The following is a 72,089-nucleotide window of genomic DNA, read 5'->3' on the forward strand; positions in this document are numbered from 1 at the left end:
TGAACCAACGATCATTTCATTGAGTTGCAAAGTGTTGGTATGTGGTGTATCGTATCAGGGAACTTTTTTGGTCTAGTTCTGTTAGGTATATTTCCATCTGTCACCTTCTCATTTACCAAAGCACACAAACCCTGTCATGTTTTGGTTTTCAAGTTATCTAGGTCTCAATGAAGGTATTTTGTTGTGAGTCTTTGTCTATTAGAGAGCAGCTAGTCTTATGTAACCACAATCTTTTTACGTTCCTCAAAGTAGTCTGCAACTGATAAAGTAGCCTTATTTTGTGGTTTCTTTCCCTTTTGCGAGTTATCCTCAACATGTTTTCTTGGTCTCTATGGAGGTGTTTTTATTAGGAGGTCAAAATTCATTTAATCTTCAAGTATTTTCATATATTCCTCTTATACCTGGTCGGTCGTTTTAAGGAGGGACCAACAATCATTTATTCTCTCAGTTTCTTTGAGTCTTGGTATTGTGTTTTGTTGGCAGGCTAACTATGGAAATGGAACCACAACAATGGCTTCCCTATCATCGAGGAGGTGCTTCGAGGGCATACTCATCCAAACACCATTGGTTGTTTGGTTCGGAATTAATATCTAACTTTTTTTATGCGGCTACCATGGAATTCATAAATGAGATTCTGCATTTAGAAGCAAGTGGGTTTTGGGATTGCATATACCATTTTGATTCTAAAATTGGTGGTATTCCTCTAAAATGGTTTCCCGATGATGGGAAATCCAGAAACAGAGGATTGCATTTTCTCCATTCCATCACCCTACATCTCCAAATGGAAACATTTCTTAGTATGGTAATTTAGGACAAGCACGTAGAAAAGTATAAGATATTTGATAGACAAGATTTAGTTTGTTCTTGTACATTATAAATGACTTATAATAGGTACAAAATGACAATAACTTAGGCACTTGTCAAACCCGCTCACCCCACTACTAAACAGTTATCTTAATAAACCTAGAACACAATGCTGGTCACATTTGTACGTCTATCTAGTAACCTTTATCTCGTAACCTTTACGGCTACTATTCAAGGTATAAATATATCCACATATGTATCTTATTAGGAAAGTATAAGTTATGAGTTATAATGTAAGATAGCCTACACCAATTACCATGATAAGAAAAGTATTCATGGTATCCATGACAATCAAGTAAACCTAGAGCCATTACTTGACCAGATGTCCAAACTCATGGTGATGAAAAGTTAGATCCTTGCTTCACAATGCTCAAGTTATCAATGAAAAAAATAGTCATCCTAAAAGGAAAGAATTGAATCATCTAATCCAACGAGGCATCAGTAAACCCCTCTTTTTTATGGGCTAGGGATTTACCTGTGGCATAGAATTCCTAAAGTACATCTCAACAAAATTTGATGGAACTAACTGTATAGGTTAGATAATTTAGATAGAAAATTGATTTTCCCTACATGGAATCACAAATGAATTCATGATTCTTTATGAGAGTCTTATATTTGGATCTTTAATGTTGGATATGGTCACAATCGAACAATAGCTCATAGAGGCATTATCGTGGTTAGAAAAGATTTTTATTGTATCTTTATGAACATTTCCAATTAGACCCTTAGTATTTGGGACAACTAGAAAAGCTTAAACAATTTTGTTTAGTTAAAGAATCCATATCTTCTTTTAATAAAATTTCCATATACATCAAAGGAAAATCTTATACATTTTTTGGGGAATTATTTATTATTGGTTTGAAAGAAGAGATACTTGCACAAGTCTTAATGGATCATCCTAATACTTGGTTGGAAGCCTCTTAAAGAGTCAAATAATCCTAAACGTTGGTGATTTATCAAATTCAAAAAATGCTTCTATTCCCTACCCCTATTACACAATTCTCCCTACACCTTCTACAAGTGTCTATTTGTATTCTCCACCCCTCGAAATACACATGTTAACCTAAGAAAAAAAATTGGAGGAGAAACTTAGAGGTTTCTAGTACTACTATGATGAGAAATATTTTCCTAGGAAAAATGTATAGAGTAAAAACTTTATGGAATTTTAGATAAAATTTATATTGATTATGATCAATATATGAGTTTGGGGAATATTCCTCCATATGTTGAATACATTCTCTCATATAATCCATAGAATGTGGAACTAGAAATATCCTTGCATGCCTTTATTAGTATGTATACCCCGAAACCATCAAATTGACTAACTGAATCAAACAGTGCAAATTCATTAAATCAATTGAGAATGATGATATGCAAAACTTCATTCAATTATGTGTATCCAAAGAAATATATTTTTACATCCATGTTGTGAATTTTTTTTAAATGAAGATTACTATTAGAGGTTCTATGAAATGTAATGGTGATTGTGAAAATGTGAGGCTTCAAATGTGTGATTATTCCATGAAAGCATACGTGCTTCACATTGAAACAAGTTGTTTTGACATTGTATTTAATATTGAATGGTTAAGGACATTTTGTTCCACAATTATGGAATTTCACTAGTTATGCATGAGCTTCTCCTTATACTAGGTAGCCTCCCACCTATTGTAAACCGATGTATCACCATTTGTTTACGCTAGAAAATGAAGTAAAAAATAAATTTTAGCATTTTTTATCAGTTGGTGTCATACACCCATGTACGAGTCCTTATTTAAGTTACTTGTCATTATCGTCGTCAAGAAACAATGTAACTCAATGCATATGTCCTAAATTTTGAGCTCTCAACACATTGATAGTCAAGGATAATTTCTCAATATATTCATTTATGACTATGAAACTATGTAATGACATTGAAGGGTTGTGAAATTGTATAATTACTATACTATCTAATTCATATATTCTTCTTTAATATAAATATTTCAATTTATTGGATCAAATATTCATGCATGTAAAAGAGAAAAACAATAGTCTATACAATTTTTTTTAAATCACTATGTCAAGTTTACTATTGACATAATTCGTATAACAATTACAACAATTGCATCTATAGTTAACCAATATTACATGTATGATTTCATTCAATTGGGTTCATCTTAGGTGGTTTGGAGGAATAACTATTATCCTCTCCACCTAGGTTCAATTCCTATAGGTGATATAATGAGCTTTGTTACAATGCTTTCAAGCTTACATGTATATTACTCACATGGAATATAAATATAACCCATGAAACCCATTTTGAATTATGTAATACCCGTATAATATCTTAATATGATATTCTACATATTTTGGTTAGGATGGTGAAATAAGTTTTTTTAAACTCACATGTCCATATAATCACATTTATTGCGGCATGTGTGCCTATGCTTGTTATTTTGAGGCTAGATAGCCAATTTGGTTATGATAAAATATCCTATGATTAAATTCCAATGAACCCAACATTCTATTATATAATCACACTATGCAATATAAATCTTCACAAATGCAAAACTTTAGAAGTAAAAAAGTAGGCGAGGCTAAACTCCATAAGAGGGAATAGTGAGGGGGCATAACTATGGTATAGCCTATGTTAGAAATGGGATTCCCAGGTGGGAGAAAACTGGCTCCTTAGAAGCACTTGGGATAAGTTACCCATGCATATAAATTCATGTATCTCACATTTTTCCATCATTTCAAGGATTGATGAATCGATATGAGGACTTTGTAGAGTACTGTTGGTAGTTACCCTAGAGGTTTTTGGGCTTATGTGCTTTAGTTTGGTTTGACAGATTGACAAGGTAAGGGTATCCTTTGAACCTTGAAAAGGTATGGCATGATGAGATGTTTTAATTTCCATTGTTAAAATGCATGAATCAATGTACCTTTTTGTCCTTGGGTAAGGCTAGAGATTGAAAGAGGAATTGTTGTGCTGCTAAATAATTTATATTGCTAATATCTACTTGATTTCCATGGGAAAAGGATAGATTTGGAAGGGAGAAATGAGTTGATTTGTTATAATACTATGAAGCCCCTTACCTAAATAATATGCATTGTGTGTCTATGATTGAATCTACGAGATCCTTTTTCCCTATTGATTGAATTCCCTAGCTTAGGAGTGATCGATTGTTAACAGTCATGAAGCAATGTGATCTATTGCAATAGGGAGGTTGAAAGGTCCAAAACTATTTGGTGATAATTATAAGAAATGAAGCCTTATCAATTTTGTGATAAATAAATAAATTTTACATATATTATAATGTTTTCATTTTGAATCCTTGTTTTGAATTATTTATAATAATGCTAGGAATTCGAGCTAAATTTTCTTGTACAAATTTTTGACATGTTTCTATACTTATACCATTGAATAAATGATAATATGATGATGGATAAACATTTATTTTCTACTTGTGTTAATGATACATGGAAATGTGAATGGCATGAGACAATTATGGGTTATTGGCTTATAATGAGTATAACTTAACAATCATCAACAAAGTTTAAATGGTAGGGGAAATTTCTTAGCATTGTTATGGAATAGCATAGTTTTATTATGCTTCCTTTGAAAGAAACGAACTTGGAGGATTTTATTAATGATGGCCTTGGATAGCTTAGGAAAATTTCATGGCTAGATTAAATCATGAAGTATTGGGTTATCCTTTTTTAATGTTCCAATGAGCCTTGAGTCACCTAAAGCTATCATATGCTTAATAATATGCTAATGAACTAGCAATTTAAACATAATTAAGGTCATATTTCTTTCAAAGAATGAAACCATGTGAATTAACCATTCCCCCCCCCCCCTCCCCCACATTTTCAATGGCGAGGGGATTTAAAATTGAGAAGTCTTGGACTATTATAATGGGGAGGGAAACTATTTAGCTAAGCTTATATATGGATCTAAGCTTTAGAGATTATTACGAAACTACTAAGAATATTTCCTAGTTACAGGTGGTTGATCCATGTCTGCAATAGGTAGTCAAGGCTATATCCATCCTTAGTAATCCACAAGGAAAATATTACCTTGTAATATTCATATAAAGTCTTGTGTAATTAGTTGGTAAAATACCTAAGAATCATGTGACATCCTTGGGAAATATTAGGATTGATGATCTCAATCCTAGACTTGGTCACATGGACTAGTAGGGGCCATGCTATTCCAAGCTAAAAATAAGGGCTTAAGCATAGGGAATTGGGTTATGAGGAATTTATTTAGTCTAAGTTTGATTTAGGTGGCCAAACAATCAATGGGATGGTTGAATAATTAACCAAAGTAGCAAACATTTCCACCTCTTTAGTCTAAACTTTACCTCCTTAGTGGCCTAGTGCCAAGAGGTCTGGTGTATTCATTTACCTAACTAATAATTTCACTATCGAATAAAAATAATAATCTTCCAATCGCCCATTTCTTGATTTAATAAATGACAACTAAAGGGAAGAGAAGTTCTCCAAGTTTAGAGTTATTCAAATAGTATGGACCAAGTTAAAAAATATGAGGGTATTAGGAAAGGCCAGTGTGTAGTGTTTGGTTAACATTATAGGTAGTATATAGGATATATATATGGAAATTTTTATCGTTAAATCAATAATATTGGAAAAAAGTAAATGAGGAATGTGTTTTGTTCTGCATCGGGGTGGCTAGTAGCCTAGATGCAAAAAAGTGATATGGAAATATGGATTTTTTGAAAGAGAGTGACTGAAGGTTTTTTCAAATTCCATATCATAAAATCTTCGTAAGCCCAACCCTTAATCATGTTAGATACTCGGGAAGAACACCTACTTAACAAGAAGGGAGCTAGGGATGCAAATGTCTAAAATCCATATTTTGTGGAGGGACCCCTTAATTTTTTAATCCATATATGGATGAGAACTATTGACTATACCATCATGTTACCTAACAGAAACTTGTTGCCCAACAATATTGATTCTTGTAGTTACCATATTCTCTAACAAAAGTTCACATAGATTGACAGCATCCAGATTTAGAGGTACAACAATACGGAAATTCAAAATTTCTTAAATATGCCATTTTTAGAAAATACTTGGATTTGAATAACAACCTGGGTTATTGACATGGTAAGAATTTATGGTGGAATGGTGTGGCATGAAAAATAACATCTAATGGGACATTCCAGGATGAAAATATGACATGGCACATATTTCAAGGTAAAGCTAAGGTCGCAGCTATTGGCACTTGATGTGCAAGCTAGTGAGATGTCCATAATTTTGAAAATATATAAGTTACATTAATGCACATATATGGGAAAGCATGGATGTAGATAGCCTTGGATAAAAAACATTAATTGGTATATTATGATATGACAAGGACCTTTCCATCTCTAGAAAATTTTTAGATTATGACAATCTATAATTTGTTAGATGCCATTATGTTAGCATATTAGAGTTTCCTCATAAATCCTAAATTTTGACTCTGTTAGATCTAGAATTTCCAATAACTCAACCTTTACTAAAAATATAGCTCCATATATGGTGGAACATCCATTGTGTCTTTCTTTCATAAGAGGTGTACCTCAATGATGAAACATGGAAGGATGACTACCACATATTAACCACATGTTTGATGATGTGGCATGGTATGGTAGTGACATATGGAAATAAGACCATGAGTCAACCAGGAGTCATTCATCTTGATATTAAATGGGCATGAATGGGTAAAAATATACCTTGGGCGATATCTTTGTGATGAGAGCTCGAAATGACATAAAATTAATATCACTTGAAAACTCTCGATGGAAAAAATATGATAAAAATTCTAGAATGATGTCTAATATAGTTGCAGGAGGAAAATTTTTTGATATCACACCTCCATAAAGTCACATTTGGTTTGGGCATGCTAGAAGTGATATTAGAGCCTAGGATACAATGTTGGGCTTACCTAGGATCGAAGGTAGAACATCACTATGTTGACAGTGTTGGATCCCCCAACATTTAAGGGATCTCCCTGGTATGAATTCCAAACTAGACCTCACACTGTTTGGTGTAGGAGTCCCATCCAATATTATGGCACAGTTTCCATTATCTTAAATATTTTCCTTAGCTCTTTCTTGTTAGAAAATGAGAGTGGTTTACTTAACCTTTGAACAAGGAGGTTCATGTGCCTAATGAGTGCTTAGTGTCGCTTGTGTCAAGGATATTTCACTGCAGATGGAGAGGGTGAGAGTGAGGGTCAAGTCGAAAGGGAATAGTGACATATTTGTTAGAGACACACAACATAGTAGGACATGCGCAACTCCTGGTGGAGTAGTCCATACGGATGCGAAAGTCACAAACACAAGGTGAACAGTAACATGTACAACACTCAACAAAATAGTCCACACAAGTGCAACATTCATTATAACAAGTTTACGAGAATAAATTTGTCGAGTATCCCACGAAATAGTCCACATGGGTGAGACAACATTAAAAACATGATACAACACATTTCCAACCACATATGTACTAGAAGAACCGAAATAGTTCAATTGTCTTAATACAGGTTAAAGAAACATGCATTGCAAGCATCCAAAGAATAGTCTTACAAATGAATACAATACTTGTGTGAAAATGTAATGGCATATTAAAAAACTTCTGAATTAAGTCAAAGTTCGAAGACACATCTGTATGCCATTACATCACTAACCTTGATAGCGGGGCGTTGGAGCCACTTCTCGCTCCTCAAAGAATATACTGCAGACTCTCAAGGCTATGTGAGAGGATCCAAGGTGAAAATTATTTTGCATGTACAAATGAGGGGTATATATAGCCAACATTGAAACTGACCCTTGTGACTGTCGACTTCCATCATGACTGTTTGACTTACATGACTCTTCGACTTTACATGTGGGTCTCTTGGACTTCCATGTTACATTACATTGATTACAACAGTATGGCCCATAGTAGTGATGTGGCCGATATGACTCATGAAATGACTCGACACGATAGTGCTGGTATTTTTATGCTGATGGTGGTGTCCATGTCGAGTTGCGGTGCTGCTGAGTGATGAGTGTGCTCTTGGTGTATAACAACTTCACCTCTGCATGGCAACATGTGCAGAGTCTTTGAAGGTCTTGGTGTTCACTTGATGTTGCACGTGCATGTATCCCCTTCGCTGGCACTTGGCACGCTTTATGTGTTCATCCATTCGCGAACAAGTCTCCTAGAATGTGCTCCTTGTTCATCTCATTTGTCATCGTGCTATGTCTCATCCATGTACCTATATCAAAAATCACTCATGACAAGATGACATCAAATTATAAAATCACCTAATATACCATTATGCATCATCTTTCGTTTTTAGCTGTAGGTGATCGAGAGAGAGGACAAAGCTCTGAAACTATGCAAAGAGAATTTCAAGTCGGGATGTGGGCTCCAGGGCACTATCAAGGAAAATTGCGTAGAGAACACTGGTATGTTGAGATGAGAAGTCTAGAACAACAATGACCATTTGTGGGATCTAGCTCGGCTTGAGGGAAAAACTGTGTAAATTTCCCAGGGAGGCAGCAGGGAGTAGGGAGGACACTTGCAATGAAAACTGCACATATTCTCTAGGGATGATGGCAGCAAGCTATAGGATCTTGCTAGCCAAACCTGAATAGAACTAGGAGGTTGGCCTACACAACATTTCTGCACATTTTCTCGGCTGAGGGGGGTGTCAGGAAATTGGAGGATAGCCTAAGAAAACTGCATAGTTTTTAGGACGAACAACAGATTGGCTTATAGGGGGATAGGCTGACAGAACTCCACAAATTTTGGGGACAGTGCAGTGATAGGCAGCAGGTGCCTGTCCTTCATGTTTGTGAAATTTCTTCAGTCAGTGGTGGCAAGAATGTTGGTAGCTTCTATGCGATGTTTTGAGGAGTGAAGCCTGGGGTCACTAGCCGGTCAAACTCTCCAGTTAAACAGCGAAAGCTTGATATATTGGCTTGCGAGAAATGCAGATTGAGATGGCTTGCTGAGAAACTTTTGCGATGTTCTGGGTGACAGTAAGTTGGGTCGATTCCATGATTGCACAATCCAGACACCTTGGGAGGCTGCCTCAAGCTTTGTGAAATTTTGGGCAGCAATACATGATCACTGAGGGCTAAGACTACATGGTGAAGCTCAGCGAAGGTCTGAATATGGGAGGGTGGTCCCGTCGAGAGAGTTTCAAAAAAATGATTAAGTGTGTGAGTGCATGAACTTGTGGATGCATGACCTTGCGAACAGACACTCAACACGACTCAATGACAAGACACCTTGAACCAATAAGACAACATGTTCAGTGTGATTGACCAACAGGTGCAAGCGACAAGTGCGACACTCTAGATAGGTCGTTCAACGACCACAATGACACTTGCTTGAAATTGCATACAAGTTCGTGTGCGAGTGTGACAGATTATTACATAGCGAACACAACTTGTACACACGAAGACAGAACTTCAACATAGCTAGAACATGACCGCAAGCATGACATTGTGAACAACATGGTAAAGCTGTCTAGTGAACGGTCAAGAAAAGATAGTGCAAAGATTGAACACGAGCTCATGGGATGAGCCTGTGTGTTTGCAAACATCAAAGAAAAAACCAAAGAAAGCTCTGAAATTAGATGCACACCAAAATTTTGGAGGGTGTTTTAGTTTCTACAACACTTGGTGACATACTAGATGAATACCAACTTCTCTGTTTTGGTCCATTGACAACACAAGGGCTTGGTCTATCAAGGAGTATTGAGCCTCATTGTAACATATTTCAAAGGCATGTAGCTACCACATATCTTCTTAGAAATAAGCTACCATCTCCCCAACTAGTTTATTTCCATTATGTTTGTAAGCATATTTTAGTATTTTAATATTAATGAAATGAAGTGTTATTTCTATAGTATCTATATATTTATGGTTATATCTGTAATTTTTTTCATTCCCGATTAAGTTTGGATCAAACCAACCTGATTCTCTTCATTACTTGTAGTAGGTTCTGAAACTATTTCAATATCAGTGACTTCCTTTCAATGTGTGGCACTTGCTTCTTTGATTTTCACGTTTATGATCTCTTGATTTATTCCTTCCAACGGTTAAGATGCAACTGAAGGAATCTACTTTGGTACCAATTATTGGAAATAGTAAGAGGGGGGTGAGTCAATATTTCTTACTAATTATCTAATTTTAGTCTTAAAAGCACTAATTTCACATTAATTAGCATCAAAATAGATAAATAGTAAACAACATAATTTATCAATGCACAAAAATGAAGATTATAGACATAAGATATTTTTAGGTGGAAATCCTTTCGGGAGAATAACCACCAAATGCTTCACAATATTTTTCTTCAATAAAATTTAGATCAATATTTTCAGCTACAATTGAATAAGGCTTTAGCCCCTTCATTTACAACATAGAGAATTTTAGGGGCGAATCTTAGCCCATGGGAGAAATTTAAGGGTTTTTATATTTTATAAGGGTGAATTTTTTATATTATACCATTTTCTATAGTTAACCCAAAAATTATTTTTAAAATAAATAAATATTATATTTTAGCCAATAAAAATAACACCATAAAATATGTTTTCACCTTTATTTTTTTTTCCAAAACCCAACTCCTCTAGTTTTCGCTTGTAATTTTTTTTTCCAATGTGGATTGGCCCGATTCGCCTTGTTTCAAGGTGAATTTTGTAATGTTAGGTGATGTGAAAGCACCACCCTGGCAACCTTCGGTGTGTCCTCACATCCACGATTACAAACCTCCATATTTCAGGGGCAACACCTTTAAACCCTAGAAAACTATGTCAATGTCAGATAGAAGAAGAATGTCAATGTTTATAATGTGTAATTCTTGCATCAGCATTAAAAAGGTTACGAATGACGAATGTGATGTGCAGTCACAGACACAGGGAAAAACACTAAGAGAGCTTTGCGCTAACATTATTCCTCAACACATTTAGAAAATTTTATGTGTTGATGATAGATCCTTGTACCCACAAGGAGTGCAAGCTTGTTCGGAAGGATGGGATTTTTTTTTCACTACAATACAAGATAAGTGAAATCTACATTTGTCCATTTTTAGGTCTTGCATCGGCATTGAAAAGCTTTTGAATGATGAATGTGATGTGCAGTCACAGACACAAGGGAAAACACTAAGAGAACTTTGCGCTAACGCTGTTCGTGAACACATTCTGAAAATTTTATGTCTTAAGGATAGATCCTTGTACCCACAAGGAGTGAAAGCCTATTCGGAAGGATGGGAATTTTTTTGATTTTCACTACAATATAAGATCAATGAAATCTACATTTTTCCATTTTCAGGTAAGATATTTTTTTCTCTGCCATTCCTTTTTTAATGGTTGAGAATCAAGGCATTTCTTGGTTAAAATACCTATGCATGGGAATAGGAAGCCTTTATGGTCAAAATCAAATCCGTTAAGTCCAGAAGTATTTAATTATAGTTTATGATCTATGGCTGGCCACTTCCCCCCTAAAATTTTAAAGTATCTTACATTTCAGTGGAATCTGATTCTCTTGACAGTGTTTTGAGTATTCCTTTGAGGTCTTGTAATTCCCTTCAACCAATTTCATCACATCTGAATGAGTTTTAACCTATTTAAGCATATGTCCACATGAGATAAGATGATACCAAAGGATAGGTCAAAAGGACTAGAAAGTGATATGAAATTAAATATGTAGGTTTGTCATAAGCAACTGAGAATGCATTTCATTAGGATCGTGTTGTGGCGGAGTAGACACAATTTACTTTCAAACTTTGATTCATTTCTCCATTACTATGTGCATACTGTCCTGCTTGCCGAAACCTGAAGTGGCTCTGATCCCTCTCAAAGTAATTTCAATCTTGGAGGATGGTTAATTAAGCAAAGGGGAAGGCTCTATTTTGGTCCAGTGTGAGGTAGCGAGCAATGCCATAGATGGATAGACTATCTGCCTTTATGAGAGGAACTACATGTGGTTAAGATCTAAGTGCTAAATGAGAAACTAGTTCTATTTCCAGTGCTAAATGTAACTCCCAACACCATGACATTTCTAGCACCAATAGTGATGGCCTATGTTGTGGAAATAGCCTTAATTAAGTGAAAAGGGGTGGATTTTCCCATAAGTCAGGGATTCTAGTCTAGATAAGCCCCTTATTAGAGTATAAATACCATTTATACACCCAAATGGTAACGTGACATTTTGTATGACCATGTCAAAGGGAGTTCAGAAGGAAGAGGCCTCCTCCTAGCCACTTCAAACGTGTGGTGAATTGCTTCGGATCACATGTATCATTGGTAAGAGAAAAACTTGGAACTATATATACATAAACGTTTGAAGGTACCTACTTCATGTTTGTGACTTCATCTTTCCTTGCAATGATTTTAATGATGTCATATGTCATTTGCAGATATTTAAGGCTAGAAGGAAAATCACCATTATCCCATGTCTTTTCATTGTATTAGTAGACCTCTCAAATAGCCAACTAACCGTTTTAACCTATGTTACTTGGAATGAGGGAATGGATATAATGTTTGAAACAATTGTAAGTATGGAAATTCTACTTCGAAATATTTAGGAAACAACATATTTATAAACGCACACACAAATTTGGTATTTCTTCATTTTTTTTATATGGGCAAGGTGAGAAGCTGATATTTGACTTCTTTATAGTAGTTGTATTCAAAGAACTGATATTATGAGAAATATTCAGCATAAAAATGACTTCCGTAAATTATTTGAATGATTTTACACACAAGATGAGAGGTCACATTTATGGACTAGCCTCTTAAATTACTATATAATCAATTACCTGACATTTTTTAATTAGAAAGAATTTATTTTGTCAAATGACTAACATTTACAACATTTAACATTCACTAGTCTATTTCTAATATATTATCATATTTGCATATTGGATTTCCCTAGTCAAATGCATATCTGGGATTTAAACCTAAAAGTCAAAATTCAGTGAATTCACTGTGTTGTTGAATTAATTTGTTCAAGCTCCGTAATTACATGTGTTTCAATTTGATGATTAATTTTGTTTCAAAATTGAGTTATTAAGTTTGATTAATTTTTTAAAAATTTGGATTAAATTTATTTACTTTAATATTAAATTTTGATAAAAATTGTGTACATTCAGACTAAATTTGAATTAAGAATTATATATTTCCTCAAACTTAATGATGAATTTTAATTTCTACCACATTTCTTTGCCCTACTGATTTTTTCCTACATCTTTTGGCCTCTACGTGGGTGTAGATAAACCCACATAAAACCTTTCCTAGGCATTGTGGACCCTCATGAACCAATGAATATGTTGGGAACTTGATGCTTGTTTGTTGAGTCTAATTCTGCATCTCCTCATTTAAGGACTCAAATCTATCTCCCTAAAGTATTTTTTCATTTCATATTACATGTCCAATTATCAGGATCCTCAAAGGGTGAAACGGAAAAGTGCATACTTGGATAAGATGAAAACTGTGAAGACCATATGTGGATATAATAATCAACATGTGCACAATGTCTCCTAGTGGTGCCCAAGAATGTTTTTATTATGCACAAGGATAGGGGAGGTCTTGGATTGATTAATGTGGAAACCCTTGGGAGCATTCTTGCAACTACATGACAGTTTCATGTTTGAATGTGTCTTTGTATTCAAAAGTTTTTTTGCAAGATAGACTCCATACAGCTCAAGATATTAGTAGGATTCAGGTGTCTTTAATATCATGTGATGTTTCATTCATAACTAGTCACAATTCGAGTGTTAACACTTACAAATCTAGATATAGGAATGCTAAACAGGAAATTCCAATGCTATAAAATAGTTAGATACCAATTACAATAGATAAAATAGCTAGCTACCATTCTACTGCCATATAAAATCTAAAATATCATGGTTATTTATGTATTAAGAAGACATTAATGATCAACAAGTAGTTACTATATACAGGATTAAAATTATGATGGTAAAGCTAAGCATGCATGAGTGGAGAGTGTATTTCTCCATAAGACATAGATTCTATAGGAGGAATCCCAATCTAGTGTCCTCTATAATCCTCATCATGCAAGCCAATCAATCCTTAACACTTAGATGAGATGAGGTGATTAAAGTTGAGAATTATTCTGCCACTCACTTGAAGTTTTAGTCCATAAGTCATCTGGGAGACTCAATCCACAAGTTTCATGGCAACCATTGTAGCAGAGTTAAGATAGTTAAGGACTCAACACATGGGTTTCACCATCATTTCTGCATGTCAATAGACATTTTCTTTTCATTTCAAAAGACTTTCTGTTCACTGAACCTGCCCTTCCTAGCCACTACTTCCAAACTTGGGTCTTAAGATCTTATCACCACTAATGTCAAAGCATAATCAAAATCCCAACAAAAGCATGAAGGATTTTCCACACTAGTCCATGGAAGTTTGTATTCCAAAATATTATTCTTACTACATTTCTCTATGAATTTTTCTTGAAAATCCCTCAAGGAAAACATTTCAGGCTTTTCAATTTGGCTCGAGCACAAACATTGAATGATTTCGGTTAAATTGAAAAGTAGCTTTCACACAGAGCAAGTAGATAGACAAAATCCTTGACCAAGATTAACCTAGAATATATGCATTGTGTTCATGGGAAGGAGAGTATTTTATTTCCCACACAATCCTCTAGGGATTTGGTTACCACATTGACAATCCCTATATTTTTCCTCAAAAAAATCCAGGATAAGGGGAATGAGAATACATGATGGTACAACAAGCTAATAGCATTAGTGGCACGATGGCATATACATCATTTTGTTTAGAAACAACCCATGAGTACTAAGGTCAATACCTGTAGGATCTAGAATTGTTCCTCCCTAATTAGGTATGCAACCAGAATAAGTTGAATCAACCCTTTATAGGCACAGAAAACATAGATCCATAGGAAAAGACTGAGAATGCAAGTGTAGCTACAATTGACAGTTGTAGTAAGTCAATGACATATCTACAACATTGGGTAGAAATAATCATGTGGGAAGCCTTGTTGGCCTATGCTCATCCAACCTGCAAAGGATGCAGCCTTATCAAATGTAAGGCACTAGAAGGATTTTTCGAGGACAGTGAAGTTCAACAATTCTTTCCTCAGCTAAACAATAGAAAAGAAGATTGCAACAGATAAATCCTAATGAAATTGAAGCAACATATGATTTGTAAAAAAAGAAGGAAGTATTATAGAGGTGAGACTGTGATTCCTGAGCTTCCACCTAGGAAATATGATGGCGTGTGACTACTTTCAAAAGTGTATAAAGTAAATATCTGCATCCTACATTAATAAAAAGCATGTAGTTTATGCTCCTGTAGTCCAACATGCAAGAAAAAGCCACTGGCGGAGAATGCCTAAAAATAAGAAACCTACAACCATCCCACTTTCACATCTTCATCATATTTCATTATTTTATTAATCCTGACAAGAGGAAGTTGATGTTGCTTAAGCTCCGTTAACAACAAAATATGACATATCATAAGCCAGTATCCCTTAGCTTATAAATGTGTTAAACAATAACATATCTCTAAGCCCTTAATAGTTAACAATAACATATTTATAAGTTAACTCATTAGCGAATGGTAATGTACATTGCATTTTATGTTTTCTCAACATCATCATCATTGACTGCAAATCTCCTTCATCCATTGAAGAAATTGAAAACAAACAAAACCCAACTACCGTTGGTACCATAATACTTGCTAAGGTTTTGCAAATTGGGTAGAAATCTAAATGAGCTTCACCACGGAGAAAATATACATGGTTAAGTGAACTTGAGACAAAGGTGCCTTGGGATGGGTAACCTTCCCAAGTAGTCATGGTTACCAGGTGCAAGTCCTAAAATTGATGAGTGATGCTATATGATTCATTTAGTAGTTTCAGTCCCACTTGATCACTCCTGTGAGCATTACCTGATGCACAAAATGCTAAGTGGAGCTCATGATAAATGTGTTATCAGTCAATCCTCATGGGGGATAGAACATAGTTAAATGACTTTGTATAAAAAATTAATCCTAAAAAATGATATTTCATATTCAATGCAATGCAACCCTCTAAACAATAACTGATTTTGAATTTTCCACATGATGGTGCTTTAATTGATGTGCCCAAAGTTGTTTGTTATAGTTGAAACCACCAAGAATTCAATGGTAGCTATGAGATAAAGGTGAAACAGAACAGGACAAAATCTTATTATAAGTCCATTAAACTTCAGAACAATTTGGAGAGATTGAAACCCAATGTAACTATAACAAAAAATCACATCTTCAAAGAGTGTGATAATCAAATCATGAAGTATAGATGCAATTGTTTTACTAGAAATGGAATCCCTGACAGAATTGTTGGCACCCAGGTCAACTCCATGACCAATAGTTAACTCTCTCTACTTATGTTCTAAAAGAGCGTTTAAGCTATCTCCTCCTAACATGGCAGGAGCAGATGAAAATGAGCATGTTACTTCTGATATGATTTTCTTAGGTTCAGTATCTGTGCAAGGATCTTTCCAACAAGTGGCCTTCCTTTCTCTCCAATCATCCACTCCTTGACCTTTCTTCTTCTCCATTGAATGAATTCTTGTTTGGGATTCTCCTGTACACCTCATAGGAGATGAAAATGTGAAATAAACCAAATCCATGCTCTTGCTTCAACTCTGAGAATCCTGTTGAGCATTCCATTCACCTCTTTTGATCCCTTCTTTATAGGTTTCAATGATTTTTGAACATTCCTTCTTGCTATAGATTCCACTACTTCCCTTTCCCTTTGGTAGTGGTTCTTTAACACTTTTGGAGGAACCTTTCTTCTCATTTTTCTCTAGATAAACATTGTGTTCATCATTTCATGCAGAGTCCATGTGACAAGAGATTTGACTTACAAAATGGTCATCTCTCATTTTTTGATGCACATAAGGCTAAGTGGAGGTCATGAGAAATTTGTCATCGGTCGATCCTCATGGGGGATATAACATATATAAATGATTTTTTACAAACGATTAATCCCAAAAAATGATATTTCATATTCAATGTATTGCAACCCTCTAAAAAATAATTGATTCTGAATTTTCCATGATGGTGCTTAAACTAACGCTTAAAATGGTGCTTAAAATATTGTGTTATTGATTTGTAAAGAATAAGTGGTTGGGCACTAATTAACCATTAAAATATTTCTTGTGTTTGATTGATAGGATTGGTTGTCAACTATGGAATTTTCCTTGCAGATCATGGAGAAGTAGTTGTGAAGGTTGGGAAGCTGAAGGAAGCCTTTATGGGCACATCTCTATTCAACTCTTTCACTATTTTGATGTGCCTAGGATTATTTGATGGGAATATAGCAATGCATCCCTATGGTAATCTTGGACCTCAGCATGTTTGTAGTGAACAACATCAACAGTTGGCCTTGGAGGCTGCAAGATAGGGGACAATTCTATTAAAAAACAATAATGGAGCATTTTCATTATCCCCAACCTAACTCAAATCATTGGTTGTCATTGGATCTGATTCAAATGTCACCAATTTCATGATTAACAACTATGCAGGTATTCCAAACACTTAATTGAAACTTTCTCATTACCCAAGCTATTCCATCAAATAATATTTTTTTTTTTAGTTGGCTAAGCTTAGTGATAACTTAACTATGTTTATTGGTCACCAGCGTTCTCATTGTGGGTTGTCTTGGGAGGTAGGGAACTTACTAATTTTCATCATGGCAACTCACCCCATTATAATTTTTCTCATAATGTCTTGGTATCTAGGGCCCCTCTCCAAATTACCTCCTAGAAACTATTTCTTCATGGTTGCAACTCACATGCCAATTTTCAACATTAATGTCCATCTAATTTTCAACATTGTAGTTTATGAATAACCCAATTATAATTTTTCTCATTCCAATATTGGTAACTTGAGGCATTCTGCAACTCACCTTCTCAAATCTCTATAGGTAGACCATGCAGATACACAACACATCAACAACGTTTAGGTAAATACACACCAACTATACATAAGCTTGGCTATGAAAATGGAGCCTGTCAGATCAATTCTATACTAATATGTGTGGCTTTCGAGATAGCATCTCCAGAAGATGCCGCAATTATCAGATATATAGAGTCCATTTCAGCTGTGTTATTAACCAAAGCCTTATTAGGAACATATTAAGTACTAAAAGAAGAATTCATCTTTAATAAGCATGAAAGTTAAGGTAGTCTATTTCATATGCCTAGAAAACGTTATAATATTTACTTATCACAGAGCTCTTACTCTAGGATTAATAGGCTTGAATACGTAGGATTATTTAGCATAATTACTAAGAGTACTAATTCATAAATGGTATTACATATAGGTGCATAACATAATATACTAATGTGATTACCCTATAAATTCTATTAGATTTTATTTCACAACTATGTAACAACATTCCTGAATAATACACTAATTTTTATCTCATGCTTTTTCAACTCTATTGGTACATGTGAACTAACGATATTTGCCTAAAAAAGGCTATATATTCTTCAAGTAGAATTTTGTGGGTGGGATATCCGGGCCAAGCTGGAGGATGCATTGCCTGACATAATTTTTGGTCAACACAATCCAGATATATTGACATTTCTATACTAGCATAGATTTATCTTAACTTCAAATCCATAGATTCATCTTAACCTCAAATTTATTTTGTCCCTGGAACTATCAAATTCCCAGAGATGTCAATTTCAATATTTTTACAAGAAATTCTATGAAAAGCTTATAATCACTATCATAAATTTTGGCATGATGAAACGATGAAATTCCATATTGAATTTTACACAGGTGGGAGATTGCCTGTAACATGGTATCCTGAAGAATTTGCAATAAAATTACCCATGACAAACATGAACCACACACCAAATTTGTTTTCATTATCCCTTCATGAAATCCTAATTAAGTCATGCCATGGAATGAAGAATTCTTGCATTTCAGTCGAAGTTGATAACACGAAGTGCGACGGATTGTTTTTTTACCTTCATGCAAATGTGCATAACACAAGCAACAGAGAGGGAGATCATGTTTGCTAGTCATCCTGCTATTCAGGGAGGACCCTACCTACCATACAAATATGTATGATTGGGGAAGTTCACTAAAAACCCTAGACACTAAATCCAAACACAGGGTCCTCACAAAGTAAATAAAATTGCAATACCTTCCAATACCTCAACTTTGTAGATGTTTAATTAAATTCATCCCTACTACTAGGGTGTAATCATGCAAATTTTGGATTTTTCCATTGCTACCACCTCAGGAATTTACTCCCATGGATTTGAAATATGTCTTCCACATTAAAGATTACACCAAAGAAATAGAAAAACCAGAGTAAAGCATCCAAATGGAGAGGCAGAAAATTGCCTAAAGTTGAGTACAAATAATGAACATGAAGCTAAAATGCAAGTGCTAGTTCACTCCTAGTATCAGTGGGAGTATATAAAGAAGAATGAGTCTTAGGCCTTATCTCCTCTAGGTTTTGGCTGACAACCATAATATCTAGTCTCACCGATGGAGAAGGTGCACAACAACCCATGGCAAGTTGTAGTGCTCAAAGTAATCCATCATCTACAGGACTTGTTAATCCCCTCAAGTTATCAACATCAAACAAATCCAACGTACTCTCCTCCAATACAATAGTCTTCACAATAGAAGGCAAATCCATAAATTTTTCAAAGCTCTCATTCTTGCCTGGTTTCTTCCCAATGAGTATTTCTAATAGGAGAATGCCATGTAGCCCTCAAGTTTAGCTACATTCATCATTAGAGAAGAATATGGCGACATCATTAACTAGTCTAGACTATAATTAATAATATATGCCACATAGTTTACATCCACCAAAACATTCTTGTATGTGAGGTTTCCATGAATGATAGTTGTTTCAACCCCAACGTGAAGGTGGGCAAGTCCTCTTACTGCTGCAAGAACAATTTTGTACCTATGAGCCTAGCTCAAGGAGGTCCTCCCACCTCGAGCATCTGCAAAAGCAAGGATATTTTTTCATCAGCAAGAAAAGGTAACGATCGAGCCTGTAGACCTACAAGATGAGGATTTCCCTGAATGAGGTATAGAGCATTGCAAGACTTCATACTGAATCTAGAGCCTAAATTAAGTGTATTTGAGATGGAAAACTCTAGTGCATTCTTCATATTTTTTGAATATATGGTTATACCATGGCCTCTTGAATCTTATTATTGTAATCGGAAACTCAATTTGCAAATAGAAGCAAACTGTGGATACTTTCCAGGTAAAGTGATGGTATTTGCCACTCACGCATTATATTTGGGAGAACTATATTTATTTTGGAAGTGAAATTCATGTCTTATTGATAATATAAAAATTCTAAAATGTGGAGGCAAAAAGGCTATGAGTTATATCAGTGCAATGGCCCATTTCACAGGACCCTACGAATGTTGTTTTGTTGGTCATAGAGGATATAGCCAGCTTTCAAGTCTAGACTTTATTTGAATCTTTGTAATCCATGTACAATTGATATCCTATGAATGGAGGATGTAATCTAATCAATTTTCTTAGTTTTGGAGAAGAAACAAAAGACAACAAAGAAAATCTTCCTTAGTCTTGGGTTTCAAAATGACAAGTTACCATGAAGAAGTTCAACCAAGTTTCCTTTCTTCTGATAATCACATATAAGAATCTTCTCTCTTGTTATTTCATAAAATTCTCTGAGAGGGACTATATTTTCATGCAGACGTGCAACATACAGGAAAGAGAGATGGAGATCATGTTTTCTAGTCCTCCTGTTATTTAAGGAGGACCATGTGTTGGCGTTTAATCTGACATTTCAGGTGAAACTCTTCACCTTCGATACAAATCTTAATGACTGGGGAAGTTCACTAAAAATCCCGGAAAATAAAGCCAAACACAGGGTCCTCATAAAGGAAAGAAAGTGGAAGTACCTTCCAATACCTCAACTATGTGGATACTTAATTAAATTCATCCCTATTGCTAGAGTGTAACCATGCAAATTTTGGATTTTTCCATTGTTTCCTCCTCAGGTATTTACTCCCATGGATTTGAAAGATGTCTTCTACATTAAATATTACATCAAAGAAATAGAAAAAGTAGAGTAAAGCATGCAAATGGAGAGGAAGGAAATTGTGTAAAGGTGAGTACAAATAATGAACATGAAGCTAAAATGCAAGGGCTAGTTCATTCCTAGTATCAGTGGAAGTATATAAAGCAGAATGAGTCTTAGGCCTTATCTCCTCCAGTTTTTCGATGAAAACCTTAATATCTGGTCTCACTGATGGAGAAGGTGCATAGCAACCCATGGCAGGTTGTAGTGCTCAAAGTAATCCATCATCTACAGGACTTATTAATCCCCTCAAGATATCAACATCAAACAGATCCAATGTACTCTCCTCTAATACAAAAATCTTCACAATAGAAGGCAAATCCACAAATTCGTCATAGCTCTCATTCTTTCTTGGTTTCATGCCATGGAATGAACAATTCCCATGCTTCGATCAAAGTGGATAAAACCAAGTGCCATAGATTTCTCTTTCACCTTCATGCAGACATGTATAACACAGGAAACAAAGATGGAGATCATGTTGTGCTCATGTTGTCTAGTCCTCCTTCTTTTTAGGGAACTCCACAGAAGCACATGATGAGCTTCAGAAAAGTCCACGTTGGTGCAGGAGTAGAGAAAGAGTGCATTTCAAAATTGATGTGTGCAAAGATCTGAGTATTGTGGATGGGAGTGGTGTGAAGCAGTGGATTTTTGGTTCTCACCTTCTTCATGTTGGTGATAAAAAGCATGCCCTTTGTGTTGAAATTGAATGAATATATATTTAAAAAAGAGTAAGATCCTAAGTGGATTATCTAATATGAGAGATCAGAGTGAAATTATTGAGAAACAACTCCTAAAAATTCGGTGTAGTTGTTGTGATGTAGTTTAATAGTTTGGAAGCTTTCACAAGGTTAGGCTAGTTGGTGGAGCTTCATTGTTGCCTTTGCTTGAAAGTCTACAAGTATTTTTTACACCACTGTGATTGAAAAAAAATTCATAGTGTTGGCTCTAAGTGGAAATACATAGGAGGTTTAGTTCCACTCTAATTGAAAAAACAATTTTGTGGTTCTTTTAAACAAAAAGAAAGTACCATTGGTATTTTTTATTATTGAAAAAACAATATTCATGATATTTGTGATATAATGCATCTATATTAAGTCATTTGAAAACAAATGTGTGATGAAATATGTTTTCCCTGAATGTAAGGCAACATACTCTTTTTGTTTTTTTCCTTAATAAATGAATAAACATTGTCTAATTTCACCCCCATTTAATGATGGGAAATCCCCTTTCTCTGATTCTTTTCAATTATTTTTGAGGTAATATTGGATGAAATCTCAGATTGTTGAACTCAGTAGTACCTTTATCTCTCGAGTTCCATAAGATTGGATCCATCCTTTTTCTATTATGTCTTTCAATCGTTTTTTAAGATAACAGTGAATGAAATCCTTGATTAGTGTATCGTTTAATAATACCTTTAATGTTGGATTTTTATAATCTTGATTTGATCCATATTTAATAAATGGGAATTATCTTATGAGTTTTATAAAAAGAGGACTATTATGCCTCAAAATCTACAAGGTGAGGAGCAAGGTACTTGCATCAAGTAAAGCATCGTGAAGGAATTATCAATGAAGGTGAATATGGTAGGCATTTCTTATACATATATTTCAAACTTATGATCCCATATAACTGGTTGGCCTTCCTTTTCATTTCATCTCTCTTATTCTCTCATACAATTGCCCCATTTATGCTAGCATCCATGCATATTACACATAGACACTAACATAGTTTCAAAAACAACAAAGACGTGCTTTACATCATTGTACATGACCCACATATCTATAATTCACCCATTTTAGTAATAGTATCAAATCAATTTCTTTCCTCACCCTTCTCTATCTGGTGAACCTTCTTTTTTCATTGTAAGAAGAAAAAAATAGAGTAAATAAATTCCAAAATGACAGATTATCTTCATCCGCTTTATTTCTTGTTTTGTGCATTCCATTGCTTGGGAATGAAGGAAGACAGATTTTGTGAGGTTTTTGAGGCAGAATCTCAAGCAGATGCCATTGTGATAATCATAGGAGTAGACCAAACAATAGAAGCAGAGGGGCATAACAGAGTGAACCTATTATTGCATGGACAACAAGAACAACTGGTATTAAACACAACAGATGCAGCAAGAGGAACATTGATATTAGTAGTAATGTTAGGGGCAAAATGGACATTTCATTTTCCATAGATAATATGAAGATATGCAGCATTATGTGGGTGGGATATTTGGGCCAAGATGGAGGAGATGCATTGACTAACATAATTTTTGGTTAGCACAATCTAGGTATATTTACATGTCTATCTTGACCTTCTATACTAGCATAGATTCATCTTAACCTCAAAATCATAGATTCATATTAACCTCAAACCTACTGAGTCCCTAGAACTGTCAAATTGCCAGAGATGTCAATTTCAATGTTTTTACAACCAATTATTCGAGAAGATTATAATCACTAGCATAACTGCTAGGATGATGAAACAATCAAATTCCTTCTTGAATTTTACACAGGTGGGAGATTTCCTATAACGTGGTATCCTGAAGAATTTGCAACAAAAGTGCCCATGAAAAACATTAACATGCATCATGATCCTACAACTAGTTACCTAGGCTTAAATAACATATTTTACAGAGGGAAATTAGTGTACCCATTCAAATATGGACTAAGTTACACAACATTCTCTCACTCTCTAGTCCATGCACCAAAGTTTGTTTCATTGTCCCTTCATGAAATCCTACTTAAGCCATGCCATGGAATGAACAATTCATGCACTTTGGTCGAAGTGGAGAACACCAAGTGCTAGGTATTTCTCCTTTTCCTTCATGCGAATGTGCATAATACAGGAAAGAGAGATGGAGATCATGTTTGCTAGTCCTCCTGCTATTCAAGGAGGACATTGTGTTGGCATTTAATCTAACATTTCAGGTGAACTACTTCACCTACCATACAAATCTGAATGATTGGGGAAGTTCACTAAAAACCCCTGACACTAAAGCCAAATATAGGGTCCTCGCAAAGGACAGAAAATGGAAATACCTTCCAATACCTCAACTTTGTGGATACTTAACTAAATTCATCCCTACTGCTATGGTGTAACCGTACAAATTTTGGATTTTTCCATTGTTGCCTCCTCATGCATTTACTCCCATGGATTTGAAAGATGTATTCTACATTAAATATTACATCAAAGCAATAGAAAAAAATAAAAGTAAAGAATTAAAATGTAGAGGCAGAGAACTACCTAAAGATGAGTACAAATAATGAACATGAAGTTAAAATGCAAGTGCTAGTTCACTCCTAGTATCAGTGGGAGTATATAAGGAAGAATAAGTCTTAGGCCTTATCTCCTCTAGTTGTTGGATGAAAACCTTAATATCTAGTCTCACTAATGGAGAATGTGCACAATAACCCATCGCAAGTTGTAGTGCTCGAAGTAATCCATCATCTACAAGACTTCTTAATCCCCTTAAGGTATCAATATCAAACAGATCCAACATACTCTCCTCCAAGATAGTAGTCTTCACAATAGAAGGAAAATCCACAAATTTGCAAGAGCTCTCATTCTTGCCTCATTTCTTCCCAATCAGTATTTCTAATAGGAGAATGCCTTGTAGCCCTCAAGTGTAGTTGCATTCATCATTTGAGCAGTAGATGGCACGGTCATTAACTTGTCTAGACTATAATTAGTAAGATATGCCACATAGTTTTTATCCACTAAAACAATCTTGTATTTGAGTTTTCCATGAATGATGGGTGTTTCAAGCCCAGTGTGAAGGTGGGAAGTCCTCTTGCTGCACCAAGAAAAATCTTGTGCCTGCGAGCCCAGCTCCCGGCCTCCAACCCGAGCATCTTCAAAAGCAAGGATATTTTTTTATGAGTAAGACAAAGTAAGGACCAAGCGCACATACCTACAATATGAGGATTTTCCTAAATGAAGAAGAGAGCATTGCAAGACTTCATATTGAATCTAAAGCCTAACTTAAGTGTATTTGAGATGCATAAATCTAGTACATTCTTCATATTTTTTTAATATCTGGCTATCCCATGGCCTCTTGAATCTTATTATTGCAATCCTAACTTCAATTTCCAAGTAGAAGCAGTCCGTGGATACATTCCAGGTAAAGTGATAGTATTTTCTACTTGTGCTATATATTTGGGAGAAATGCATTTATTTTGGAAGTGAAATTCATGTCTTGTCAACAATATAAAAACTTTAAAATGAAGAGGCCAAAAGGCCATCAGTTATATCAGTGCAATGGCCCATTTCACAGGGCCCTACAAATGTCGTTTTGCTGGTTATAGAGGATATAGCCAACTTTCAAGGCCAAACTTTATTTGAATCTTTGTAATCCATGTATAGTTGATATTCTATGAATGGAGGATATGATCTAATCAATTTTCCTAATTTTGGAGAAGAAACAAAAGACAACAGTGAAAATATTCCTTAGTCTTGGGTTTCAAAATGGCAACTTACAATAAAGAAGGTTAGCCAAGTTGCCTTTCTTCTAATAATCATATACAAGAAGCTTCTCTCTTGTTCTTTCATAAAATTCTCTGAGAGGGACTATATTTTCATGAGGAAGTGCATAACACAAGAAACATAAATGGAGATCATGTTTTCTAGTCCTCCTGCTATTTAGGGAGGACCCTGTGTTGCTGTTTAATTTGACATTTTTGGTGAACTTCTTCACCTGCCATACAAATCTGAATGATTCAGGAAGTTCACTAAAAACATGACACTAAAGCCAAACACAGGGTCTTGAAAAAGGAATGAAAATGTAAATACCTTCCAATACCTCAAATCTATGGATACTTAATTAAATTCATCCCTACTGCTAGCATGTAACCATGCAAATTTTGGATTTTTCCATTGTTGCATGCTCAGTTATTTACTCCCTTGGATTTCATAGATGTCTTCTACATTAAAGATTACATCAAAGCAATAGAAAAAGCAGAGTAAAGCATGCAAATGGAGAGGTATAAAAGTACCTAAAGGTGAGTACAAATAATTAACATGAAGCTAAAATGCAAGTGCTAGTTCACTCCTAGTATCAATGGGAGTATATAATGCAGAAGGAGTCTTAGGCCTTATCTCCGCTAGTTGTTGGATGAAAGCCTTAGTATCTGGCCTCACCGATTGAGAAGGTGCACAACAACCCATTACAAGTTGTAGTGCTCAAACTAATCCATCATCTATAGGACTTCTTAATCCCCTCAAGATATCAACATCAAACAGATCCAACATTTTCTCCTCGAACACAGTTGTCTTCATAATAGAAGGAAAATCCACAAATTCGTCAGAGCTCTCATTGTTTCCTAGTTTCTTCCCAATGAGTATTTCTGACAGGAGAATGTCTTGTATCCCTCAAGTGTAGCTACATTCATCATCTGAGCAGCAGATGGTAGGGTCATTAATTGTTCTAGAATATAATCAGTAAGGTATGCCACATAGTTTTCATGCACCAAAACATTCTTGTATTTGAGGTTTCCATGAATGATGGGAGTTTCCATCCTAGTGTGAAGGTGGGAAAGTCCTCTTGCTTCTCCAAGAACAATCTTGTGGCTGCGAGCCCAGTTCAAAGAGGGTCTCCCACCTCGAGCATCTGCAAAAGCAAGGACAACAGAGAAAATCTTCCTTATTCTTGGGTTTCAAAATGACAATTTATCATGAAGAAGGTCAACCAAGTTGCCTTTCTTATGATAATCATATACAAGAATCTTCTCTCTTTTTCTTTCATAAATTCTCTGAGAGGGACTATATTTTCATGCCGAATGCCACCCAAATCCTTAATTATAGGTAAGTATTTTTTCAGTCCTTGCAAGTCAGGGGAGCAATAGTTCCTCCTTGGCTAAGATTGGGTTTGTAGATAGTGTCATATCTGGTCTTACCTAGTACTCGACCTGATGCATTCAACACATACTCAACCATGAGGTTATCCCCTTCAAAAATCACTAATCTACCCTCCATTGTTTCTTCATCTTCCAATTCATTCAAAGAGGGGTCCCCTCCTCCTCCCAGCACTTTCATATTGTGGGCACTTCCAATGCCTATCAACAAGGACACACAAACAACAATTGTTTTCATCAATGCAATAAAAATTTTTGCAACCTCCCTAGGTTTCAATCCATAATGCCTATGAACTTGAGTTCTAGCATAAGGTGCAAGAGGAGGCCGACAGTGCTTGTTTCCTGCAAATGAATCACTACCAAAACTTAGTGAAAACAACAGAATGGGTCCACTAAGATTGTTAAGAGACAAATTCAAACTTCATAAATTCAGTTGGATAAGAGCTTTATGTATTGCACCAGACAGAGTTATTGCTCAAATCCAACTCTTGCAAACCATGAAACTATTTAAGAAACAGAGGCACAAGCCCTTGCAGATTGTTACTAATGAAGTCTAAAATCTGCAAATTATTTCATGTAACATTAGGAAAAGTAGGCTCTTGTATATAACTGCTCAAATCATTACCATCTAAAACAAGATCCACGAGATGCACACAGATCCAGATGCATGGATTTCGCTTGTGCTACATCTTTCTCTTTCCATACCTAAAGAATCATTTGTGGAAGACACACTTTTATCCAAATCAAGTGGTAATGTGTGCAATTGAGATGGTAAAGGTTGGAATTTTTCATCCATTTGAGCACTATGTTTACTCAAACTCATTGGTGCTCAACAATCTTCTACAAAGTACCTTAATCCTTGCCCTCAATTTTCTAGTTTCTCATCTCTAGTAAAATGTTCTAGTTTTTCAAGAGCCTGGTTTTTCTGGTTTCTCACACTCGACAGAGTAGAAAAGACACTTTCATTGCTCCAAGAACTCGCAACTATAAATTGATTTGCGCCATGCTTTGGGCACATCTCAAAGATGAGTGAGCGACCTCCTTCTTATAGGTTGAATATATTTTCTTGCAAGAAAGAAATACCTAAAGAATCATTTATGGAAGACACACTTTTATGTAAATCAAGTGGTAATGTGTGCAATTGAGATGGTAAAGGTTGGCATGGTTCATCCATTTGAACACTATGTTTACTCAAACTCAGTGGTGGTTAGCCATCTTCTATAGAGTACCTTAAACCCTTTCCCTTGATCTTCTGGTTTCTCATCTCCAGTAAAATTTCCTAGTTTTTCAAGAGCCTAGATTTTATGGTTTCTCCCATCTGATAAATTAGCCCAAAAACTTTTGTTACTGCAAGAAATCACAACTATCAATTGATTGGCACCATGCTTTGGGTACAACATGAAGACAGAGCATCCGAGCAGCTTTCGTTGCTCCAAGAACTCACATCTATCAATTGATTGGTGTCATGCTTTGGGTACAACATGAAGACGAATGAGCGGCCTCCTCCTTCATCATGACTTATAGGGAAACTAACACACCTAACTAACTAAAACTCGCATCTGACGGGTCATAGTATTTCAATTTTCGATTAAAAACTAACACACTTAACCAACTAAAACTCACATCTGACGGCTCATAATAGTTCAATCGTCTAACACAAGATTGATAGTGCCAAATGGTGTACAATGGCATTCGGGGGGAGTTCTTCTCAAAGGGAAACACATTACGGCATAATAAGTCATGTAACCTAAGACTATCAAACAAAGAAATGAAAGAATTAAAACTATAGCTAATGATAAGGTTGTATACGCTAATCTAAAAAATAAAAATAAAAATAATAAAAAAACTTAACCATCATTAGGGGGAATCTACTTGTTCCGGTGAAGGTGAAACCTCCTCTTCCTTGTTCTTAGAAAATCCTAATTCTACTACTTTCTTGGAAAGAGAAGTCACCTTGTAATCCAAATTGTACACTTGTAATTGTAGACTATCTATGCATAAGAGAATCTCCTATTGGGACTCACTTCTTTCTAACATGAATTTACCCAAGGTAGTTTTTATTTTCCAATAGATATATTATGTTGTTTACATATATTGGGTGTCCCTTGATCTAGTATTGCCTAGGTATGGATTCCACTGTGGTATATTTTATCCAACCTCTGTATCTGATAGAAATTTTCTTCCCACTCTTTATTCATTTTCAATCATTTCAATTCCTCTCTAGCTACCCTAGGGGTATGCTCCAAATAATATTCTACAAAGTCTTTTATGTCATCTTGTTCTCTCATGTGCAAGGAGACTCCTTGACCTTGACTTATGTGATGGCTAGGGGAAGAACAAGGATGAGACATGGATTTTGATAAAACAAGGTATTGGTGGAGTGGGATAGGGGACGTAAGGAAAATATCACATGGGAGAGACCAACAAAATAGTGTCCACCAGCTTGAAAGATAAAGCAGATCTACTTGGAACCATAATATCAATGGAACCAAATGGGATTAAATTTGGGCGCCAACTTATTAACTAATTGTGACCTTCTCCATCTTCACAAGGTGAGGTTCATGAACAGGGCCATAATTACAGTCATGTGTTTCCATAATCATATTTGAATACCTTTGTTTGAGATGATGGACATTATTTCCCTTCATTCCATCCCATTTATGTATACATTTGTGAACTCCCATCTGACAACCAATCACGGAGATGAGCAGTGATGGCATGTCGGGAGGAGTTGGTGGTATCAATGTTATTCAGAGAAAACCACATGGGGTTGTGTATGTTGAATATTATTGAAGAAGGTTTTCATTCATGATGGTATCGGTGATGATTTGTGTGATGTATAACCTTCAACAATGGGAGAAATTGTATTGTATTATTTTCCAGGACAATAGTAAGAGCACTTTTTTTTCTAATGGAAACATACAATTGTTTTGCAACAAATATGGTGAATATGAAAAATGCTAATGGGACATGGAAATGGTGCTTGCTACAATTAGTATGGTGCATCGATAATAAAGATGATGATTATGATTCTTGCAAATAGAACTTGTAATAGGATGTACAATGTTTCTTTGTTGTGATGACTTTTATATAGATACATTAATCCTTCCAATTGTTTTATTGGTGTAGGTATCTTGAAATGATTTGTTTCTCAATCTAGTTTGAGATCTCCATTGGCCTATTGCTAGCCATATTTAGTGTCTGTGTACTTGAAAACACTTATGAACCAAAAGTTTTCTTCTCCTCCCTTTATTCCTTTGTTTTTCATTTTTCTTGTCAAGATATTGATGCCATTTCCGGTTTTCACTAGTGCCTTACCCCATTTATCCTAATAGGGTTTTCATGAGGAGGAATGCCCTTATTTATACCTAAGGTTTCTTCCATGGTGATTTTCAGCCAAAGGTCTTTCCCAAGTGAATTAATGAGGTTTCCACTTGGATATTATATTATTATTATTATTATTTTATTTTTCATTTGTAATGTTTCTGATATGTAGGTGGTTTGAGAGCATTTTTACTCTCAACCACACTAAATTATTAGGCTTTGAATATGGTTGAATTATTCCTTTTATAGAGGCTTATTATAGATATTTTCTAAAGAGAGACTGCAACAATCCTTGTATTTCTTGGAGATTCGGCATTTTCTACTAGTGATTTGCCATGATTTTACAAGATAATATTATTTGGTGAGAGATTCGCCAAAAAAATTATATATACATATTATATTATTAATAAAATCACCTTCCACTTTTCCTACATATCACGGGGATTCACCCATTTATTATGCATATAAATTTAGGGAGGTTCTTAAAATTTTCCTTGATTTACAGGCTCCAACCTAACGGAAATTCCAATGCCTTGGATTATCAGCTCCAATTGGAAGGACGCTCCAACACCTTGGTTTACAAGCTCCAACCTGAAGTATGATCCAAAATCCTATTTACCAACTGAAACTAGAAGGATGCTTCAACACGATGTGTAGGCTTCGATCTATCCGACCACCACCATTACTCCCTAAAGTGTTCTTATGCTCCAACCCAAGGAGACTCCACTTTCCTTCCTTGCACCAACCTACCACCCTAATCAACAACCTGCCACTTGTTCTGAACACTCCAACCTTTAGCTCACTCTGATAAGCCATGTTTAACAATTTTAAGACTGGATCCAACTATGCACAAAATAAATACAAAATAACCTGCAATATAATCTCTTCTCAATCCAATCTGGTTCTACTCAAATTGTACATCAACGTTAGCTTCAATCAAATCTTCTTTTGTTGAACACCAACACTGCAATGTGTCATCACAGCCGATCATGTAATACAAAAAACCCTTGCATCAATCAACTATTCACGCAATGACAAAAATTCTACATAACCAATCTAGTCTTCGTAATGTAGTAATTATGAAACCCTAATTGCAAGAAATGTCAAATTTTCAATACAATGTCATCAAAAACAAATATATTTATGCTCATCATCAATTCATGTTGCTAAATAGGCTTTAACAAAATGCAATACAATATTTATCCAACCATAAAATCCGTTTCTTCTCATCATCAATATCTATCCAACCATAAAATCTATTTCTTTTCATCATCAATATGTATCCAACAATATAAATGTTGATACTACTTAGGAACAAAAATAACCTTTGTCAATTTCATTACAACTTCTCTGCTCAAGTCATTAGATCTACTCCTCAAAACCCTAGCCAGGTTTGCACAACAATATGTCAATGATCAACCCTAAATTTTTCAACTTCAGAAGTAGCTCAACTTCTTATTCTCGACAAATAAACAAGAAAAATACTTTTTAAGCATATATTTGAAACCCTAGCATCCAAAAATATAAATCACAACACAAATCATCTATCCACATAAACATAAACACTACCTAACAACTTCAATCAAAGCCAACCAAACTCTCGACAAATTTCTACTAAATTATCTTTGCTCAATACATCAACATGGCTCAAAGATACATTCAACAAATAAACCCTAGTGTTACCACTATTGATACCATGCACTTAATATACTCCCACTACTTTGTCCAATTGTAAATTTCTGATATGTAGCCGCAATACTACTATTAATGTCACTACTCTTGTAACTGTACTTGAGATATGTACTTCTCACTATATTACTGTCATTGTCCAACCACTACCATCAAGAACACTACTTTAGTGCCTTTGCTTCTTATCAAAATATTGATGTCAATACAAGAACCACAAGCCTCTATTATACATGGCATCAATAAGTTCTCCACGATACCCTATTCTCCACACTCGTACTGAACAATTTCTAATTGGTATCAACCTGCAACATAAATTCTCCTTCTAAACTTTGTTTCAATTGTCAAACACACTACCAACACATGCAACACTACAATATCTAGAGCATGACACTATTTGATTCATCAAACATTCACAGTTCCTTACACGGGCAGTAATACAATCCCTTCTATATTCTCAATAGAACATACAAACAAAACAAAATATACATTAACAATAATGTAATCAACAATAACAACTTTGCCTCCATAATCAATAGTGATAATTCATAAGAAGAACCTCGAACAATATATTGTTTCACCTCTTCACTACAATCGATATCTGAGAATGGACATTTTTTTACAGTTATTACTTTGGTTGTTATCCCGTTGATTCATTCAGTGTTCGAAAACCATAATGTAATCATTTTCTTCATACCTAGTCTCTTTGTTATTGACTAATAACTGTTGTTTCGTCCCATTAAAAAAAGGGTTAAAAGTAATCAATACTCGACAACTAGTTACTATTTTTAGCAGAGTTAGACCATACAATGGATCAAAACGTAAGTTATAAAATGTTGTAGTTTGAGCGCCACATTATTCTCTCTTCGCTATTTTGAGCCCAATATGGGTATACATTTTTGATCGAGCATGAGATCTTTCACAACCAAACAAATTATTTATAGATTTATCTATCTGAACAACCTAAACAATGATTGGTAAAAATTGTGTTTTGTAGTTGAATGGGGCACCACCTTAGTTGGGCCATATTATTCCTCCACTCGTTATGCATAATATGTTTTCAACTTTGTTATGGATAAAAAAAAACATAGGTTAATAAAACATCATACTCATAATCCAAGCTAGATACTAATGATCCGTGATGTAATGAAAACTCCATAAGTGCATGCATATTTCTTGCATCTCTTGCTTTATAACCTCATCGTCGAAAAAGGAAAACCTGTTATTCATGATTCCTCTATTTTCCCTTTTTTTTTAAGTGTTATTACATAGCTTGAAATAAATCAATCATGAATAACATGTTTTCCTTGTTTGACGATGAGGTTATAAAGCAAGAGATGCGAGAAATATGCAAGCACCTACGGAGTTTTAAATTCTAATTGTTATATGTCCATTTCAAAATAAATTTTAAAACTCTCCACAAACAATTTTTTTCCATGTTATTACTTGAATTAATATTTTTAGGAACATTTTTCTAAATGTTTTCTAACGGTTTGACAAATGGAGCTTCCAATTGATGATATATAGTAAGAGAATTCAATAACTGATATTGGCATCAATGAAACCACCATTCAGGAAATGGTTCTCTATAACGTTATTTAAATGATTGTAGGCTAGCCTTAATGGCCACACTAGGGTTTAAGCTAGAGATCAACTATGTCATATTTATAGAATTGAGTTTAAGAGAGAAAGCATTGGGAGAAATTTTCCATGCAACATAAATCTCTTACATGCCTCATGAACTATCTTACATTGTTTATAGGATATTGGACAGTGCTAAGATGGAATGTGCACTGGGACATGTAATTCAGTGGATGGATTAGATACATGGTCAAGCTATGTAATGGACATATTTGATAGTGAAGATAATGGATTTAAAGTGGATTTACCTTTCTGTGTCAAAGTTTCCCACTATAAAACTATGGTTTATATTTGATGGGTATGTGCTTTGTTTATGCTTCTTGTATGTTCTTGTTCCTTCTTGTAATATGTAATAAACAAATGCTTTAACTATGGGCATGGAATGACTTAATGATTAAGACAATTTTAGTAAAAATAATTATTATAGAGCACATAGGCTTTGTTGTAGCTAGGGTTTAACACTGTAACAACTGTCGTGAAAATTTCATGTAATAAAAGTTAATAAAGGAAAAATAATACCACAGTTAAGGGACACTTATTACAAGTTGAATTTTGGATAATGATATCCTAGTGGGCATCACTGGATGTGTGTTTTGGCTAATGAAAATTGGCAAAGGCTAAGGCAAAGGAAAAAAAATCATTTTTGGCATATTTATTTATGAAAATAAAGGAAATTAGGAGAAAAGTAAGGTGAAAGGTCACAGGTTTCATGTGAGGAGAAAATTAAAGGAAAATAATGGAAAATGAAGATAATAGAGGACTCATTAATAAAAAGGATTCTAAGGATCAGTGCGCAAGATTTTGGCTAACCTTTTTTCAGTTCAAGTTTGGAGCTCTCTCATTATATTATGTTTCTCACTTACTCTTGGTCACTTAGAGTTTTTTGGAGCACTTTATCTTTGCATCAAGGAAGGAAAAGAAAGAAAATGGAAAGGAAGAAAAGCAAGGATCGAGGAAGGAAAAGCAGGATCAGGCAACTTCAACAGGAATAGTTGCAGGTAACCTTTTACATGTGTGATTTCCTAGATGGTTCGGACATGCATGGCTCTACATGTTGGCATATGGTTCTCTTATTGTTGGTGGCATGGTTTTACCAGGTTATGACAGTGGTTTCAGCCTAGCATTGCCTTTTTCTAGATGCCATGGTGTTTGGATGTTTATTTGGTTTTTTGAGCTTTGGTTTGCTAGATGGATTTCCGAATCGTGGGTGGAGGTGGTCTCAAGGTTCATTCCCAAAGGCCCAGGAATCCCTTGACCAATTTTGGTGGGATACACAGTAAAGTCGGAGGGAAGTCTCAGTTTAGGGCCTAGTGATCTAGTTTTCGGTTGCAGTAAAGTCAGAGAGACTGGTCTAGAATTAGGGCCTAGTGATACGGTATTGAGAGACAAGGAGACAAAAAAATCCTCAAGGATAGTGATGGATTCCATATGGCATTCCAAATTTGTTTTGGTTGTGATCAGAGCACCGGTTTTGATGTGATGATAGTTTGGTGAAGGTGGAGGTGGTTTAACCGTTGATTCCCTTGGTTTTTCTTGGATTGGTTGTTCTATGAGATCCCACGTTCATTCTTGGAATATGGGACGGGGTGATTGGATGAAAGAGAGATTTGGTTCAGCCATGTCTATGTTCGGGTAGTACGTGGAAGTCCCAAATCTGGTTGGATTTGTCGATGATTAATAAAAGCTAAGTTCTCTTACTTTTGTACTTGTTTATATGTGGATTTAATGGTTTCCATATCTCTGATATTTATATGGTTTAATGTTGGTTATAAGCATGGTTATGTGAGTGGTTCATGTTGTGGTTATTTCGTGTATTTACTTATAATTGTTAGATGGATGGATGCAAGACCTAATTGATGATATAATAGTTCATTGGAGAAGGAGGTGATCCTTTTGGTTATGCTTCATAAGTTCTTTTAGTCATTTATGCTCTCTCTTGTATGATCCTAGACCTGTAGGTTGCATTGATGTCAAGTGTTTGACATAATGTCAGTCCCAGTTGGGGATGCTCAAGCCTAATCCTAATGTTGATTATGAGTACTCAGTATTGTTATCATGTCTTTGAATTATTTTGAAGGTTGTAACAAGTTCTAGGTAGAGTTCAGGATTCTGGGCTAGAAAAGTGGCTCAAATCTTAGATTCATTGGCACAGGTCTGCTCAGAAAAGTCCATAGTCACTGGCACTAAGGCCTATGAGAGCGACTTTGAGTTGTTGGTCATTGTCTTTGTTATAGCTCCAAATATTTCCCTTGGTATTTGTGATGCTTGGTTTATGGCCTAGGGCAACCCCTCCTTCCAGACTTGGTCCAAATATTTTAAAAACAATTTTTTACTCCCTATATGTTACTTTTCCCTATGATAAAAGCATGTACACACAGGTTAGTCAATACCCAACCCACGTATATGTGTTAAAACACTTAAAAAAATTAAATTTCCTTAACTATGGGTGGAGTTCACGGGTTTTACCTGTTGATTACCTCCTAGTGCCCGTGGCCCAACTGTTCCCAACTGTTTCCCAACTAAAAAACTAATTTGGGAGAAGTATAAAAAGACTTCTATGGGAAGGCCTTAAGGAGGAGAGAAGAGATAGAATTACTATACTGAGATTATCCCCTGATCAATTCTGAAGTATCCCTGTCCTTCAAGCACTTCCCCAAGTTCAGGAAACCCTTATTTCCTTGAGTGTTGATATTCTCCCATTTGCTTGAGATATCATGGTATTGGTTATGGAAGGAGGTTATTGAACACTGGGACTGGACGGACCTAGAGGATCGTTCCACTAAGCCGGAAGAGGAAGACTCAGGTGAACTATTTCCATGTTTATTATAGTTTTCTACAATAAAAGGAAATGTTGTCTTGTTCCTGAGATCGACTTTGTTTATGCATCAGATGTTATTGTTATAATTCATGTATGAATGACTATTTTGATGTATAACTAACCATTTTCTTATATGATATAAAGTTGATTTCACTAAAATGATTTATCTCTACGCTACTATGTGTATTTGAGTTGGTTGATTTGCATATTCGAAGATTGTCAGGAGTTGCAGATGGTCTGAACCCTTGCTGGAACTACCCAAATGAAGGACATCCGAGTGTGTTCCTCCACACATAGTTTGTTTATTTAAGCATGTTGCCTGAGTTGTATGCGTGTTTCTTGCTATAGATTACTCTTGCTCTATTGGGGTTCTGACCCAAAGCCCTAGGGGACTTATTCCTGTAACAGAATTGGTGACTCCACTGGGGACAACAATCTTGTTATTCCTAGTTTGGGTTGTTTTGTGTCAATCGAGGCTCAATTCTTGGTTTTCTTGCTGTGTCAGTATTGCCTGCTCCTGTAGGAACTCAGACCTCAAGTCTGATCTTTTTTATTAGGCCTTGCTTTTTATTTTTCTTGTAAAACTTAATATACGCACCTTTGTCTATTTACAAAAGCATACACACGCTTGTTTCTGTGAACTAAAACCGCGTATATGCGAGTTTCTTTTGTCAGAAGCACGTGTACACGCACCTGTGTAGGGACATAGTCGCGTATACCATTTTTTGCATGCTTTCTTCAAATATTTTTGCCCAGAAAGATTTGTTTCTTGGTCTGTTTGGTTTCTGAGTGGTCAGTTTCTGTCTTTAGATTTTAATTATTCAGTGAGCTTACTATTTTGAATTCTCTCCTGCTTTGAAAAGTTTTGGGCCTAGGTTTGCTTTTGAGTGAGTTTTATGATTTTTTTTTAACACACAAGGCTTCTTATCGAGATTCTTGATTGTTTTGGTCTACTGGAACAACAGATCATTTTCAATCCTTGTGTCAACCTTGACTATTGGTCCACTGGCTTTGCTTTCCGTCATTTACACCTCTCCTTGCTTTTCGAAAGTTTCTTTTTGGTGAATTTAAAAGTGTTTCTTTCCTGACTTCTTGGTTAGTTTCTCAAAGCTCTTTTGCTGCTTTTGGATCGTTTAGTGTAATTTGAAGCCCTTTTTTGTTCAAGTTTTCATTCGGGTTGAATTGGTAACTTACAAAGTTCCCTTGTGCTTTGCTTTCGGTCTTTGAGTTTTTAGTGGCATTTTGAGTGCTTTTGAAAAGTTTTTTTCATTGTTTTTTTTTTTGAAAAAGAAAAGTTCTTAAAAAACATTGTTTTTTTCTTTCTTTACGAAGTTTTCATTTTGGTTTCTTTTTGTTTTTGATAGTGATTTGTGATTTTTTTATTAGTCCTTCTTGTTTGGGGAAGATTTTGTATTCAAAATTCATATTCTTTTCAAACACTTAAAGTTGGCTTATAAACAATTACTTTCATTTTTTTAAGAATAATCTAGGATTTTGCATTATCATGTACACCTTGCATTAGGGTAGCTTTGCATCATTAAAGAATCAATAGTCTTTTTAGTTTTTGTGAGTGTGAAGTCTGCTATAAGAAAATAAAAGGAAATTTTTTTTTCTTTATAGAAGTTTCTTAGAACCCAAGTAGAAGTTGCTTTTGATCGAAGAACAAACAAGTGCATTTCATATAAGTTAGTTTTTCATTAATTTCTTTTTGTGTCATACAAACACCATCGGTTTCATTTCCATACTGTCCCTTTGACTTAAAAGAACAACCACTTAAAATCAAGCACTTAATAAAATAAACTAGAAATTTTTGTATTGTCATCAGAATACACCAACAAGTTTTAGGTTTATTTAGGGCCTTGGATTAGGCGAGAGGAGAGTAAACCCTCCAAGGCCACTCTAAATTGTAAAACATATAAGTCTGATTAAAAAGTGAAATCCAATAGTGTTAGGGAGACCAAGAAAGCTCCGTGATTGGGAGTTAGGCACAAGGGTTTGTGAAGATAAGGATGAGAGATACCCCCTCTCTTACTTGTCGGATCTTACCTCACGACTGTTTGGCCCCGCTTCTCATATGAGTTGGTGTCTTTAGTTGTTGATCCTAGGGATCAACACAAGTGGCTGTGGAGGGGAATCCCTTCGCACCTGAGCTTGATGTTGCATCACGTTCAACAGTACTTCTAGAGGACACCCTTGCGAAGCTTGGGGGCTTGCACTAACAAAGGCTGTTGTCTGGAGGTCAGTGTAACTACCTCTGATACCTTCACTAGTAGACCTGGGACGTAATTACCCCAGTCTATTTTTGGAAGGCCCTTATTATTAACATTCTTATATTTTGGTGTCCGGTACTAATCACCCGGAGCAGAAATGACTGGAAGTTGTTTGATTTCTGATCTCTTTAGGGAAATTTTTTAGTGTGTGTTCTATGCTCCTAGTTGGCCTAGCTTTCAATTTTCGTGAGTCTTTAAGTAGATCTTATAAAAATAATTCAAAGTGGCTGACTGACCACCTAGACGGTCCTGTAGACTTCGTGGGCTTTCACCTGCAAGTCCAGAGCCTTCTCCTCGAAGGAGTAGGAGTGATTCTACCAGTGGTTTTCAACCAATGGTAGTGGGCACATCGGAGATTGATCCTCTGCTTGGGGGAATTAGTTCACAACATAGACCTGGTACCACTATAGAGTTAGAGAGGAACACACCAGTTCTTTCTCGAGTACTCTTCCAGTTAGAAGATAGTATTGAAGTAGAAGAGCTTTCAGAGTCGGTTGTGGCTTTGAATTCTCCTCTCCCTCTTGACATGCATACGTATTGTTATACGTTGGAACTCTAACTCACAAGCCTTGAAGCCTAGGTCCACACACATCTATCCCTTCGATGACCACTGCTAGAAGCATGGCGTCCACCATGAGTGTTGCGAGTATGCACACTCTCATATCTGTGCAAGGCGGAGGAACTATTTCCATCCCTTCCAGTACTCCCGTCACACCCTTATTTGGGTCTACTTCCATTACGTTGACGAGTGGAAGTTCCCAAGCTAATGCATCTAGTTTTGGATTTTTCCCTTTTGGAATGCCCTCTCAAGGTATTCCTTTAATTCCATTGAATGTACCATCAACCACCTCCACGTCCATGATGAGTGGAGCAACTTCTTTTCAGGGTTTCCCATTTGGAAGTGGTCATATACCACATTCCAATCTGACAGTAGGGTCTATGCCTTTACCTTTTACAAGTCAAGGTAGTAATCCCCTTCAAAGTTGGACAAAATCCTGCGGTTAGTGGGATAGGGGCTGGGAATCCATTTTTTGGCCAACAAGGGAATGTGTCGTACCCCTCGGTCAATTCATTTCAAAGTTTTCCACCCTTAGCTAATGCTTGGAATCCTTACCAGGGGCTGTCAGCTCCTTAGAATACTTCTTTAGGGGGAAACTTTATCGGTTACAAAGGATTTTCGGCTGGAGTTGGTCAAACATCAAGTTTTGCTGGATGACACAGGTCACCTTTTAGTCCAGTAGGTTCTAACAATTACTTTGGGCAACTTGGTGCCTTTCAAAACCTACATCATTCTTTTCATACTTTTGGGAACCCCACCCCATCTGGTTGGAATCGCCAAGGTCCTCCACGACTTCCTTTTCTGGCCACACTTAATCTGCCAGACTTGACTACGTTGACAAATGATCCAATTAGGTACAATTTGGCTTGGCCTTTGGTCCCAACCAAACTTCCATCGGATATTCCAAAATTCGAAGGGAAGAATGGTGAAGAACCGAGTGACCATGTAACCACATTCCATTTATGGTGCTCATCAAACTCCCTAATCGATGATTCGATCAGGTTGATGTTATTTCAGCGCACCTTAACTGGGAATGCAGCTAAGTCATATATAGAGTTGCCAGGGGGCACCTTTACTTCTTTCGCCAATTTGGCTAACATTTTATTAAACCATTTTCAGTTACCTGTCCGTTATGAAACCAGAACTGAACTTCTGGCCAATTTTCATCAGGACATGGCTACTCACATTTCAGATCATATCAAGTAATGGAGATGGAGAAAAAGGCTCATCAAAGCCGAAATTCCACCTAAATTCTGTCTTGAATGGTTTTTAAAATCATGACAACCAGAGATATCCAAGGATGTTTCTATGTCTGGCATTTATTCTGAAGAGCAGACTATCTTTCATGCCCAGCAGTTAGAATTGATATATTCTCAGTCTGGGACTCTTCAAAAAATCTTATTTGATGCTCCTAGATCCACGGTTGATGTAGACAAACCAAAGCCAAGCCCTCATGCTGATGGTGTGGTTGGATCGGTTGGTGCAAATATGGTGAACCTTTTGAACCAATTGCAACAGTTGTCTCTACAAACTGCTTCTTCCAATCAGGCTGCACGTCTACTCCTTCGCCTTCCCAAACTTCTTCCATAAATGTCGTCCAAGCCTCTAACCCCAAAGGAAATCAACAATTCGATGGGAAGAAGAAGGAACAAGGTAAAAAGAAGAATCAGGAAGGGAAGGGTAATGTAAACAATCCCAACAATGGTGCTGATGAGGGTAGAAGAGAGTCTAAGAAGAAAGTTAAATTTCCATGCAAGTTGTGCAGTGGAGACCATTTGACTCATCTCTGCCCAAAAATTCAAGATGCACAGTGCTTGTTAGTACAGCAAGGGTCTTCTAGCTCCCAAGATGTCTTAACTAACCCTTTCCCCCAAGGGCAGCAGTTGCTTGCTGGCGTGAACTCAAACCCTGGTACCTCTGCAGGGGGCAACCAGGAGGGAGACAATTCCTCAAATGTTTTCATGATGAGTTCTCATGTCAATGTGGCCACACGGTCACGTGATTATGGTGAATCAGAAACATCGAAGGATAAATCTATTCCCAGAACTATGGATCCACTTCATATTGAGCGACCATCTATCGATTCTATACCTTAGATACCGAAAGGTTCTGCCAAGCGCGCGACTATTAACCCTAGTGCTAAGGCAGCCCATAACTACTTGATTGTAGAAGATATGGCTCAAAGTCCTTGCACTATGTATCCTTTAGAGGTACTTCAGTCATGTCCTACTCAACGAAGTTATTTTCTTTCAGCAATCGGGCAGTAGATCGAAAAAAAAAATTAGTGCTCACTTTTGACATGCTCAATGTCCAAAAGAGACTTCCTCATCATATGGCTTTTCAAATAAAGTCTACTTAACGGAAATCTAATATTTTTTTAACAGTTATAGATGAGGGAGCTTCCACATGCTTAATGTCTATGTCATGTTGGAAGGCCATTGGATCACCTTCAGCTTTTCTTTCACCCACTCCCTTGACAACATTTGACGGACATTCTCATAGGCCACACAGGATTATCCCGGCCTTTCCTATATGTGTTGGAGGAAAGGTCGTTAATATCAAAGTAGAAATCATTGATGCCAACCTGGATTACAATCTCCTCTTAGGGAGGAATTGGATTTATGAAATGGATGCCATAGTGTCATCCTTATTCCGCATCCTCTGTTTTCCTCATGAGGTGAGAATTGTAAAAGTTGATCAATTGGATTATTCTCTAGGTGACCCTCGTGAAACTTCCAATTCTACGGTTCCTTTGGTTGATAACCCTCGCTATCCTATTAAGAATTTAGGAGTTGGGATGTACTCTTCATTGATGGGTATATTTGATATTCCCACTCCTATAGCTAGAATCAATACCATTTCGTCCTCCAAGGAGTCTTCACAGGAACAGTTCTTTCAAACTCGTTATTTTTTAGACCCTTGGACCTTACCTTTGCCTACAACCACATTAAACGAAGGACAGGATGGAGGAATGGCATTTCCCATGTCTGCAGCAAAGCTTAGATATCAATCGATCGTTTACTTTGCAGACAACCATCCTACTCCTTTTTCACAGGAGGAGTTAGATGGTGATGTGGCTCTAGCTTGGATGCTTGACTCTACTTCTGCTATGGATTTCTTAGATATGGTTTTACCATTTGAGGAAGAAATTTTAGAAGTGATGACAGGTGTAGATCAGCCGTGGGAAGATTTACACCATCGTTCATATTTTCTTCCCCCATTGTAGGAAGTCGAATCAATGTTCTCCAATCTGCTTACTAGCTATGTTTGTACGGTTTCAAACCCTTTGGCTCCAGCACACATACGTGTCGAAGGTAATATGTCAGTCATTTCAAAAACCATACCAATAAACATCTATAGGAACCCTAATGTGATAGAAAATGTCTTCATCAGAGCCGAGTGTTCCCCTGAAGAGATTCAGATTTACACTGACATATATAAAGAGTTTCGGGATGTATTCGCTTGGTCTTATGAAGAAATGCCTAGTATTGATCCATCTGTTGTTCAACATGAGATCAAGACATATGAAAACTCCAAGCCGATTCGTCAGAAGCTTCAACCGGTCAATCCTAGGAAAGCAACAACTATTAAAGCTGAAGTAGAAAAGCTGCTCAAGGTGGGTTTCATATACCTCATTCCTCTAACGGAATGGGTTTCTAATCCAGTCCTAGTTGATAAAAAACAAGGAGCGATCTGAGTGTGCATTGACTTTGGGGATTTGAACAAATCTTGTCTAAAAGATAATTACCCCACACCATTTATTGATAAGATAGTTGATGAATATGTGGGTAATGAGATTTTCTCGTTAATGGATGGATTCTCTGGTTATAATCAAATATCTATTTGTTGAGAAGACTAGCATAAGACAGCTTTCATTTGTCCCTGGGGTACCTTTACATACAAAAATATGCCTTTTGGTCTTAAAAATGTTGGAGCTACGTTTCAGCAGGTCATGTCTTATGCTTTCCACAACATCAAGCATGTCATTGATCATCCTAGTCACCTTCGGTTAGATTCTCAGAGATGTCGATTTTACAAGATCTGGTTGAATCCAAACAAGTGCATTTTCACAGTTACATCTGGTCGGTTGTTAGGGTTCATTGTAACAATTGAAGGGATTTGAGTTGATCCCTTCAAGGTTGAGGCAATAATTCAGTTGCCTCCCCCGTCTTCCATCTGACAACTTCAAAGTCTCCAAGGGAAGGCAAATTTCTTGAGACGGTTTATAGAAAATTATGCTGAGATAACTAAAGGATTTATGCGTTTGCTGAAGAAAGGAGTTCCATTTTTATGGGACGAATTTGCACATCAATATTTTGATGCCTTGCAGCAGGTGTTAATCTCTACCCCACTATTGAGTCCACCAGATTATGGTAGAGATTTCCTTTTATATCTTGTAGCAGCAGAATCAACCATAGGTATGGTTCTGGTTCAAGAAGATGATGCTCTCATAGAGCATGTGATTTACTATTTGAGTCAAGGCTTGGTAGGCCCTGAACTACACTATTCTCTGGTTGAAAAATTGGCCTTGATAGTTGTCCATGTTGTCCAGTGGCTCCGTCATTATATTCTGCTACGCAAAACATTTGTCTTAGCAGCAGTCAACCTTTTCCAATTTGTCCTCAGTGGGCAAGTGATTGGGGGAAAATACAATCGATGGATTGTTATTTTACAAGAATTCGATCTCGTGTTCTTGTCAGCCAAGTGTAAGAAGTCATTGGCTTTTGTAGAATTAATTTTCGAGCCACCTTGTGAAGAAGATATTGTCTATGAGGAAAGTTTCCTAGACGAACATCTATAACTCATCTCTTCACAAGATCCTTGGTACGAAGATATCATCATCTATCTCCAGACTTCGAAGTTCCCCCTTGCTTCCTCCAAGGATGAATGTCGAAAATTACGTCACCTGGCTAAGAACTATGTCATCATTGTTGATACATTATATCGCCGAGGGATTGATTCAATCCGTAGGCGTTGTTTAAATTTAGAGGAAGCAGATTCTGTGCTCAATGATTGCCACAATGGAGCTTCTGGTGGTCATTTATCAAGGCTTGCTACAGCCCAAAAAATCTTGCGTGCCGACTACTTTTGGCCTTCAATTTTCAAAGATTGTATTGAAGCGGTCAAACGTTGCCACCCTTGTCAACTCTATACTCGGAAGATGCGCATGCATCTGTTATGCTCTTAACCTGCAAAATGATACCCAAATACAGAATATGCGAAGAAAAGATACCCAGAACACAGAATAGCAATGATTTTTATTATTCAAAGAGTAATGTTCACTTGCCTCTTCGAGGGGGCAACCTCCAATAGAGTAGAGCTCGACTACAAAACAAGACACAATGCTCCTCGCAGGGAGTCTCTATCCTTTATATATGACTCATACATGCAATACCACAGGCCAATACCGTGGGTTTTATTAATACCATCTATCTAAGACTACGGCCCATTTGCAACTAACTGTGGTCCCGTCATTAATTGTGGGTTAACCACTTACAAATATTAATATGGGCTTTATTGACTCTTGACTATGACGTGATCCCATGACATAAATAAGGGGGTTAGGGTGGGACCCTAACATGCCCTCCCCCTTAAGACTAGCCTTGTCCTCAAGGCTGAAGCTGCGGAAACTGCTGAAGAATAGTGGCTGGTTCCCAAGTTGCATCTTCCGGAGAGGTGTCTTTCCATTTGACGAGGACTTCCTTAATCATGCGGTCGCGCAGGTGCTTGTCTCGTGTGTCTAGAACCTGTTCGGGTTGAAGCCAGATTGACCCTTCTTCGTCCAATTCAGGTAGACTGGTTTGAACTCGGCAATTGTTCCCAATCACTTTCTTGAGGCACGATACATGGAAAACTGGATGGATTTTTGTCGTAGGTGGCAAAGCCAACTTGTAAGCCACTTCTCCAATGCGCTGAAGTACTTGGTATGGTCCGTAGAATTTTGGAGAGAGCTTTTGACAACCCTTGTCTTTGATTGATGTTTGCTTATATGGTTGTAGCCTCAAAAAGACCTGATCCCCTTCTTGAAATTGGTGCTCTGAGCGATGCTGGTAGACCTGTTGCTTCATGCAGTTCTGAGCTTGATGAAGATTCTCTCTAAGATGGGCGAGCATGGTTGCGCAGTGTTGTAGGAGTTGATCCACTGCTTGTACTTTGGAGCACCGCTTGAGATAAGAAGTAGGGGAAGGCGTAAGTTGACTGTATATGGCTTCATAGGGAGTCATTTTGGTGGTGGCATGATAGTTGGTGTTATACCACCATTCAGCCAGAGGTAACCACTGTACCCAAAGGTGTTGCTTTTCTGAAGTGAAACACCTAAGGTAGGTTTCTAGACATTTGTTGACTGCTTCGGTTTGACCATCTGTTTGCGGATGATATGAAGTACTGAGTTTGAGTTGAGTGCCTTGTATTCTGAAGAGTTCCTGCCAAAAATTACTGGTGAAGAACGGGTCGCGGTCGGACACAATAGAAGTGGGCATGCCATGCAATTTGAAGATCTGATCCATGAAATATTGAGCAACCAAAGTTGGTGTAAACGGGTGGGGTAGGGCATAGAAATGAGCATACTTCGACAGTCGGTCCACCACCACCATGATGACTGACTTGTTCCCTGACTTTGGAAGACCTGTAATGAAATCCATAGAAACCTCCGTCCAAATTGATGCCGGAATGGGCAATGGTTGTAATGTGCCTGGTGTGTTGACGGTTTCCCCTTTGTGGCGTTGACAGACATCACATTCTGCTACGAAGGTGAGGATGTCCTTTTTCATGCCTATCCAAAAAAATGATCTTCTGGTGCGAGCATACGTCTTCTGAAAGCCCGAATGTCCTGCAATGGGAGATGAGTGCAATTCTGCCAAAATGCGACTTTTGAGGGTGGATGTTGGTGAGATTACGACTCTGTCCTTGTAGCGAAGAATATCATTCTGCCACGAGTAGCCCTTGGTGGAATTAGGATCTACCTGCAATTGAGAAATGAGCTGGGAGAGCCCGGGGTGTGAAAACCATTCCCTGCGAGCCTCTTCAATCCAGTCTGGAATGGGGAGGGAAATTGCGAGCATAGTACTTTCCTCCTCAAATTGGCGAGATAATGCATCTGCTACACTATTGTCTTTCCCTTTCTTGTAAATGATCTCATAATCATATCCCAGCATTTTGGCTAACCATTTATTTTGTTGTGGGGAGGATAGGCGTTGCTCCAAAAAATATTTAAGACTGTGATGATCTGTGCGGATTTGGAAACGTCGCCCCAATAAGTAAGGTCGCCAGGTCTCGACTGCATGTAAGATGGCCATCATTTCCTTCTCGTAGGTAGATTGGCCTAGATTCCTCCCACTGAGTTGTTGGCTTGTGAAGGCCAACGGTCGCCTTTCCTGCATTAAGACCGCCCCAATACCTGTACCCGAAGCATCACATTCAATGACAAAGGATTTGGTGAAGTCAGGTAGTGCTAAGACTGGAGTGGAACACATGGCGTTTTTGAGAGCGGTAAATGCCTGTTGTGCTTCCTCGTTCCAGAAGAAGGAATTTTTCTTTAGGAGTTGAGTGAGGGGTTTCGCTATGTAGCCATAGTTGTGGACAAATTTACGATAATAGCCTGTGAGACCCAAAAATCCTCTCAAGCTCTTCAAGGTCTTAGGTTGAGGCCATTCTTGCATTGCCTGGATCTTTTTGGGGTCCACCTTGACACCTTCACGCCCCACAATGTGGCCCAAATACTCAACTTCTTCCATGCCAAACGAACACTTGGACATCTTGACAAATAATTTATGCTTGCTGAGCAGTTGCAAGAGTAGATCTACATGCTGAAGATGTGCAGCCCAAGTGCCACTATAGATGAGGATGTCATCGAAGAAGACAAGGACAAATTTTCTGAGATATGGTTTGAGAATGTGATTCATAAGGCTCTGAAAAGTAGAGGGGGCATTACAAAGACCAAATGGCATGACCAGGAACTCATAATGGCCTTCATGAGTTCTGAAAGCCGTCTTGGGAATGTCGACTTCCTTCATGCGAATTTGGTGGTAGCCTGAGCGAAGATCCAACTTAGTGAAGAATTGAGCCCCATTGAGTTCATCCAGCAAATCGTCAACCACCGGGATGGGAAATTTATCTTTGACTGTCAACTTATTGAGGGCCCTGAAGTTGGGACACATCTGCCACTCCCCATCTTTCTTGAGCACCATGACCATTGGGGATGAATAAGGACTAATGCTGGGACGAATGACACCAGCTTCCAACAGTTCCTTGATGATTTTTTTTATTTCATTCTTTTGGGTGAACGGATATCTGTATGGCCACACATTTGGGGGTTGGGCCCCTGGAACCAAAGTGATGCTATGATCATGTTCCCCTCGCGAGGGTGGAAGCTCCTTAGGCTTGTCAAAGACCGTCCGATGGTTATTTAAAATCTGTTGCATATCATGATGAATTGGTAGAGACATGGTTTCGACTACCTGGATGGCATTAAATTGAGCTACTACTCCATGATGGCCCTTTTTTAACAATTTTTCCATCCTATGCGAGCTGATGATAGAGGGGGCTCCCGCCTGGAGTCCACGGAGGGTATGTGTGGAGTTGTTCTACTTAAAACTCATATATAACTCTTGGAAATCCATTGTGATTGGCCCAAGAGTGCGGAGCCATTCAGCGCCGAGGACAATGTCGCAACCCCCCATGTGTATGGCAAACATGTGGGTTTTCAACTGATAATCCCCCATTTGAAGTTTGACATTTTCACAGCGGCCTTCACATTTCATTGTGCCCCCATCCGCAATTTGGACTTGGAAGTTAGAAACTGCTCTTACAAAACAATGCGCTGCTTCTGCGATTTTTTGATGGATGAAATTATGGGTACTTCCACTATCAATCAAGACTACTACTGGGCGATGTTTAAGAAAACCCCAGATTTTGAGAGTTTGAGGGGAAGAAATCCCTGCCAACGCATGCAGCGAAATAACTGGTTCGTCAGAGACATTCTCCTTTGGGTTGTCTTCTTCTAGCACCTCATGTTCCTCAAGTGATGAATCTTCCTCTGCTGAGCTGTAGTCAGTGGCATCTATTTGAAAAAATTTGGGCTCCTTGCATTTATGACCTGGGGCGTATTTTTCATCACAATAGTAACATAGTCCTTGCTTCCTTCTTTCGGCCATTTCCGCAGGTGACACCTTTTGGACCCTAAGTGTTTGAGTCGTGTTGTGAGCTTGTGGGGGACGACCTTTAGCGGGGAAATTTGGGCGACTGTATTGGGCTGCTAATGCACGTTCCACCTTACGAGCTACCTGGCAAGCCTCCGTCCATGTGGGAGGGTGGTGAAGTAGAACTTGAGCTTTGATGGCTTCTTTAAGACCGCTGATAAAACATTCCATGTAGAACTCATCTGTGAGACCCCTAGTGCGGAAGGCTAAGGCTTCAAAAGCGGTAATATATTCATCCACTGTACCAGTCTGTCGGAGCTTAGTGAGACGACCCAAAAAAGAGTCTTCCTGTTCAAAGCGATCTCGCAGAGCTTTGGTAAATTGGGCCCAGGTCCTAAGAGGTCCATTGCAACGCTGATGCCATTCCCACCATTGCCACCGTTCATTGTCTAAGTACATGCTCCCCAACATAAGCTTATTAGCATCATCTGGGATATGATTCAATTTGAAATACTGCTCCATTTGTGCTAGCCATGTGGACGGGTGAGAACTGTCAAATTTATGCACATCCAACTTGGGAGGTCGCTGACTGGGTGGTGGATGGGTGTGCCAGACGTGAGGAGAGTGGCTAGACTCACCCTCATTGTATTCATGGCCATTATACGCCTCCTCGTGGGCTTGCTCCTTGCCCTTCGGGAGGAATTGTTGTATCTGGAGACTTAGTCCGCGAATCTCAGTTTGGATGGAGTTCATCGCAGTTTGGATGGAGTTCACAGTGTCTTCAAGTTTGTCCATCCTTTCATTGGCCATCGCTTGAGCTCTAGTTTCTACCATACACCAACCTGATGAAAAATTGGGACCGCCTAAATTTTTTTTTCTAATAAATTGAATGGTACCACCTTGCTCAGCTCGTCGTCCTGATTCTGATGGGCTAGATCACCAATAAGCGCCCCGGAAGATCTCAGATTTTTTTTTTTTTTTTTTTTTTTTGGAAAACTCCTAACGGAGTTTTACTACTTCTTGATCAATACTGCAGTCGCCAAATCCTCAAGATGTCAATGCTGCCAAAAGTCCTGCGAAAAGTATACCCTGGTATAGGAACCCTTCACAACAACTCCGATCTGGTGGGTCTGAGAGATCTGAATGGCGGAACAACTGCTGCGGCGGATCTGATGGATCTGCGGGACTGATGTCTGCTGCTGCTGCACCTCTTTGCACACGGGGATCGACAATAGATGATGTGTGATCCCCCGATAGAAAAGGAAACTATGGTTGTGAGGAGTGTCAGGTGCTACAGATTGCAATATACATAAGGGTCTAGCAGTAGTACTCGACCCAATGTTTCAGGGCTCTAACTAAGGAGGATCGACCATACCCTTAGCCGTACAACCCGACTTCCCTATCGTACGTGCGAGTAATCTCTCCGAGTGCTGTTCTCGGTGTACTGTAGCCACAAGACGGCTGACGGTTTATCTATGGCGAGGTTTCAAGGGAGCCTAGGGGGCTTCCGATATACCCAGAGGGTACGTGGAAGACAGTCCGTGAGCGGTTTTGTCTAATGCGCTACTACTTGAAGGGGTACCCACAGGGGTTACAAGGGAGTCCAACAGACGTGACCACCTCTTGTATTTCCTACGTGCATGCCTCCCCAAATCCGCAGGTTTATGTGCTCAACGACAGATCCCGTGGTTTAAAGATGCCGTAACACGTCTCTAGCTGAATTTTTTTTTTTTGCTAAGAATTGGAGATCCCACCGACCCTGGAAAGTGCTATGATACCACTTGTTATGCTCTTAACCTGCAAAATGATACCCAAATACAGAATATGCGAAGAAAAGATACCCAGAACATAGAATAGCAATGATTTTTATTATTCAAAGAGTAATGTTCACTTGCCTCTTCGAGGGGGCAACCTCCAATAGAGCAGAGCTCGACTACAAAACAAGACACAATGCTCCTCGCAGGGAGTCTCTATCCTTTATATATGACTCATACATGTAATACCACGGGCCAATACCGTGGGTTTTATTAATACCATCTATCTAAGACTACGGTCCATTTGCAACTAACTGTGGTCCCATCATTAATTGCGGGTTAACCACTTACAAATATTAATATGGGCTTTATTGACTCTTGACTATGACGTGATCCCATGACATAAATAAGGGGGTTAGGGTGGGACCCTAACAACATCTAGCTCCTCTTTTCCCTGTTATAATTATCGATCCTTTTACAAAGTGGGGCATTGACTTTACCACTTGTAATCCGCCTTCAGCAGCGAATCACAAGTACATTATAGTGGTCATAGACTACTTTACGAAGTGGGTTGAGGCCATTCCTACTTATAAAAATGATTGTGAGACAGTATCATTGTTCCTCTTCAATCAAATTATTTCATGTTTCGGTATCCCAAGAGGGATTTTCACTGACCATGGCAGTCATTTCTAGAACCAACTAATGACCAGATTGGCACATAAATTGGGCTTCCAGCAGGAGCATTCATCTTTGTCGAAGCTGTGAATAAGTCCCTCAAGATGATCCTGCAAACAAAAATCGACAAAAATCGCTCCAATTGGCATATCATGATGTACCGTTTCTTTAGGCATGTCGAACCTCGGTAAACACTGCCACCGTTTTACACATTTTCAGTTAGTTTATCAGCTGAATCTATTTTTCCTATTGAATGCGAAATCCCATCTCTTAAGCTAGCTGTTGAGCTTCTTCCAGAGACCTCTAGTCTCGAAGAGTGCCTCGTTCATTTGGAACATCATGATGAGCATCGTCGATTTGCCACCATAATAAATGAGTCCCATAAGAAAAGGGTTAATACTGAGTACGATAAAGTTGTCCATCCTCGAGTCTTTTCTGAAGGCGACCTTATCTTGGTTTATGACCAAGATAAAGATGCCTTGGAGGTAGTAAAATTCAAGTCTATGTGGTATGGTCCCTTTATAGTGAAACGAGTTTTAGGGAAAGGGGCTTATCAATTAGTTGATTTTGAAGGGAACAAGTTGGCAGAGCCCTGAAATGGGCTCTACCTCAAGAAGTATTTTGCTTAGGTTACGGCTGAGCAATGGCTTCTTTGTATATTTTGTATTTTTGTACATATTTTGTCAGGAGTTTTTGTGATATTGACACTTTTTTGATCTCCTTTGGTAGGTGTTGATGGATGACTTGGTCTATTTCGCATTCGCCAATGGTGCTAGTCGGCACACTCGGAATGTCGCTTCCACAGCTTGGGTGATTTATTATCCATCTGGTTAGTTGATGGTGTCAAGGGGAGTATGTATTGGTTATGCTTCAAATAATATTGTCGAATATATCGCCGTTATTAATTTACTATCCGAAGCTATTTCTTATGGAATTGATTCATTGGTAGTGTATCTTGACTCACAACTGGTAGTGTCACAATTAAATAACATTTATCAGGTTCGGAATCCTTATTTATATCGCCAATTTTTTAGAGTGAGGGTGTTGCAAAGATCATTTGTTTATATTACTTATTTGCACATTCCACAATCTAAAAATTCATTAGTGGATTCTATCGCTAATCAAGCATTAGATTGGCATATCAATCATTCATCAAGTTAAAAACAAGCATAAAAAATTTGGAACTGTATATGTATATCATAAGACTGCTGATGTGTACATAAAGTGTTCAAAAATAATATACAAAATCGAGACTAAATGCCCATAATCATGTCCAGTCTATTTATCAACCCGGCTCAGGACGAGTGGCTAAGAAGGTGACTACTGCGTTGGCCACACACTGAAGTACGTGAACCCAATCTCGTGGTACTCCTACCACGCGGCGCTGCATCTCCTCAAGTAGGTCTTCTATGGCCACCATCGGTACCCGATGAGTCAATCTCATCGTGCTTCTTTGGACTGCATATAAGACCCTCTCTTTCTCAACATCCGCCTCTTCGCCACCTCTTCCGCGATGCATGTGCCATGGAAATCCATCTGGTCTTACCGGACCCACATCTGGAACATGATCATTATGTCAGTATTTTAATCCCATCAAAAATATTTCTAAGTTCATTTTCATATTTAAAAAACATAAAAAAAATCTTAAAAATTGATAAAAACTTAAAAAATGGTTACCTATCTCTCCCCATGCTGCATTTGGTGGGAGCACCAAGTTTAGATCTCCTCTGAAATCCATGCCAGCATAGGGATAGTTGTACACAACGATGATTTGTTGTTCCCACCAGGAGAAGAACTCGTCATCAAAAGTAGTCCTCGGCACGTCCCCACCTCCAAGGGGTTTCATCAGGTCAGCCCACCTACCTATCCGAGGATATCAAGGTCTACTGATAGAGACTGATACTCTAGGATGTAGCCCAGGAACCTTCTCAATGAAGAAGGACCATAAAATGGTCCCATATCCGAAATTTTTGGTCTGCCCTTTCTGAATGGAGGTCAATTGGCTCTTCATATTGGTAAGAAGAGGTGTACACCAATCAAAAATAGTGGTGAGGCACTCCACGGCCAAGCTCATGGATACTCATGAAGCTTTTTGCAATAAGGCTGATCCATTTATCCTAACGATGGTGAACAGTATAATCCTCAAGGATAAGCTCTCCACATGTTTTACTGGAATCTGACTTCTAATTTTTTCAGGATGCCCAGGATAGTAACTGTGAAAGTAGTCTTCCACTGAAAGGCTACCTCATGTCTGGCCAGTCGAATGTACAACTTCTCCTCTCCGGGAGAGACCAATGATAAAGTAAATATCCTCCACCTCTATCCTCAAAGGCATTTGATCAACCATAAATGCATCATCTTCGATACTCCAATAGTGGATTAGCATTTCAAGCAAATGGGTGTTGGCCTTGATGTCGGGCATTTTGAAAAATTTCAACAAGCCACATCCCCTCAATGCATCTAATGCCTACTAATCATTCATAACTTCATTATCAATGGTAGTATGCTCCCTCTCTCTCCATGTGATTATAATCCTGAAAGAAAATTGAGTTTCAACCACTAGATTTTTGTGTTGAAATTCCAAACCACGTATACGCGGGTCCCTTTCACACACAGTCACATGTAGGGCCTTCGTATACGCGAGTTTATAATATCCAACCCACGTATACACCACGTTGAAATTTTTAACATAAATTCCTATGGTCAAACATTAATAAAAATTTCTAAAAAAAATCATAAAGTTATGCAAGCTTGAATTGGGGGTTCCCTGATGATTTCGATCCAATATGAACGATCCAATTCTTTGGGGGCCAAGCTTGCTCTTTTTTCTCCACAGCTTTTGCTCTCAACACAAATGGTACAAATGGTGAGTCAAAAGGTCATTTTATAGCTTTGAAAATGTCAAATTTTTTCAAAACTTGAAATTTTTTGTCTCATGAATCTTTTCACTTGTGAGCTTGGATTGTCAGGAATAGGTTTTTTCAGGGTATTATGGACGCTTCTTCGAGATTTCATATCGGTTCCATAACCATTGAGCCATCATGGCAGGTATCGTTTACTTACTGGCATATAGGTTAGGGAAACCATTTTTTCCAATGCATCTTGCATACTAGCCTCCATTTGTCGATACACTAACCATAGGGTCGATCCCATCATGTTATGGTTAGTAAACCATGTTCACTCGCCAATTTTTAAATCATGACACAATGGTAGAGCCATCCTTTACATGGGCATCGTAGTTAGCACCTCACTGATATTTGTTGCCCATGTTGTTATATTGAGTACGATAGGGAGTCCTCTTTAGACCCGCCATGACTTGTGCGTTGAAGACCCATCTCTCTTTGCTTCTTTACTTCGTTCTGGCCTTATACCCTAGAGGCTCCTTTGTGTTGAGTTGTACTGCTGCATTGCATTTTGACTATTTGCACCTTTAGGCCTTGAGCCGGCTTCACTTGGACTTGTGTTTAAGCTACTTATTTGACCATGTCTTGTGGAAGCTCAAACCTACAATCACTTAGCGTCTACAACTAGACACACCCTTTGATCTATGGAAGGAACATCCCTTTGAGTGTCCTTGACCAGTTTTGCCTCCCTGCATTGAGCATAGGATTGTTCCCATCCTAGGAACTAGATCATCTGTTTCACTGACACTCGCTTTTTCCACTGTACTATAGCATTCTTTTATTCTTTTTCCAGCTTAAATAAAAAGACAAAAAAAATTATATATTCCAAAAAGAGTGGGAACGGGACAACATTTCCATATATTGTTGGCAGTTAGAGTCAGTTGTGTCGCCCTTGAACAAAGTAATCAAAGGAAAGTCTCTCCTCCATTTTGGGTAGGATTTAGTTTGACTTAGGTATGCCTTAACCTTATTATTGAGTCAGTTCTCCTTCGATTGGTTATCTCTTCCAATCATATGGAGAGTTCACACGTGCCTCCTACATGACGAACTTATATAGAGTTATCATATGCTGCCACATAATCAACATTGAGTCGTGCTTTTGTTCAAGGGAGGTAAGCCTAAGTCAACCTCTCTATGGTGTCTCTTGACCTATTTTTCAATCGGCCATCCCTGGTTGTCAGTGTCTTCCTTGTCATCACATCAGTTATATTGGTACTTTTCTCATGCTGGTTTGAGAAGGTCTCCATTGACTTCTTGCTGGCGGGTCTTATCCTTATCGTCGACGACATATTGCTCTGAGGGCAGGCCTAGAGCCCCACCCTGGCCCTAGTTTCATTATTGATAGGTCACCTTGTGCTCAACATCGATTAGTATCATGGGTCTTTGACTGAGTGGTTTCCTTTGTGTTTGACATTAGCTTTCATTATCACACATTGGGATTCGTGTAGTGCCTTGGTTTCCATTTGACCCTATTGGTGGATTCCTCACCTCTATGACAGCTTTGATTATTGGTTGGTTCAGAGGGTTTCTATCATGCGCTAGCTACATCTTGTGTACGTCAGAAACGTGCTTCGGTTGGGTTACTACATCTTTTTTCATCCGATTCCTACCACATTATTGGCCTACAGGTCACATTCGCGCAAGATTGATGAAGGATGCCTTAATGCCTTACTTCTAGCGGATCTTTCCCCATTGACTACGACTCATTTCTTTGGGGCAAAGATATAGAGTCCATTTGGCAATACCTTGGCTTTTGCAGTCATCAGTGGCAGATCCTTTGCTATTGACAGTGGGAAACCATCATTGTCCCCTGATTGGTAGATTCTTCTAGGCGTTCAACCTCAACTCATTTATTCGCACTTGTTAGATTGTATTGGGTACCTTGAATCTCATTATCATTATCGGTGAGTAGTCTCGTGTTTGTTAATGGTATACATCAATGACCAGTAATCAAAATATTTCTCTCATGGTCAACTTTAGATCATTTATTCCCATTGTGCAAAAATGTAGTATGGCGGTCGATGAAGACCTCAAGTTGCATCAACATTCTTTGGTTCACTTGTCAGTTGCTCTTGTTGCTACTAGTTGACACCATCCACATTATATGTTGCAGTCCTTCACAGTGACATCTTATATGCTGGCATCCAAGTTGCGATGTAGTATCATCTTATTCCATCATGTTCATTTGGTACTATCGGGATCAGTTTTTGACATCAGTGATCAGCTTCATCCTTTAGCTTCATTGATCATCTTCTTATATATGTGATGTTCAGACATGTACTTGTTTGATCACGATTAGATGATCTATTGTGTACTTTCAGTCTTTTATACTTGTATACATAGTGGATCCACTTGTACTTGATATGCGGACATGCTTTACTTTCTCTGAGCATGGGTATGCCTGCCTCAAACAGTTGTTTCTTTCTGATCTTCTTTTTGATGGCTTGGCAGGCTAAAATCTGGTGAAGTCCTTCTCATTTTTTGACAGGTTTCCTTTCCATATACTTAATACATATTGGCCATCATGTACCCCTTCTCAACTCATATATTAGGGGGCATCTGTTATAGCTCCAAATATCACCCTTGGTATTTGTGATGCTTGGTTTATGCCCTAGGGAAACCCCTCCTTCTAGACTTGGTCCAAATATTTTAAAAATACTGTTTTACTCCCTGTATGGTACTTTTCCCTATGATAAAAGTGTGTACACGTGGGTTAGTTAATACCCAACCCCCATATATGTGTTAAAACACTTAAAAGAAATAAATTTCCTTAACTATGGGTGGAGTTCACGGGTTTTACCTGTTGATTACCTCCTAGTGCCTGTGGCCCAACTATTCCCAATTGTTTCCCAACTAAAAAACTAATTTGGGAGAAGTATAAAAAGACTTCTATGGGAACGCCTTAAGGAGGAGAGGAGAGATAGAATTACTATACTGAGATTATCCCCTGATCAAGTCTGAAGTATCCTTGTGCTTCAAGCACTTCCACAACTTTAGGAAACCCTTGTTTCCTTGAGTGTTGATATTCTCCCACTTGCTTGAGATATCATGGTATTGGTTATGGAAGGAAGTTGTTGAAGACTGAGACTGGATGGACTTGGAGGACGGTTCCACTTGGAGCCGGAAGAGGAAGACTCAGGTGAACTCTTTCCATGTTCATTATAGTTTTCTACAATAAAAAGAAACGTTGTCTTGTTCCTGAGATCGACTTTGTTTATGCATCAGATGTTATTGTAATAATTCATGTATGAATGACTATTTTGATGTATAACTAACCATTTTCTTATATGTTATAAAGTTGATTTCACTAAAATGCTTTATCTCTATGCTACTATGTGTATTCGAATTGATTGATTTCCATATTCGAAGATCGTTAGGAGTTGCAGAGGGTCTGAACCCTTGCTGGAACTACCCAAACGAAGGACATCCGGGTATGTTCATCCACACATAGTTTGTTTATTTAAGCATGTTTCCTGAGTTGTATGCATGTTTCTTGTTGTAGATTACTCTTTCTCTGTTGGGGTTTTGACCCAAATCCCTAGGGGACTTATTCTAGTAATAGTCTTGCCTATAGCATGAGACCGACTATGGGTTAAAAGGCTTAAATCATTAGTGGGGATCAGGGAAATGCTGGCTGAGTAGCTGACATGTCTCCTCAAGGTGTTTTGCTGATGTGGATGGGTTTGTTTGATATGTTCCATTGATTCCATTTCCTTAAGGTCACCTAGGAGATTGAATCCCTTAGTAACCTCTCTCATCACATGTCTTCCCGACTGTATGTTTGCTTGAATGGACCTAGGAGGAGGGGGTGATATAGATTGGTATCAGAGCATGGTTGCACTCTCCTTAGGTGAAGGTGCTTGGTCATGCATGCATGTTAATTGCATGTGTGTCTCTTACACTTGCATTCCATTTGCTTTTTGCATTGCATCATGTTGATCATGCTTGTAGTGAGGTTGTCGTGAGGAGCTTGATGAAATTTTGGGGGATGCATCGTTAGAAGTTTATGACTGGTTGCATATGGTTATATGTCACTTACATGTTGATTGTATGTCTATTGACTACATCCTTGTATGTCAGTTGCATTCTTGAATGTTTTGATTACATATATCAGTCTTGTAGGTTGATTAGAAGAATTGATCACTTATGCTCGACTACTTGAATTCATACGTATGTGTAGTTATTTAGGCATTCCTTATGCATGTTGATAGTTGCATGTGGAAATGTGTGCAATGGAGTAATGGTTGTTTTCATGCATGAGGTCACATCATGCATTGTTGATATGGCCTTGCATTGATGATTGGACCCTAGATAGAATGCAACTTATGTGTTGATACACTTATTTGATATATGTCTATATGTTGTTATGATTATGTTATATATGTATCACGTTGATTTGATGATCTTCCAGATAAGGTATCCTCCTGGAATTATGCTAAGGTAAGTTGGTTTATTGTGATTTGGTTTAACTGACATAGTATGCCTTGCAGAAAAGAGATCATATGGCTAGCAAGGTGGTAGAATACATAGAATCTCCCTATGCATCAGATGAGCAGCATGGTGCGGGGCACTCTTCTAACGTGGTAGACACATTGAGAATCCTGAAGGAAGAAATAAGGAATTGCAAATTAGACAATGCAAAATCATGTAGGCACAAGAGAGACAAGAAGAGGTGAATGTGATACTACTTCAGAGTTTGTCAGATTGCAGCGACATGGGACCACTTCGGATTAGCCATGGACATGAGGACAAAACTAATGGGGCATATGGCAATAGGTATCCTAATGGACATAGGTTGGATAGATATGACACAATCAAAGATGGAATAATGTTGGAAACTCTGGATAGGAGAGGTGATAGAGACAATTACTACTCCATTATGGGTCTGATAGACATCATGATTGTCATCGTCATCATCCTTACAGGAGAAATGATATTGTATACTTGCCAGATGAGTTTAAGAAAGTGAAGCCACCTGTCCTTGATGGAGAGATGAAGAAATCGCAGGATGCAGAAGAATGGTTGCTTGGTATGAAGAAAGTCTTCTGATTGCATGATTATTCAAAAAACATGAATGTAAAGATAGCCACTTTCAGTCTCAAAGGAAAAGAAATTATTTGGTGGGAAGATGGAAGAATGTCACAAGTATACATGAGTAGGATTTGACTTGGCATGCATTTGGAAGGCTCTTCAAGAAGAAGTACCTGTCAGAGAAGTACTATGATGACAGAGCTAAGGAGTTTTATGAGTTGTGGATGGCTTCTATGAGAGATGATGAGTATACTATCATATTTTTGGAACTGTTGAGATATGTGCCTTACCTCAGGGAGGAGAAGGCCAAGGTTTAAAGATTCATTAGTGGAATTCTAGTTTCATAAAATATCAGATTGAATTCAATGAGCTGAGATCATTGGAGGATTCCATCGGAAAGTTGAAGCATTGTTATGAGCAGTCGAAGCGCAAAGTTGAGCGTAAGCATGACTTGAAAAGAAATGAGAAAGATAAAGGAAAATGGTCACTAAAGAGAGGAATACCTCAAGATGAAAGTCAGAAAGAAAATGCAGTTTCTTACAAGATATTCAATACAACTGAGAAGGAATGTGGAGAGCAGCAGGCTAGAGGTGGTGGTAAAGAACCGTTGCAGTGTTGGATATGTGGTAAGGATCATCATAAGAGGGATTGTACATAGTATTAGAGTGGTGGTAGACCCCAAATATACAATGCTTAGGAGGCATATATAGTTGGTGATGTTGGTCATCACATTCCTTAGATTTATGAAGTTGTGGACAGAAGGCAGGCGGATCATCAGGAATTGATCATTGAGATGAATGTTAAGATTTGTGATCAAGTTGTTTCTATTTTTATTGATCCTTGGTCTAACTATCATTATATTAATCGTAACTTGGTGGGTGTTGTTTGAGAAAAGAAGCACGTTCACCATTAGGTAAGAGCTTGTGCATTTGAGTTAAATGGTACGCCTACAACAACACATTTGAATGTATGTCCATTGGGTTTGTATAGTGTGCTTTTGGGTATGGATTAGCTATACCTTCACAGAACCAAAGTGGATTTATTCGACAAGGTGTCATTGAGTTTGTGGATGATAGTGGGGAAAAGAGGAATTTGCATGCAAAGAAGAAGCTTACATCAGTGAGGATGGTTGCCACTATGCAAGCTAAGCACAGTTGCAGAAAGGATTGTGTGATGTTTACTGTACACATTTCTAGTGACAAGGGTAAGGAGGTTGAGGATGCAGATGTGTTAAGAAGATACCCAGTTTTGCAGCAGTTCCAGGATGTATTTCCTGAGGACATTACCAATTTTCCACCTCACAGGGAGGTAGAATTTTCTATCAATTTGATTCCAAGGGAAAACCCTGCATCAAAAGAACCTTATAGAATGAGCACACCTGAGATGGTTGAGTTAAAGTTTCAGTTGAAGGAAATGTTGGGCAAACGGTAGATTAGGTCAAGTGTATCACCTTGGGGTGCACTAGTGTTGTTCGTGAAGAAGAAATACAGTACTCTTAGATTTTGCATTGACTAAAACCATATGAACAAAGAAACATTCAAGCACAGGTACCCTTTGTTGAGGATTGATGATTTGTTTGATCAATTGAAGGAGCAGCAGTGTTCTCTAAGATCGACTTGAGATCAGGATACCATCAGGTAGACATCAAGGAAGAGGATATCTTCAAGACTGCATTCAGGACCAGGCATGGGCATTATGAGTTTGTTGTTGTTCCATTCGGTTTGACTAATTGTTATCGAGAAATCTAGTGTCCATTCAAAGATACTAGTCCCACTAAGACGAGTAGTTATCTTAGAAAAAAACAAACTAAAGTTACTTGCATTTTCCCTTATGAGAAGTAGATGAGAGAGAAGCAGAGAGTACCAACCTCAGTCTTTCGCTTGCTCCTTGCTTGTTTCCTCTCCCCTTTGATAGATCTTTGCCACTCCTTCCTTGCTTGTCCCACTTCAAAGAACACCTGTAGAGTCAAAGCAGCATAATACCATCAAAGCATAGAGATCTACAATCATAAGCAATATAGGATTAGATATATATTGACCACACAAATGCATATATCAACTTAGACATACAAGAATGTGGAGGAAAACTCAAATAGCTTTATTGATAGAAAGAGTAGAAGAGAGGATTACAACCCATTGATCTGACCCAGCATCATCCTCCCAACATGAAAACCCTTGTCCACCTCATGAAAAGCTTAGATCACCCAACACTATGATGTTCCACAAAGAAACCAATAGCACTTCCTTACAAAATACAAGATTCTAGCCTCTGGATCTTTTGGATGAGGGATCCATATATAGATGTTTGCAAGTGGGTGAGTCAGCTTCTAGGTTTTTGATTAGTGTCATTTCTCTGATAGTTCTCAATTCCACTTGGAGATTTCATGATCTCTTACTCATCCTTGGACGAATTCAGAGAGGCAAGTGTCACAGGAGAAGTTTCTGGAAGATTCCATGATCATTCACCTTGCAAATTGTCTCTGCCATTTGTCTACTGTCACTCATCGCACACTACAGAAGGGTTTTTCAGTATGCATCACACTTTTTGCATGTGGCAGGTGAGATGCATCGCACCCTTAGCACTGAGCAATTTGTATGGTCCAGTTTTGACTAGTTCTGAGCAGTGTTTCATGGAGAACTTTTGGGAGATGATGTAATCAACTGACCTTGCTCCTTTAGGGTATGAAACAACACTTTTAGGGGCTTAGAAGCCCTTTCTTTATGGACATATTTGATTGGGGTTGTAGTGCCCAAATATGTCTCTAAAAGTTTCCCCCTAAAGCATGAGGTCGTAAATCTTTTTGATGTCGGGTGAAATGCTTTATCATGAGGATCCGAGGTTTTCTGAACTGGGAGGTGATGTGTAATAAGATACAATACAATACATTATCTTCATAATATTTTCATGATCTAGTTGAGGTGGGAATTGCCATGCTTAGCTTTATAAATTCATTCTCATGTACATAGGATAGACAACAGTCTGTGTGGTAGACTGATGATTCTAGTAGAGCCATCATCCTTTGGCTTGGATGATTATCTGTGCAGCAATGATGTACATTTGATGTCTTTATTTTCCTGAATATGTCGCAGTCCAGAAGGATGAAACTAGATCCGGGGTCTTCAAATCTCATTCAATCTTCGCCCGAAGTACAAGTCGATCCATGTGAAAAGATGTTCTAGAGTCGAACATGGAAAGACATTGCCTGATTACCAGCCAATGATGTAAGCTGTTAACAGGCGTGAGAGGAATCACCGATAATGATGATGACCCTCAAGGTACGACAGTATAATTCACGTGGTGTGAAAATGGGACTTGGCGTCGAACACCACATAAAATCTTTCAGTCGAAGGCCACTAATGTAAACCTGTCGCCAGAAGTGAGAAACTTGCCATTGAGGCATGCAAGCTTCAAAGTATTGAAAGGGTTGTTCCTAGGTTGACTTCTTGGATAATGAGTTGATGTCGACAAGAAGTGACCCATCATAGGAGGGCATTAATGAATCCCACATCTATGACACGGGATGGAGAAAATGATTTTGTGGAGGTGAAAACGATCTGATGATACAAGGTTCAGGGTGGCGGTCATGAAAGAATGAGGCGTGAAGGTATTGCAGCTGATGAGACACAAGCTAGGTTGGTGAATTCTCTGAGCAACTTCTCTTGAACATATCGGTGACACTGAAATGGATTGGTAGTGTTAACCCCAAAAAATGGATGGTACGGTGGACCAATGGCAATATGACCAGTGAACGGAATAACCCAACTCGACTCAATCATGCTGATGGAGTGAAAGTGTCAAGTTCAAGAGTGACTTGCTACCAATAAAGTTTCTTCAAGTTTTCTTCCCAATTTTTCCCCAGTCATTGCTGACCAGTACCTCTTTATTTTTTTCAAGCTTGAGGAGGATAACATATGCTTGTTCTATAATTTTCCCTTCAGGCAAACCCATTGCTATGTTTTAACGAGGCTAGCGACAATGAAACTCACTCTTGTCTGCATGGACAAGTTTGTCGCTATTGTTTTAACGAGTTTAATGACAAAGATAACTCGGTCCTTTCCAATTTTAGAGAGTCTAAAAAGAGAGGGAAAGGAAACTCCAGTAATCCTTTTTCATCATATAATCCCTTAAGTTCAAAAAAGTATAAAATAATACAAAAGGGATGAATTTTCGATAGTTTTAACGAGCCGAACAAGACAAGCGCTCGATCCTTTTATGTAATGATCCCTCAGGTCCAAAAATATTAAAATCTAGAGGAGAGATAGCACTTCCGATCTCTTTAACGAGCTGGAAAGGCCAATTGCTTGGCAATCTTTTCATATTTTATGAGTCAGATGAAAAGAGCTTAAAGGAGACTCTTTTTTTGAGGAATGAGGGATATTTTTGGGAAGCAGCTGGTTCCAGGTAAGGTTTGGAACTTTCCAATCATGGCAGTGTAAAGAAGGTGGCTAACAGAATCACTCGTCGCAGCTATTCCTCAAAAGGGGTAAACAATCAAATGGAGGCGTATGATCGGCTAAAACAGAGTGGAGGTGATGGTAAGAACATGAACAAGGCTCAAAAGCTGATGATAATGCGATCATAATGGTTATTTACCAAAGGTGGGTTCACTTTTTAATGAGCTTAAACTCTGGTGGAACATATGCTCATTGCTAGGTTTATTTTTTAACGAGCTTGAACTTCGCATAAAACTGCTCGTGCCAGTCGTATAATAAGGATGTCTCACCGATAGGTTCATTTTTTAGGGAGCTTTCCCCATTCGAAACTTTGCTTCGGATCCTTTCATTATGTAAGCTAGGAACGACCAATCCTACAAGTTTAAAGGGTTAAGAACCTACAAACTAAGAAAATAAATGGTCGCTTTTCACTTTCATGCAAAAAGGTTTGCATGCCCCCAGGTATAACGAAGTAGAGTTTCCAGGTTACCCTTCAATTTGCAGACAAAACATTTTCTCTGTCGGGAAAGGCATACCTTCTGACGGAGGTATCTTATTCCAATCTAATCCCATTTTCATAAATGGACAGGTGTGTCAGACTAGTCATATTCCTACAGGGAAACCCACCTTATAACTGGGGTTTTCCTGCCGAAGCAGACCAAGGTGCATGCCCCCTGGGTTTCAGTCACATTCACCGAATCACTCGCATTCATCAGGTAGATTGACCGAAGATTGATGAAAAAGACCAGTTAGGGATGGCATTTGACTATTAGCTATGTGTGAGTCGGGGAATGAAAGCTGGTCTATGAGCTGGACCACTCTGCCTTCATGCGGAAAACACATTACTCGAAAGAGTGAGGAAACAATAGCTCCCATGCTATAAATGTAGTCATGCTCAAGGAGTAGATTGTAATCTAAAGGTCCTTGGACTACCATTACATTCAGATAAATGGTTTTCCTTCTCAAAGTTATAGGCAAATTTGGAAGGATCCCTAACGGTCGACTGGTTCCTTTGTCGAAGCCTATTAGATTCCGCATTTCAGGTAGAAGCGATGGCGAACCAAATTCTTTCCAAGCAGTTGAGGAAAGGATACTCACAGAAGCCCCTTCATTTATGATAGTGCTGACCATGACCTTTTTTTAAGCTTGTACTATGATTCAGAATGGTACATTAGATGGTAGACGGGGTCTTCCTAGTAGATTCCAATCGAAGGAAACGACTAGGTTGCTTGGAGGTGGGACAGAATAAATGGCTGGATACGTCTCCGACGAACTTCCTTCCTGTGATAAAAGAACAGGTAGATTTGCCCCATGTTCATCTGAGTCTGTGTTTACGAAGAGAATTTGAACGGTGTCGTTCTCATTCTCTTTGGTGACTGTATCATCTGAAGGTGGACCTTCTGAAGACAAGACTGGGTCGACTGCCATTTTGACCTGTTGACTTTGGTCCAGTGTGAATCAGAGGGTTTATCTTCAATGATAGATGCTTCGACTGACCAAAAAGGTGTGTCAGTCAGATTTTCAACTAGCGATGGACTCGGCAAGAGTTACTTGCTTCCAGGAGGGAGCCGTAGCGGTGAAGCAGGAGGGTTATCCAAGACTCTTTTAGCTTCATCTAGGAAATGATAACGGTGGATGGCATGATCACCTTCACACAGTCTACAAGGAAACTTATATCTTCCTTTCTATCCATTGACTTCGTTTTCACTAGTTGACGGTGTACTTTCAACATGATTGTCAGAGGTTGATGACACCGGATTGTGCAAACGAGGAGACCAGTCCCTTAAGATCCGTGGGATGCAAGGACAATCTAGATGATAGTGGTCTCCTTTGCAAATGACACGTGGAGATTTAGGTTTGGATGGTGCAATGTGTGGATTTTCACCAGACGATGTAAGGTTGCCCCCTTTCACCGTTGGCTTCTTCTTCTTCTTCTCCTTCTCTTTCTTCTTCTTCTCAGTTACTTGGTTTTTTGTTTTATCAACTTTACCAAGTGAAGAGGAAGAAGGAGAGGGAGAAACAAATGAAGTAGAAGGTTGGGGGGTAACTTCAGTATCATCTGGTTGCTGATTTGATTGCTCAAGAATCACGGTGCTTTGAATGACAGAGGTCGAGAAGAGCCATACTGGCAGGCAAATTGTCAGTCCTAGAAGGGACAATGTGGCCATATGACATGCACCAACATCTCCCCAAGAGTAGAAAGGACTAGGATTTCCCCCAAGGGGAAATCCCTGGTTGGTGGACTCCATTTTCTCAACCTAAGATCAATGAGGGAACAGTGAAATTATTTCGATTAAAATAAATTTTATGACGCTTTGACACAACTTGCTTTTACAATTTTTAAGAGTCGAGAAAAAGCTAAATATGACTCTAGTCACCTTCAATTTTTAATGAGCTTGAAGTGACAAGTGCTCAGATGGACCTTTTCTTTTAAGTAGTCTGAAAAGGAACGAAAGAGACTACTCTAGAAATCTAGATAGAGGGATTACCAAACCAATTGCAAAACTGCAGAATACTTTTTACGGTACGACAGTCAATCTTCCTGAATGCTGTGTTCAGTGCATTGATCGATAGTGTGGCAGACACGGCTTCCTAAGGATAAAGGATATAGCCTATTTTGGTCTCCCAATATATACTCGATGGTAAGTGGGAGCACAATTCTGTACTGGCACTTGTCATCTCAAAGAGGATGAATCACCCAACCAACGATGAAAGCGATAGTTACCAGGCTTTACGATGCCAGAATACGTCTCTAGCCTGGACTTCTAAATGTTGTGTGTTAGGTTCCAAAGTGTTTTTATGTTCATTGAATTTATTTTATAGTTGATCTTTCTTAAGAAGTTTGCCTTTAAGGTTCACTGCATGATGTAGATATACAATTCCTAAATATGCAATCTAAGATGATAAACAGTCATTTATTCTTCTTTTTGAAATGAAAATCCTAGCTACTAACGAAAGAGAAGCGAAATTCTTTCAACATAGAGCATAGAGCACACACTAGATGCACTGTCCTAAATCAAAATCAACAAGCAATCTAAATGCAAATGCACATGCATGTATTTGTTTTCTGCTTTCTTAATGTGTGAATGACAAAAAGAATGCTAAGTACAAATCTGAACTATCTTTTCTCTCAAAGCGATAGTACTAACAATTTTCTCTTCAAAAGACAAAAGGAAGACGAAGACGACACTTTGCGATTTCAAATTCAAAAAATGAAAGGAAGACTAAGATGATACTTTGCGATTTAGAATTCAAAAATGAAAGGGAAACTACTTTTCGATTTTGAATTCAAAAAACGAAAGAAAGGCTAAGACGACACTTTGCGATTTCGAATTTAAAAAATGAAAGGAAGACTAAGACGACACTTTCAACTTCAATTTGAAAAATGCTTTCGACACTTGAAATACTATCAATTCAAATCAAATACAAGAGTAACATTGTAATCGACCATAAAAAAGAGTAGGATTCTTTTCTTTGACTGAAAACAACACTTGCGACACTTCCAAATCAAAAGACCACAGTTTGATTAAGCTACTTCTTTGTAAAGAAGAGCTGTAAATGGCGAAAAATACATAAAAACATTCACAGTTCTTTGTACAATGGAGATTGAATAATGCAAAGGAAGGGAGTTTCAACAGTGGTATACTGATCACAGACAGCAAAAACTCTTGAATAAAGCTGAAGAGAGTGAATAAAAACCAAAATCTAGAGGTAGAAGCAGTCTTATCTGATCATCGCACCTGTAACACAGGGAAACAAGGATGCATCTCACCTACAGCACATGGGAGGTGCAATGCATCCAGACTGTCAAAAGGACATAGTGCGATGGTCTAGAGACGAGACTTTAACTTCGTTTTTGGTCACAGTTTGCAGCTTACTTCAGGGATTTGGGCTGAGCTAATGATAGTCAGTAAATACAAAGCATAGGGGCTGATCTAATGAGGTTACTTGAGCCACCACCAGGGCAATTAGGATGTTTGCAAATCAATTGTTCAGTTTATAAACAAAAACCAGAGATGGACTGAAGAAGCATTGATCTACTTTGCACTTGCATAGCAAATGCAGTTCGAAGGCTAGCTAGCTTAACTTCAGGCTTCGTCTATAGTTTATAAAGCAAACAAATATAAACAAGCAAACAAGCTATTCACTCCCCAGTGGAGTTGCCATTTTGTTATCGGGAAATCTAGTGTCCATTCAGAGCTGCTAGTCCCACTAATATGGGTAGCTATCTTAGAAACAAACAAACTAAAGTTACTTGTGTTTTCCTTTATGAGAAGTAGATGAGAGAGAAGCAGAGAGTACCAAACTCAGTCTTTTGCTTGGCTCCTTGCTTGTTTCCTCTCCCCTTTGACAAATCTTTGCCACTCCTTCCTTGCTTGTCCCACTTCAAAGAACACCTGTAGAGTCAAAGCAGCATAAAAGCATAGAGATCTACAATCATAAGCAATATAGGATCAGATATATATTGACCACACAAATGCATATATCAACTTAGACATACAAGAATGTGGAGGAAAACTCAAATAACTTTATTGATAGAAAGAGTAGAAGAGAGGATTACAACCCATTGATCTGACCCAGCATCATCCTCCCAACATGAAAACCCTTCTCCACCTCATGAAAACCTTAGATCACCCAACACTATAATGTTCCACAAAGAAACCAATAGCACTTCCTTACAAAATACAAGATTCCAGCCTCTGGATCTCTGGGATGAGGGATCCATATATAGATGTTTGCAGGTGGGTGAGTCAGCTTCTAGGTTTTTGATTAGTGTCATTTCTCTGATAATTCTCAATTCCACTTGGAGATTTCATGATCTCTTACTCATCCTTGGGCGAATTCAGAGAGGCAAGTGTCACAGGAGAATTTTCTAGAAGATTCCATGATCATCCACCTTGCAAACTATCTCTGCCATTTGTCTACTCTCTCTCATCACACCCTACAGAAGGGTTTTTTAGTATGCATCGCACCCTTAGCACGGAGCAGTCTGTATGGTCCAGTTTTGACTAGTTCTGAGCAGTTTTTCATGGACAACTTTTGGGAGATGATGTAATCAGCTGACCTTTCTCCTTTAGCGTATGAAAAAACACTTTTAGGGACTTATAAGCCCTTGGTTTATAGACATATGTGATTGGGGTTGTAGTGCCCAAATATGTCTATAACACTAATGCTCTAGCTAAATTTATTTGTTTGATGAATAGTTTGTTGCGTCCTTATCTTGACAAGTTTTTCATTGCATTCATTGATGACATGATGGTATATTGAAATAATGAGCAAGAACATGCCGAACATTTAGTAGTAGTGTTGAGGTGGCTGAGAGAGAATCAGTTGTATGCTAAAATTAATAAGTGCAACTTCTTTCAGACAAAGGTACATTATTTAGGTCATGTTGTCTCCAAGGATGGCATAGTAGTGGATCCAGAAATGATAAGGGCAATTATGGAGTGGGTAACTCCTATGAAAGTGGATGAGGTGATATCATTTATGGGATTGGTAGGCTACTACAGGAGGTTCATCAGGAAATTCTCATGCATTTCATATCTTATCACATCATTGCAGCAGAAAGGTAAGAAGTTCAAATGGATGAAAGAATGTGAGGCTACTTTTGAGTAGCTTAAGAAGTTGTTGACACATGCCCTAGTGCTAAAGATTGTGGATCGAGAGAAGGAGTTTGTAGTGTGTACAGATGCTACAAGAGAGGACTTGGTGGAGTTCGCATGCAACAAGGGTAGGTAGTGTGCTGTGAGTCAAGAAATTGAATGAACACGAGAAGAACTATCCAATGCACAATCTTCAGCTAGAAGTGATTATACATGCATTGAAGATGTGGAGGCACCATCTTCTTGGCAGGAGGTTTACATTGATGAGTGATCACAGTGGGTTGAGATATTTGTTTGATCAACCAAATCTTAATGCCAGGAAAGCTAGATGGTTGGCAACCCTTAGTGAGTTTGACTTCGATATCAGATACATCAAAGGGAAGGAGAATCAGGTTGCAGATGCTCTTAGCGGGATGGTAGAGGTAAATCATATTACAGTTATGAGCTCTTATGGGATAGAGTTACGAGAAAGGATCTTATAGGCATGACAGTGAGATAGAAAATACATGGAGATTATGCACATGTTACAATAGATCAAAGGTAATGGTATAGGTATAGGTGTAGGTACAGATACAAATACAACCGTAGGTACAGCTACAAGTGTAGGTATAGGTACAGGTACAAGTGATTAGGATGCAAACTATCATCTTAGGGAAAATGGTTTGGTGAGATTTAGAGACAAGATCTATGTGTCGAATTGTAGTGAGCTCAAAAAGGTTATCTTGAGGGAGTTTCTCGCCAAGCCATACTCGAGTCATCCATGATATCATAATACATTGACAATGTAAGCAAGTCCTACTATCGGCTGAATCTAAAGAAGGAAGTGGCAAAGTTCATGGCTAGATGTTTAGATTTTCATCAAGCCAGGGCGGAATGGAAGTATCTAGGTGGCTTACTATAGCCTATAGTGATTTTGGAATGGAAATGGGAGGTGATTGCCATGGATTTCGTCACAAGTATTCTGAGGACAGTAAAGAAGCATGACTCTATTATGGTCATGGTTGACAGGTTCAGCAAGGTAGCTCACTTTGTTCTAGTAAATACTACATATTCAACTAATGAGGTAGCAAAAGTGTTCATCAGAGGGGTTGTGAGATTGCATGGTGTTCCAAAGAAGATTGTGTCAAACAAGAATGCAAAGTTCACTTCCATGTTTTGGAAGTAGCTATTTGTAGGTTATTGTACAAATTTTTCCTTCAGTACAACTTATCGTCCACAGACAGATGGACAGATAGAGAGGGTGAACAAGATCTTGGAGGATATGGTGAGGATGTATATGATGCACCAGCAAAAGAAATGGGAGGAGCATATTCCATTGGTTGAGTTTGCATACAACAATGGTTATCAAGAGTCGTTGAGGATGAGCTCTTTCAAAGCATTGTATGGGTAGAGTTGTAACACCCATCAGCTAGAGTGACCTAGTGAATAGGGTAGTTATTGGACTAGACATGTTGATAGACATGGAGTAGGAAATACATGTTATAAAGAATAATTTAAAGGAATCACATGATAGATAGAAGGGTTATGCGTATTAGCATGGGGTGTTCAAGGAGTTTCAGGTTGGGGAGAATGTGTATTTGTGCATCAATCCCAAGAAAATATCTTTGAGGATTGGTTCATGTGCCAAGTTGGCACCACAGTATTGTGGGCCTTTTGAGATCCTTGAGATGATTGGACCAGTGGCATATTGACTTGCACTTCCTCCTAGAGTGAAAGTCCATGATTTTTTACATATTTCATTGCTTAAGAAGTATATAAAGGATGTTGATCATGTTATTGATTAGTATGTATTGCAGGTGGAGCAAGGAGGAGACCTCCAATGGAAGCCTTAGTGCATATTGCAGTGGAAATATCTCATGCTCAGGAATAGAGCCATAGAGAAATTTAAAGTGCAGTGGAAACACTTTGGGCCTGAAGAAGCTACATGGGAGATGGCGGTTCAGATGCAGGCCCTGTATCCTTCATTTTTTTTTCGGTTGAGGAAAAGTAGTTTTGGTTTGATTTTGGTATATGTTTGGAATATGTCTTGCTGATGTTATGGTATATGTATTTATATGTATATGGATGTAAATATCACCACAAGCTAAGTTAAAAAGCTCCAATAAATGGTATGGGTGTCATATTATTATGGTTGTTGTATTGTCATGCTGTCATGATGTTTTTCTTTTGAGCAGGCCTTTCATTGTAAATACTGCAACGAGCTAAGTTATAAAGCTCCATGGGCAACATGTTTACTTTTCAATAGTTTTTCTGAGGTCATGGTGTGGTTTAACAACGAGGATATTGTTCCCTGGGGGGGGGGGGGTTTGTAACAACCCAGGTGAAAAGTTCATGTAATAAAAGTTAATAATGGAAAAATAAGACCATGGTTAAGGGACATGCATTCCAATATGAATGTTGGGAAAAGATAGCCTAGTGGGCATCACTAGATGTGTGCTCTGGCTAAGGAAAACTGCCAAAGGCTAACGCAAAGGAATTAAAAGGAAAAAATGAATTTTTGGCATATTTATTTATGAAAATAAAGGAAATTAGGGGAAAAGTAAGGTGAAAGGTCACATGTTGCATGTGAGGAGGAAATTAAAGGAAAATAATGGAAAATTACAAAAATAGAGGCCTCATTCATAAAAAGGCTTATGAGGATTAGTGGGCAAGCCTTTGGCTAACCTTTTGTCAGTTCAAGTTTGTAGCTCTCTCATTATTTTCTCTCCCTCTCTCTCACTATTGGTCACTTAAAGTTTTATTGGAGCACTTTCACTTTGGATTAAGTAAGGAAAAGCAAGAAAAGGGAAAGGAAGGAAAGTAAGGATCAAGGAAGGAAAAGCAGGATCAGGCAGCTTCAACAGAAATACCTTGCAGGTAACCTTTTTCATGTCTGATTTCGTAGCTGGTTTGGACATGCATGGATTTGCATGTTGGTATATGGTTCTCTTGTTGTCGGTGGTATGGTTTTTCCAGGTTATGAAAATGGTTTTTAGCCTAGCCCTGCCTTTTTGTTGGTGCCATGGTGTTGGGATGTTTATTTTGGTTTTTTGAGCTTTGGTTTTCTGGATGGATTTTGGAATCTGGGGCAGAGGTGGTCTCAAGGTTCATTCCTAAAGGCCCAGGAATCCCTTGACCAATTTTTGCGAGATACATGGTAAAGCCTGACGGAGAAGTCTCGACTTAGGGCCTAGTTATCCAAGTTTGGATTGTGGTAAAGCCTAAGAGTCTGGTGTCAATTTAGGGCATAGTGATCCAGGATTAGATTGCAGTAAAGCCTGAGAGACAAGGAGGTGGAGAATTCTTGACAGATAGTGATGGATTCTGGATGGCATTCCAGGTTTGGTTCGGTTGTGATCAGAGAACTGATTTTGGTGTCCTCACAGTTTGGTGATGGTGGATGTGGTTTAACATCTAGATTCCCTTGGTTGTTCTCGAATTAGTTGTTCTATGAGATCCCA

The 72,089-nt window shown here is 38.0% G+C and overlaps 1 pseudogene; it reads right to left on the minus strand.

Annotated features, from left to right (window-relative positions):
- Positions 1 to 26,284: 26,284 nt before the first annotated feature.
- LOC149247785 (putative kinase-like protein TMKL1) lies at positions 26,285 to 39,291 on the minus strand (annotated as a pseudogene).
- Between the last annotated feature and the right edge of the window lie 32,798 nt (positions 39,292 to 72,089).

The sequence above is a fragment of the Pinus tabuliformis genome, chromosome 7 (genome assembly GCF_031772625.1).
Source record: "Pinus tabuliformis cultivar Carrire ecotype Pingquan chromosome 7, CPIR1, whole genome shotgun sequence".
NCBI lineage: Eukaryota > Viridiplantae > Streptophyta > Pinopsida > Pinales > Pinaceae > Pinus > Pinus tabuliformis.